At 45.4% G+C, this 72089-nt stretch overlaps 2 protein-coding genes across 2 annotated transcripts in view; one reads left to right on the forward strand and one right to left on the reverse strand.

Moving 5' to 3' along the window:
* Positions 1 to 14011: 14011 nt before the first annotated feature.
* On the reverse strand, positions 14012 to 46524 carry LOC137418098 (stathmin-2). Its single transcript, XM_068104065.2, has 5 exons — positions 46378 to 46524; positions 24108 to 24203; positions 19240 to 19412; positions 15792 to 15983; positions 14012 to 15570 (listed from the first exon to the last, which is right to left on the reverse strand). The coding sequence occupies exons 1-5, from the start codon at positions 46394 to 46396 to the stop codon at positions 15511 to 15513; spliced, it is 540 nt and encodes a 179-aa protein (XP_067960166.2). The 5' UTR covers positions 46397 to 46524; the 3' UTR covers positions 14012 to 15510.
* A 3956-nt stretch (positions 46525 to 50480) lies between these two features.
* The window catches only part of RTEL1 (regulator of telomere elongation helicase 1), a 131949-nt gene continuing 110340 nt past the window's right edge, over positions 50481 to 72089 (forward strand). Inside the window, exons 1-7 of the mRNA XM_068104061.2 lie at positions 50481 to 50542; positions 53177 to 53278; positions 56626 to 56848; positions 63264 to 63357; positions 66439 to 66521; positions 68616 to 68676; positions 68805 to 68875. Coding sequence (XP_067960162.2) covers positions 66502 to 66521; positions 68616 to 68676; positions 68805 to 68875 — 152 coding nt within the window. The 5' untranslated portion in view covers positions 50481 to 50542; positions 53177 to 53278; positions 56626 to 56848; positions 63264 to 63357; positions 66439 to 66501. The remainder of the gene's footprint in view (positions 50543 to 53176; positions 53279 to 56625; positions 56849 to 63263; positions 63358 to 66438; positions 66522 to 68615; positions 68677 to 68804; positions 68876 to 72089) is intronic.

Genomic DNA, 72089 nt, shown 5'->3' on the forward strand with positions numbered 1-72089 from the left:
ACAGGGAAATGCAACGGTCAAGAGGGCTCGGCTTTGTCACATTTGCAAGCACAAGAGACGCCAGGGAGGCAGAGAAGAATTGGAATGGTAAGGATTTGGAGGGTCGGACCATAACAGTAGGGAAGGCATTTCGTAGGCGTCGAGAGGTCTACAGAAGAGGACCACTTGGCGGTAGTTTTGGTGTTGGCAGCAGCCGATATTACTATGGAGGCTCCCAGAGTTACGGCATCTCCCGAAAGAATGATTGGCAGAGGACTGGCCGAGAAGGAGACCGCCAGTCAGGTGACTGCTGGGACAAGGGGTCCCACCGTAACTGTTAGGAGTCCGGAGAAGTTGAAGCACTATATACGGGGGAGCCGCCGAGCCGGGGCTCCTACACGGACTAACCGTGAACGCCACGTTCTTAAAAGGCGTCCCGGTAGGGAACGTTCCTGCACGGACTAACCGTGAACTCCACGTTCTTAAAGGCGTCCATGTAATGAACTTTCCTCCCCGGACTAACCGTGAACCCCACATTCCTTAAGGCGTCCATGTAGTGAGTACTCAGCTGGGCCTCCATCCAAGAGCAACTAGAAGTTGTTGACGCTTGGTCTAGAGGGAATTACCTTGGAATCTCTGGGGGGTTTTGGTGAAAGTTTGTTGCTTTATTTTTGAGATGCGATAATTGTGCCCGGGGGGAACTGATGATTTGGGGTATCGGGTTTGTTTATCAAAGTTGGCCGGCCCAGAAAGTTTTCGCGGGGTTCAAACTTTCTTTCTTGAAGGGGGGGAGTGTTACGGATCCCGGATTTAGGTGAATTACTATTCATGTCATTGCTTATTAATGTTTATTCTATTAAAGGTTGTTGTGGTTAAATGGTTAGAGAGGCTCCGGATAACAGGAGACCGGAAACGGGATAGTGAACCGGAAGAAGAAAAACAAGACACGAGGTCCTGGGGAAGCGGCTATCTTCTTCTTCCTCGCCCAGCTCCGACGCGAGCGGTGTCGATATTGAGCAGCGTGGGGAACGCTGCGTTTGAAAGCCCGTCTGGCGAGAGGAGTTACCTGTGCGGGGTAATTACCGGTTACACGTCAAGTTGCCGTGGGTTCGTGCACGGAACCAAGCGTCCGGCACAGTTCGCCTCCACGTCTACAAGGACGCGTACGGGTTGCACCTTGGGCCTCGCGCGCTTTGCGAGCCACGCTTTGCTTTGCCCGCTTTGCTTTGCAAGGAGGTGTGCACTGCAGCAGCTGTTCCCGGTACGCGACGTGCACGTTTGGAGCACGTCAGCCAGGGGTTCGTTCAACCGCCCGTGTGTGGAGAAGTCGACCTTCACCTTGGTCTGGAGGGGCCCAGAGACATTGTGAGGGACAGTGACCATTGAGGGGTCGTGAGTGGGGAAAGGGGGGAAATATATGAGATGGCCATCTTCGTAATATTGGTGATTGATTGTTGATGGTTGTTGATTGATTGGGGAATATATTATTGAGTAATCCGGATCCTTGGTGTGGGGTTTCTTATTGACTTGAATTATTGCGTCTTTCATATTGATTGCGCTACGAAAGCGTATAAATCAGAGATCTTTCTGGCGGGGTCCTCCCACGGTCCGGGGGTCACCAAGACCAGGTAGTTACCAGGAGGACCATGTAACAATACTTCCGCCTCCGCAAGATGGCTGCGTCCACTGCGCTTCGGATTCTCGAGCCAAGGCATAATCAGGTTTTCAACATAATACGTACTCGTTTATTGACAACACCGGCTTCGCCGGCTATTATAGTAAATATAACCATAACACTTTAATCTCAATGTCGTGAATGGAAAGTTGATGGATTGAAGCAGTGTAAAAGCGGAAGGTAGGAATTCACCTCGGTTTTTAAAATATAATATAATTTTTGTAATAATAACGTAATGTTATTATTCTAGTAAATCTAATCGTAACACTAATACCTTTGTGGTGACTGCAACTTTACTAGAGGTTAAATATATATCTTATATATATATTAAAGTAGCGGAACTTTTGTGTCCGGCCGTCATGCTACATAATTACGTATATGATGTCATTACAGTGTAAACACCTGCTCATTTCGAGAGAGGCAGGACAGGTCATTCATCTTTGGGGTATATAGATTACAGTCTCTCTATGATTGGGTCTCAATAACATTGGGTGTGTTCATTTACCAAGTTTCTTGTGTAGAGATCGCCAAGTGGTTTAAGCATTCGAGCAAGCACTCCATTCAAAACCGTTAAGGAACGGCTGGCATGGCAAGCGCTAGCTAGCTGCTTGATAAATGAGCACACCCCCAACCCTTGTGGGGTATAAAGATTACAGTAGATCTTCCCTCAGTTCTGTCAGTAAAACTTACGTCATGGATGTCTGGATTCCTCCAAATTTCTTTGTTTGATGTTATAAACAGCATTAGCGACTGTTAAAAAAACTAATCATACTTGTTTGTGGTTTATAATATTTTACAAGCCTGGCTACACCGCTGTTAGACATTTGGTATTGGTTGTCACTGATATACACATTATACCCTGTAATGCAAAAGTAGTTTGTTGTTTTTTAAAATAATTAATTTACAAAATAATTTCAAATGAAATGCAGAAATATCTAATTCGGTTTCCTCCACATTAAAATGTAGAGGCAACCTATTATTACTGCTATAGTTTTTCTTTTTCTCCCACCCTTTTTTTTCACCTCCAAAAACTTTTTAAATTAATGTTCTCAGCAACCGTTGGTCCGATTGACAGGAAATGTTCATCAAATGATTGGCTAGGCACGTATAATTTTTTTACTGCTAATTATGACGTCATAGGTCACGTGGTATGGGCGCCATCTTGTAAAACACCTTCAACTTTGCCCCTCTATATCTCCGAAACGGCTCAATGGAAAAAATTGAGTAATGGCTCAGTCTAAAGAAGTCTGCAATGGGACCAAAAAACATTTCTATTTAGTATATTAAAAATGCTAACGTTAAGAGGTTAGAATTCGTCAAACAGATCCCTTGCTCCCACGAAAATGATATTTTTTTCCACAGATCCTTAGTTTACAAAAACTCAGAATGAAAAAATTTTCCAAGTCACATGTCACATGGTTCGGCCGACATATTGTTTTTCGTGAAAAACCTTGAAAATCCCTTTTTCTCTGCAACGGCTGAACAGATCGAGGCCAAACTTGGCATGCATAATTGCATACCCATGACGAACAAAAAGTCATGCGTCACATGGTTTCGGAGTTATGACGTTTTTAAGCATAAACTTAAAATGCTATCTTCTCCATAATTTGTGAAGATATCGAGTGGAAACTTTACACAAATGTTCCCCATGGGGGGAAGTTTAAACAATACTTGAAACGTTTTGATAAGTCGCATGGTTTGGCCACAATAAATAATTTAAGGAAAATCATAAAATGCTTCTAACTCTTGAACCGCTGCATTGATCGACTTGAAATTTTAATGCAATGTAGATCACATCAAGTGGAACAAGTTTGTGAAATTTCAACATTATTGGTTGTACGGTCTCGAAGCTAGAAGTCTTTATTGTTGAAAGAAGAAGAAATGCAACATTTTTTCTTTCCAGGCCATGTGACTCAATGTGCTCCTGCCATTTTAAAGACTTATTTCCTTTAAAAAACATTTTCTCTGGACCGATTAAGAGCAAATTTTCACCATAGGAGCAACTCGACCTGTAGAATATTTAAATCGTAATTATGACATCACAGGTCATGTGGTACGGCCGCCATCTTGGAAAAACCGAAATACTTTGCACCTTTATATCTAAAAAGCCGCTGCACAGAAATTATTGAGACAGGTCTCATTGCAAAGAACTATCCATGCGAAATAACATATGTGAATAATGACATCATAGGTGCCGCCGTTATGACGTCATAATTCGACAAGTAAAAAACTTTATCTGATCAGGATGAAATTTCTTGAGCATCTTTTCGGTATAAATTGATGCAGAAATAAAAATATAATGACGTCGTAGATCACGTGGTTCGGCCGCCATATTGTTTTTAGTGAAAGGCCTGAAAAACCATTAAAATCACATTTTCTCCAAAACGCCTGAACAGATCGAGGCCAAACTTTGCAGGTTAAATCGCATGATTCCTTTCCTGGGAAAACCACATTTCAAATCTGGCCTCCAAATGGGCATCCTCCGTCGTGCGAAGTCCTTCCTTGGCACACCTGAGCTCCTCACCACATACAAGGCTTTCATCCGCAGCTCAATGGAATACTGCTCTCCCCTCTGGGCTGGTGCTCCTGCCTCACACCTAGCTCGTCTTCACGCTGTTGAAACCAAAGCATTCAGAATCATTGGAATCTCCCACGATGAAGCTAACTCCAAGGGCCTCTCACTCACTCATCGCAGGCAGGTTGGTGGTCTTTCCATCTTCTACGGACTACTCTCTGGCCTTGCCCCCCCAGCTCTCTCTGGGCTCTGTCCCGCAAATATTCCTACAGGTCGCACAAGATCTGCCTGCAACCCTCTTATGGTCAAACTGCCAAAATCAAGACTCTCTGCTCACCTTCACTCCTTCATTCCTCTTTTCTCCCACCTCTGGAACAAACTCCCTCACTCTCTTCAATCCCACTCCACCCTCCAGGTCTTTAAAACTGCTGTTCACCACCATCTCTTATCTTCCCCCATCCAAAACCTTGATCTTTTCTACCCCTGCTAATTTCACCCAATTCCACTTTTTTGAAATACCAACTTCTGTCCTGGAAGTCCTTGGTGTCCTTGTGTTTTATACTTCTCCCTCCACCCCCCCCCCCCCTTCCCATGCCTCCTCCCCCCAAGCCCTCTCCCTTCCACACATCTCCCTGCTCTCAAATGTTGTGTTTGTGTGCTTCCCCTTCTCTCCCCATCTTGTTTTCCGCTCCCTCTTTTTATATATTTTTGTTTGTCTGGTTGATTTGTTTGTGAAGTAAATGTTAGCTCTTTCACAAGCCTCGATTCAGTATACAAAAAAAATAAAAAAATAAAAAAATGTCATGGGTCACATGGTTACAGAGTTATCATGTTTTTAAGCATAAACCTTTAAAACCTAGCTCCTCACTCATTTTTTATCCAATCGAGGGGAAACTTCACATATATGTTCAGCATATCAGTGTACTAAAATGGCCTTTTGGAATTTGCGATAGGTCACGTGGTTTGGCAGATATCGTTAATTAAATGAAAATATTTTAAAAAATTATATCTCTTGAACCGCTTCATTGATCGACGTGAAACTACATATTATCGTAGAAGTCATGAAGAGTAACAAGTTTGCAAAATTTCAAGAGTATTGGATGTATGGTCTGGAAGCTAGAAGTTGTTATTGCATGAAGAAGAAGAGCCTTCGAGATTGGGCAGTGAATTAATTATCACCCTGTACAAACGTGCATGCAACGTATGAAACTATCTCACGGCGTAATTTGAACCTCAAATAAAATTCTAATTTCAGATTTGTCAATCGCTGAGGTATATTAACACATGACTTTTTTTGATACGATCACATTTCACACAGAGTTGTGATTGGCTGGAGAAGAAGAAGAAACCTCGCATGGGCTTCTCAGACCATATAAATAATTCTGTCTCTGCGATGTTCAGGTTTATGTTCTATAAAAGTTGCTTTTTCTGCAGTCATTGCACGGATTGACAGGAAATTTTCACCACAGGTGTGCCTGGGCATAAAGAATCTTTTAAGGATAATTATGATGTCACAGGAAATGTGGTATGGCCGCCATCTTGGAAAAACCAAAAAAAATTACATCTTTCTTCTCCAAAAGTGCTGCGTAGAAAAGATTGAGACATCTCATTGTAAAGAACTATCCATGCAGAATAAGGCTTGTGAATGATGATGTCATATGTGCCTCCAATTTGACGTCATAATTCGACAAGTACAAAACTTCATCCGATCAGGATGAAATTTCTTGAGCATCATCAAGGGATAAATTGATGGCGAAAAAGAATAATAATAATAATGTGAAAATGGGGTTGTTATAAAGTGTGTGTGTGTGTGTGTGTGTGTGTGTGTGTGGATGTGCGTGTGTGTGGGGGTGTGGGGTGTGTGTATGTGTGTGTGTGTGTGTTGGGGGGGGATGTTTGTATGTGGGGGTGTGTATGTGTGTGTGTGTGTGTGTGTGTGTGTGTGTGTGTGTGTGTATGTGTGTGTGTGTGTGTGTGTGTGTGTGTGTGTGTATGTATGTGGGGATGTGCGTGTGTGTTTATATATGTGTGTTTGTGAGAGGGTGGATGTGTGTGGGAGGGGGTGTGTATGTGGTTGTATGGGGAGGGGATGTGTGTGTGTGTGTGTGTGTGTGTGTGTATGTAGAGGTGGGGAGATGTGTGTGTGTGTGTGTGTGTGTGTGTGTATGTGTGTGTCTCGTATGCGTGTGTGTGTGTGTGTGTATGTGGGGATGTGCGTGTGTGTTTATATATGTGTGTGTGTGTGGGGGGGGGGATGTGTGTGGGAGGGGGGGGGGGGGTGTATGTGTGTGTATGGGGAGGGGATGTGTGTGTGTGTGTGTGTGTGTGTGTGTATGTAGAGGTGGGGGGGAGATGTGTGTATGTGTGTGTGTATTTGTGTAGGGGTGTGTGTGTGTGTGTGTGTGTGTTGGTAGGGGGGAGGGATATGTGTGTGCCTGTGTGTGTGTATCGGGGTTGTATCCAAGGGGGTTGTGTCAAAGAATGTCCAATTAAAGTGGGGTTGTATCAAAAGCACAGTTGTATGAAAGTGGGAAGGCGGAGGAAACCGGTCATCACTGCCATCAGTTGTAAAGTGGCAGTTCTAGTTTACATAATTATTCGATGAGTCAATACTTCGTGGAAGCACCTTTGGCAGCGATTTTTAAAATTTTTATGTTTGAGGCTCCAGGCATGGAATGTATAGTCCTCATCGAGGCCAGGCCTTAAATAAAAGAGAAGGAAAGTGTATGATGAAAAGTGTATGGTGTTTGCTTGCGAGAAAGAGAGAGTGAAGCTAGCCCGGTACCTATAGTTTGAGTGAGACAGAAAGTAAGACCAGAAATCCTGACACGGAGAGTGTGAGATGGTTCTGAGCACCAATTTAACAGTAGTACCACCCTGGGCAGTTTCTGTCTACAACCTACTTCCTACACCTAAGATTACAGCTTCGAGTCTTCTTAGGTTTGTCTATCAGCTTTGCAGATCTGGATTTGGAGAATTTCTCCCATTCTTCCTTGCAGATTTGCTCAAGCTCTGTCAAATTGGATTGGATGGCGAACGTAGGTGAACGGCAATCTCCAAGTCTTTCCACAGATTGAAGAATCTTCAACGCAGTAAGAGACCATAATGCCTTGCATACATGGCAAGTTGGGGGCGACAAAAATCGGGATGGTAGGTGTCAAAAGCGGTTTATTTTATGTTTATTTTTACCAAACGTGGTAAAGATGCTATTCTAGAGATGATCAAGTTGCACGTGCCCGCATGGGATTCTAAACGGGGTAGAGATGGAGGAGGCAAATTTGCAAGTGGCGTCTTCTGTTATCGAGCCAGCAAGGTGGGAGCAACAATTCGCAATTTATTGCCATTTCTGATGCAATTTAAATGCTCTGATGTTGGCGAGGAACTCCTTTTGAAAATGTTTGTCAACATATGTAGCTTTCTGAAGCCTAGGGTCTGTCATCAAACCATGTATTCGTGTCAAAGCCAGTGACCAATTGTAAATTGATAGCAGGAGGATTGTCAGTGGCACAAAATCCACCAGAATACTGAGATAGCCGTTTATTGATGAGTAACGATAAAGATGTTCCAAGTCAGGCAACTTCAAACTCGGTGATCGTGGTGATACGAGATTAAATAGCTATGTAATGACAGATATAAGAATGCCCTTTCACTTTTATGAGCAGGAGGACAAGAAGGGGTCAGGGAATTAAGATTCAGAGGGAGTGGGGGAGACCTGGTGTGAGGGAGACTTGGGTTGGGGGAGACTTGGGCTGGGAGAGACTTGGGCTGGGGGAGACTTGGGCTGGGGGGGAGACATGGGTTGGGGGGAGACATGGGTTGGGGGGAGACTTGGGCTGGGGTGAGACTTAAGGCTGGGGGAGATTTTGGCTGGGGGAGACTTTGGCTGGGGGAGATTTGGGCTGGGAGAGATTTGGGCTGGGAGAGACTTGGGCTGGGGGAGATTTGAGCTGGGAGAGACTTGGGCTGGGAGAGACTTGGGCTGGGGGAGACTTGGGCTGGGGGAGATTTGGGCTGGGGGAGACTTGGGCTGGGGGAGACTTGGGCTGGGGGAGACTTGGGCTGGGGGAGATTTGGGCTGGAGGAGACTTGGGCTGGGGGAGACTTGGGCTGGGAGAGACTTGGGCTGGGGGAGATTTGGGCTGGGAGAGACTTGGGCTGGGAGAGACTTGGGCTGGGGGAGACTTGGGCTGGGGTAGACTTGGGCTGGGGGAGACTTGGGCTGGGGGGAGACTTGGGCTGGGGGGAGACTTGGGCTGGGGGAGATTTGGGCTGGGAGAGACTTCGTGTGGGGGAGACTTGGGCTGGGGGAGATTTGGGCTGGGAGAGACTTCGTGTGGGGGGAGACTTGGGCTGGGGGAGACTTGGGCTGGGGGAGACTTGGGCTGGGGGAGACTTGAGCTGGGGGAGACTTGGGCTGGGGGAGACTTGGGCTGGGGGAGATTTGGGCTGGGGGAGATTTGGGCTGGGAGAGACTTTGGCTGGGAGAGACTTGGGCTAGGGGAGACTTGGGCTGGGGGAGACTTGTGCTGGGAGAGACTTGGGCTGGGGGAGACTTGGGTTGGGGGAGACTTGGGCTGGGGGAGACTTGGGCTGGGGGAGACTTGAGCTGGGGGAGACTTGGGCTGGTGGAGACTTGGGCTGGGGGAGACTTGGGCTGGGAGAGACTTGGTGTGGGGGAAACTTGGGCTGGGGGAAACTTGGGCTGGGGGAGACTTGGTGTGGGGGAGACTTGGTGTGGGGGAGACTTGGCCTGGGGGAGACGGGCTGGGGGAGACTTGGACTGGGAGACAATTCATGTGGGGGAGACTTCGTGTGGGGGAGACTTGGGCTGGGGGAGACTTGGCCTGGGAGAGACTTGGTGTGGGGGAAACTTGGGCTGGGGGAAACTTGGGCTGGGTGAGACTTGGTGTGGGGGAGACTTGGTGTGGGGGAGACTTGGTGTGGGGAAGACTTGGTGTGGGGGAGACTTGGGCTGGGGGAGACTTGGGCTGGGGGAGACTTGGGCAGGGAGAGACTTCGTTTGGGGGAGACTTGGGCTGGGGGAAACTTGGGCTGGGGGAAACTTGGGCTGGGGGAGACTTGGGCTGGGGGAGATTTGGGCTGGAAGAGACTTCGTGTGGGGGAGACTTGGGCTGGGGGAGACTTGGGCTGGGGGAGACCTGGGCTGGGGGAGACTGAAGGCACTGTACGTATATGTTGTACGTACGTGTCTGCATTTATTTAAAAAATCATTTTCTCGGCAACTAGTGGTCCGATTGACCTGAATTTTTCACCATTGTATGCATCTACTCATCTCAAAAATTTTAGTGATAATTGTGACATCATAGGTTACGTGGTATGGGTGCCACCTTGCCTAACTTCATGTAATCATTTTCTCGGCAACTGTTGGTGTGATTGAGACAATTTTCAACATGGTATGTGTCTACTCTTGCACAACATTTTAGTGATAATTATGACGTCATAGGTCGCATGGTACTTGCGCAATCTTGGAAAAACCGAAAAGCTTTGGATCTCCATATATCCGAAATATCTCTATATATAATTTACTGGTGTACTTTGAAGAAAGTTTGTTTTAAAATCCTGCCGGGTCGCAATGACCAGCCACGGCTGCAGCCAGGCTGCATTGGAGCTTTGGATAAATGACTCTTGAGATAACAAAACCAGACAGCAGCTGCATTGACCTTGCCAACTATAAACAATGAAGACCAAAGAAAAAAATGGCTTTCTGACAGTTTGGGGAAGATATAAACTACCGACAGATGGCATCAGGAGACAGGAGAGAGGGAACATATAGGAGATGGGCCTGCTGCTGTCCACTGAATTTATAGTGGCGAAATTCATTTAAAACTGGCTCAACCAGTACAGATGGAATTGGGAGTCTTCTGTATGCGAATCTGGATTATCTCAGCTACTCCATTCCCTGACTAAATAACCAACTTCACCCTGCTGTATGTTGGTCACTCTAATTTACTGGTCAGTCTACTCATCAAATCTGGTGTCCTGCTGCTGTCTCGGAGACTATTTCAAAGCAGGCATCTCCTCCCTGGCTGCATAGAGACGGCACGTGTTCCTTCACTCTTCTCCTCACCTGGTTCCAGTATGCATTGTCCTTCACAAGGTGCAGTCCTGTCTTCAACGCCTCACACGACTTCACCCGAGGCCCCTCAGGTTATTTTGCATGCTCCAGTGTTACAAAGCTTTCACCCACTGAGGACGATTGGCCTGTCGGATTCTCCCTGTGTGCACCCACTGGACAAGAGTGCGAACCCACTCCTTTTCAAATGTGTTCACAGCTGACCCTTCACCAATTTGTAACCTGCTGGGGTTTATTATATGAACTGGTTACTTGAGAGAAGTTGCCATCTCGAAAGTCATGAGTGAATTCATAGCTGCATTGATATCTGTGAGGTTTGTACTTTATTAATTTGGGGATTCTTAGGAAAGGTGTTGAAGGTCTATTTTAATCGGTATTAGTGTTTTAAAGGTAGACAGTAGAGATTAATAAATATTACTTGTACAAGATCCTTCTGCCTTTTGTCGTGTGCTAGTTTCATCGGTTAAACAACAAACAGGGCACATTATTGTCCTTAAATATTTTCTACCACGACTACCACGAATGGTAAATGGTGCACTCACTTCGGTGCCTTAAGGTGGACCCGGTGTTTCACAGGCAGGGCGATTCATCAATGTGTGTAACATTAATCGGGTTAACTTTAAACTGGGCATCCCGGCTGCCGGTATTAGTTCTTTAGTTGGTGTCTTTCACATTAGTTGGCTTTCTTGGAATTGACAAAAGAAGAAAAGGCTTTGGGGCCGGAGGGGAAGGATTTGGGAATGTGTCCATGGCTAGCCCTGAAACTTCAGATCCCTACTCGTCCCTTATTAGTCCCCTACCGGTGTACACCGGAGGGGACTATAAGTTTGCACGCCGTCCCTCCGTCTGTCAGTCTGTCCGTCCGTCAGTCCGTCACGCAAAGAACAGTTTTCCGGACTTTTTTTCTAAACTCTTAACGCTAATGATTTCAAACTTGGCACATGGTTTCCTCATGACAAGTTACAGATCGAGTTCGAACTTCACGACGTTTCGATCATTTTTGACCAAGTTATGGCACTTTGAACTTTGGGAATTCTGATAATTCTGATGCTCCTTAACTCAGTGTCATTTTAAGTTTTAATTTCCTTTAAAAAAGATTTTCTCTGCAATAATAGGACCGATTGAGATCAAATTATCACCTTATGGGGGGACTCGGTCGGTAGAATATTTTAATGGTAATTATGACGTCACAGGTCACGTGGTTCGGCCGCCATATTGTTTTTCGTGAAAACACGAAAACCCCTTTTTCTCTGCAACGGCTGAACAGATCGAGGCCAAACATTGCAGGCAGATTCACATACCCATGACGAACAAAAAAGTCAACGAGCATGACGTCATGCGTCACATGGTTTCAGAGTTATGACGTTTTTAAGCATGAACCTTTAAAACCGAACCGCTCCCTCATTTTTGATCCAATCGAGGGTAAAGCTTCACAGATCTGTTCAGCATGTCAATCTACTAAAATGTCCTTTTGGAATTTGCGATAGGGCACGTGGTTTTGCAGATATCATTAATTAAACGAAAATATTTAAAAAATGGATATCTCTTGTTTATTCTAGAGTTCTCAAGCCGCACTGTGCGCCCTCAGCCTCGTCTGCGAACGTCAAAAGCGCGACACAGCGCGCGCTTTCGGGAGGGGCGGAGCCAAGCCGAGCAACATATATATACACATCGATCATTGATCGTGGACCGGAAAATATAATAAATTACTGATATTTAGCGACTCGAAAGGTTCTTTATCAACAACTTTTTTTGTCGTGCTTCTGCTGACCTGTCTGCAAGGTGTATAAATCGAAGTCCCGAGTGTGAATCACAGGTGAGCCCGTCCTGAGGTAATTAGCGATTGGGAATGATTCAGAACCTGTGGGTAAATAATAATAATAATAATAATACATTTATTTTATATAGCGCTTTTCAAGAAGCCCAAAGGTGCTTTGACAGAGTACTAAAAAACAAGTGCAAAAAAACAAAAATCAACAGGTAAATAATCAAAGCAAGAGGACGGAGAAGGAGAAGAGATAGTCAGGGGTTAAATGCTGTGGGTTAAATGTTGAATGCAGTGTTGAACAGGTAGGTCTTGAGTGATGTTTTGAATGTGGTGAGTGAGGAGGAGTCTCTGATGGTGTGAGGTAGTGAGTTCCAAAGGGTGGGAGCAGCGATGGAGAAGGCCCTGTCCCCCCAGGATCTGAATTTGGTCCGCATGGGGGGGGGGACAGGAGGTTGGTACCAGCAGAGCGGAGGTTGCGGGTGGGAGTGTGTCTGCAGAGGAGGTCAGTCAGGTAGGATGGGGCCAGGTTATGGAGGGCTTTGTAGGTAAAGAGGAGGATTTTGTACTGGATTCTCTGGGGGATGGGGAGCCAGTGAAGCTTGTAAAGGACGGGGGTGATGTGGTCACGGGTCCGGGAATGGGTGAGTAGACGGGCAGCGGAGTTCTGAATGTATTGGAGTTTATTGATGATTATTGAGGGTGAACCAAAGAGGAGGCTGTTGCAGTAGTCCAGACGGGAGGTGATGAAGGCGTGGATGAGCGTTTCTGCAGCCGTGGAGGAGAGGGATGGACGGAGACGGGCGATGTTTTTCAGGTGAAAGAAGGCTGTCTTTGTGATCTGTTTAGTGTATTTGTCGAAGGAGAGGGTTTGGTCAAAGATGATGCCAAGATTCCAGATGTGAGGGGAGGTGGATACTGGGAAACCAGTATCCAATAACCCATGGTAATTTCTCCAACAGTTTTCCGGACGACAGACTGCTGGTAGGGGACATGTATTGCAGCGCAATACTCAGAATGCTTGTTTACCAACCGATTGCTCTGAAACCTGATACAGCCCCTCCATTATATTCGCAATAGAGGGTTCGCAGGATCGCCCAGTCTTAGATGTAGTCAGGTTCAATATGTTTTTTCGTTCAAAAATTTTGGAGATGAGCAAAACTATACATTTTTGGAATATTCAGAGCATGAGGAATCCAAAAATTAATGTTGGCATTTGCGTAGACACCTTTGTGAAAATGACACTCAGGACAGTGATGAAGATCTGTAAAAGCATATTCCTGAACGGTATCGACCGAGTAGATCCTGTGTATAGGACTTATAGTTCAATCTGATACTAACAAGGCTGTTTTCTTGCTTTATAAACCCATACCTACAACTTCAACGGACTTGCAATATCATGTATTATGTAATACAGTTATATCACAAATATAAAGACAATGGTTTTCAATTACCTTTGTTTGTTGCTTTTCTATAATCCTGAGCACTATTTTGAGGCCTTTATTGGATTCCTTGACCGAGAAAACATGGGATTAGCATATTTAATTAAGTTTCTAGGTTGACTCGAAGCCGAGATAGCGCAAAATATGTATTTTATGGCGGCCATTTTGAAAATCCAAAATGGCGGCCATGCAGGTGCCTGTGCAAATGCCAACATTGATTTTCGGATTCTCCATGCTCTGATGATTCCAAAAATGTGCAGGTTTGCTCATCTCCCAAAATTTTGAACGAAATTATATTTGTTAACATAGTGAACCTGATTAATGTTTCAATTTCGTATCAAGAGGCCTCCCAGGGGTTCAGGGGGTCTCTCAGTGGGGACCCCAAATCAGCGTTGTTCTGAGCTACAACCTCAAGAGATGACCGTCAGCCCACTCGGGGCTATTCGATGTAATATTGCACTTTTCAGTTCAGGACTTCAGTACTGTGATGTCATCAGTCATCACTCTTGTATTTTCCTTGTCTTTACATCAAGGCTGAACACAAAGTCATTCAGTTTATTGGAACATGCTCAATGTGCAACCGATTGATTCTATTCATGCAACTTCAAGGTCACGTAAATATGAGGCCACATCAACAAAATGTATATTTGTCATCTTTTAACTGTTTTGCCACGTACACATGATTATCACACGGAGTTTGTACAGAGCTACACAAACCCACCTGCTCAAGGTTCCACAACAGCAAGTGTTTCTACTGGAGGTGTTTGCACTGCACGTAAGTACACGTAACTCCAATAAGTCAGGAATTTTTACTTTTGTTATTTTAATACCTAAAGACTACCACTAACAGGAAAGTTCTTACTTCTTTCAGTCGCGCTAGGGTTCAGCAGGAGTTATCTTGCAATTCGTGGGTTACCGAGGACACCTTGCGCCAACAATGTTGGTGGAAATGAAATGTAAACGGATCGAGGTAAGAAAAATCTTAATACGTCGAGGGAAGAGCTCACATTGAACCAGTGAAGCCCAAACGGTCACAACAAAACCCGCTGAGACATTTTGGACATCTGTAAATATCGCCCCGAGGCTGAAACGTGGTCATTGACTACATACGGCTTCCATGTGGGATGCGCACAGTCATCGTGGTTACTCTCACCTGGCTGTGATTTCAGTTTCACAGTCACGTGACATGGAACACCCAAAGCGCACATGGTGACAATACAGTTACGTGTTCGTATTTAGTGTCGGCTCGATGGAGCTGTCTGAGCTAACCTAGCTCAAGTTTCCTCTGCCTTTCAGAGGTTCGCACCAGGTTTGGTTTGTGCACACAGCAGAGAAGGTTAGTTCATCAATGGTGTTCGCAAGTTACTAGCAAAAATCATCATTTATGTGTTTGTGTATACATGTCACAAAGAATATGTTTGACCTACTTCAAAATATCCAACCATGTGAGCACACACATATACACACAAACCAACGAGGAAGTGGGTGGAAGCATCGGCCTGTAAAGTAGTTGTCTGCTTTCAGACACACAGCAACACTGTTGTGAGAGGTTTGTGTGTGGTGTGACTTTTCATTTACTCATTAACTATTAACCAATGATTGTAATCTAACTTAAACCTCATATTCAATCACCATGGTGCACGTGTAAATTGGACCAAGCTACGACTGGATTTTGGAAGAATCTACATACGACTACAATAGTTTATTTATGTATTTACAAAAGAAATTCACTGTCGCAATTAATATTGGTGTGTTGGGGGTGTGGGAGATTGGTAAAAATGTTTTAAAGTGATGGAATAGGAATTGGTGACAGGCCAGGCTTAAGAGGAGAATGAGTCACAGCGGCCATTTGTCTCCTTCAAAAAAAACAAAAAAAAAACAAACTTGCATCATTAACTCTTCACCGGGAACCAGTTGGTCATTAAATGGATTTAATCAGCTATTTTAGGATTGCCTTTACTATTGTGACGTCATTATTACAAATCAAATCTTAACTCTATCACCACAAAGATGAGTGAAAATGATTCAGGTAGGAACTCCTCAGCCAGAGATCTCCACCTTCAGCACTTTGTTCCGACGAACCTCAGCAGCATGACGTTCCTGCAAGGGGACAAAGTTAGAAACAAAAAAAGACAATCGAAGCAAACGCCACCTTTGCCAAACCCATCATTCCGTCTTAGGATCTTCAGCACTAGTGTTTAGTGTTAAGTTAATTTTAATGATATGCATTGTCTTCTTCTTTCATCTGGCAGTGTCATCAAAACACGACTGCTCTGTGTGCTTTGATGGTCCATTGACGGATCTTTCAGTGACCTCCGCACCTTGTTCTGCAGGCGTTCCTTGAGTGCAGCAAGCAGCGCCTCACGGTTTTCCTGGTTCATTTCCATCTTGTAGGTGAGCCTCTCTTCAGCCACCCGGCTAAAGTTGTTGTTTTCCTCTTGCACTTTGTGGATGACATCACGCTCATGCTCCCGGCGCTCAGCCATTGCCATCAGTGCTTGTGCTTCCTGGAACTGTTCAAGAGCAGCAACAACAACAACAACAGCAGCAATGGCCGAAAAGGTATAATGGGAAAATAATGAAAACAAAATAAAATGAGTGCGGGCAGAGCACGGAAATTAAGAAGAGTGCAGGAGAATGGAGAAGAGCAGGGAAGATTACAAAATGGCACAGGAGAGCAGGGAAGAGAATGGAAGAGCAGGAATGCTAGGTATGATGGAGAAAGCAGAATGATGTACAAGAGTGAAGGAAAACAAAGAAGAGCGAGGGAGGCATGGAACATTCCAGGGGAGTATGAGAGTGAGCAAGAGAGTGGTGAAATGCTAATTATTGTGATAAGTTGACTTTCAATTTTTAATGAATTAGAAAACCCACTCAGCCTGGGGGGAGAGGGGAGTCCGGAAGGGGGTATGCGGATAGTGGGGGAAGTGTGGAAAATATATATTTTATCTCATGGCTATTAATCCCCCTGTCTGTTAAACGTTAAACCACTTGCACTGTGACATGTGAACAGGGGAAAATCGTAAGCCTCCCCCCGCCCCCCCTCTCTCCATCCTCACAGGGGGTGGGGAGGGATTTTTTTGTGTCCATGACGTGACCCTGGGTGCTACAAACATATACACAAAATTTGGTAGAGGTTGGCATGGCCCTGTTTTTTTTCTATGATTTTCATATGCACACACACCCAAACATGCACACATACACACACACACACATACACCACACACACACAAACACACACACACACACACACCACACACACACAAACACACGCTCTATCACACACAAACACACACATGCACAAACACGCAAACACACACATACACCACACACACATGCACACATACACCACACACAAACACACACAAATGCACAAACACACATACACCACATACACATGCACACGTGCACACACGCCACACACACATACACACACACACACACACACACACACACACACACACACACACACACTCACTCTCTCTCGCTCACACACACACACACACACACACACAATTGCCTTATTTAATACATTAGGATGCTATTTGTGATAAGCTCTACAATATGAGCAATCATCACCTATGTTAAACCTAAGAATACATACATGTAAATGGTGTCAAAAAGGAAGAAAGTATGAGATCAGAGATTGAGCATGAGACAAATTGCTTTTGTGAGAGAGAAATTAATTAACAAAGATCAGTAAAATAAAATGTGTTGCAATATGAAATCTGATGAAGTGAATAAAGATTTGTGAAATACAATAGAGATGTGATTTTGTTTTTTTTTTGTATACAATGTCAAGGCTCATGGAAAAGCTAGAACACCGAATGGATCAGGACCCAACATAACAAAAGGAACAGTAGAAAGAGAGGACGGAAACACCACCAGCAGAAGCTGACGAGGGACAAAATAGAAGGAGACGGTCAACAAGATGCGGGTAAGATTGAGGGGTAATGGAGGATGCAGGGGGTGGACAAGGTGGATACAGTTTCAAACACCCAGGAAGGAAAAAATGGAAACTTAGGAGGGTGTGATGGGAGAGGGGTGGTTTTGGATTGAATCGGGGATGATCTGAGATGGTGGTGAAGAGCCATCTTGAAGACCTGAAGGGAAGAATGAGATTGGAGAGAATGTGGAAGTTGGTTGTGCAGGTGGAATAAATAGCACCGCAAAGCAGGCGTAACCCCTCAGCCCATGCATGGTGGAAACCAATTTCAAGATGGCTACCGTGGCGGCCATATTGAAAATCGCAGCGCGCCCATTTTCAAAAGGATCCTTCCTCTACTCAACCCCAACACACACTGCACAAATGGATTTCATCGGACAAGCCGTTCTGCTTGAAATTGATGGAAACCAATTTCAAGATGGCTGCGGTGGCGGCCATATTTCAAATCGCAGCGCACCCATGAACCTTCCTCCACTCAACCCCAACACACACTGCAAAAATGGATTTAATCGGACAAGCCGTTCTGCTCGAAATTGATGGAAACCAATTTCAAGATGGCTGCGGTGGCGACTATATTGAAAATCGCAACGCACCCATTTTCGAAAGGAACCTTCCTCCACTCAACCCCAACACACACTGCAAACATGGATTTAATCGGACAAGCCATTCTGCTCGAAATTGACGGAAACCAATTTCAAGATGGCTGCGGTAGCGACCATATTGAAAATCGCAGCGCGCCCATTTTCAAAAGGATCCTTCCTCCACTCAACCCCAACACACACTGCAAAAATGGATTTCATCGGACAAGCCGTTCTGCTTGAAATTGATGGAAACCAATTTCAAGATGGCTGCGGTGGCGGCCATATTTAAAATCGCAGCGCGCCCATGAACCTTCCTCCACTCAACCCCAACACACACTGCAAAAATGGATTTAATCGGACAAGCCGTTCTGCTCGAAATTGATGGAAACCAATTTCAAGATGGCTGCGGTGGCGGCCATATTTAAAATCGCAGCGCGCCCATGAACCTTCCTCCACTCAACCCCAACACACACTGCAAAAATGGATTTAATCGGACAAGCCGTTCTGCTCGAAATTGATGGAAACCAATTTCAAGATGGCTGCGGTGGCGGCCATATTTAAAATCGCAGCGCGCCCATGAACCTTCCTCCACTCAACCCCAACACACACTGCAAAAATGGATTTAATCGGACAAGCCGTTCTGCTCGAAATTGATGGAAACCAATTTCAAGATGGCTGCGGTGGCGACTATATTGAAAATCGCAACGCGCCCATTTTCGAAAGGAACCTTCCTCCACTCAACCCCAACGCAAACTGCAAACATGGATTTAATCGGACAAGCCATTCTGCTCGAAATTGACGGAAACCAATTTCAAGATGGCTGCGGTAGCGACCATATTGAAAATCGCAGCGTGCCCATTTTCGAAAGGAACCTTGCTCTACTCAACCCCAACACACACTGCAAACATGGATTTAATCGGACAAGCCGTTCTCCTTGAAATTGACGGAAACCAAAAGTTGACGGATGCCCGGACGACGCCCGTGACGACAACACCCCTCAGCCCAATTTGGGCTGGGGGGTGAAAAGGAGGACCCAATGAGTGGAGGTGAGCAGTAATTCTGAATTTTTGAAGAAACCATTTGGTGAGTAATTAGATGTCAGGAATGAAACAAACAAAAATAATAAGAGATTAAAATAAAAGAGTTTAATGAGAGATATAAAAATTTGGTGAGGTTCGAATTAAACATGATTGTGTGAAAGGCAAATATCATGTGGCGATGAAGTCATCAAAAGGTTGTCACCTGCCGCCGCCTCTGAGCATCCTTCAGTTTCCTCACGATGTGCTCAAGTGAAATATCTTGCTTGCAGGAAGGTTTTGTTGTAATCTCCGGTGAAGAGTTTGTCACCGGAGGCTTCAGGGTGATCTCATACGCGTGACCTGAGGTCCGTTTATTCAGCTCTTTCACCTCCATGTCTTGCAGTGCAGAAAGTACAGCAATGGTGATTATTAAGGTTATTTATTCCACGCACACATTATTTATTTTAAGAAAACTCGGTCATTATTTCCAACGCACATGAAAGCTGCTGTGTACACTCACATCCTGCACCTTTTCATGGCCCACACATGAACTAAGCTTTAATCTTCTCATTATTACCTCCGCCTCCGAAGGTGGATGGAGGTTGTGTTTTCACCACTAATTGGCTGTTTGTCTGACTATGAAGAAGATATCTCAAAATGTTGTGGACGAAATCAGATGGAATTTGTTGGAGAGGTGACAGACAAGGTGTGACAAGGAAGAATTGGTTTAATTTTGGTGAACATCTGGATCCATATTTGCATACTATATTTTTAATTGATTCTTCATCATTGAGAGATCGGGCCAAAAACGATATATAACATGATATTTAAAAAAAGTTATGGACGAGTTATGACGAAACTTGGTGGATGAGTTGGATACATAACAAGAATAAAAATTAAACAATTCCCTTTATAAGGCTTTTTTCCCTGCTAGAGCCGGGGTTAGCCTCGTCGGCCCCATGACAATCATCATGGTTCCCTTTTTGAGGCAATGTTTTTATGGCCAGATGCCCTTCCTGACGCTAACCCTTTAGTTGCCTCTTACGACACACAGAGATACTATGTACCTATTCTAAACCAGGGCACACACTGGCACATTCATCCCAGCAAGCTGGTACTCAATTATACCAACCTCGGAAGGATGACAGGCTCAGTCAACCCCCGTGGCGTTAATTCAACAATCGACCGGGATTACAAACTCAGGATCCTAGGATCCCAGGCCGGCACCCTAACCGCTACGCCAACACCATGCTTACATGACAAGAATAAGCCGATTAGATTTAGGTTCATGTCCGAATCCAGATCCGACCTATCAGTGGGATTATATAAGGAAAAGATTATATAAGGAATCCAGATCCGACCTATCAGTGGGATTATATAAGGAAAAGATTATATAAGGAATCCAGATCCGACCTATCAGTGGGATTATATAAGGAAAAGATTATATAACGAATCCAGATCCGACCTATCAGTGGGATTATATAACGAAAAGATTATATAACGAATCCAGATCCGACCTATCAGTGGGATTATATAAGGAAAACTGTTCTGCCTGGCGGAGGTTTGCTCTCTACAAAGTGCCGATCCAGTTGGCATTGTGTTTTAACTATCTCCTTCAACCAAAATTGTATCCATCAAGCAACTCTTTACTCACCTGAATTTTTTTGTAGGTTCCGGACAGAGTTTATGGTTTTTTGTAGATGTATATTGCATAGGCTTATGTATACTGCGACTTTTCTGCAACTTTTTTGAGGTGCAACAAAACTAAAGTGGACAAGCGTTACGCCTAGGTCCCCCGTCGGTGAAGTGATGCGAGTTGACAAAGTGGAAGACGCAAGGCGGCCATCTTGGATTTTGACATGGCGACCCAATTTTCAATAGCGTTCTCCCTTATGCCTAGGCACACCCACACACCAGATTAGAAGTTGGAACTTCGCTAATTTTTTCAAAATATTCCGCTCACAAGGTTCAGACATACATGGCGGCGGCTATCTTGGATTTTGACGTGGCGACCCAATTTTCAATTGCATTCTTCCTTATGCCTAGATACACCCACACACCAGATTAGAAGTTGGTACTTCGCTTATTTTCAAGATATTCCACTCACAATGTTCAGACATACATGGCGGCAGCCATCTTGGATTTTGACGTGGCGACCCAATTTTCAATAGCGTTCTTCCTTGTGCCTAGATACACCCACACACCAGATTAGAAGTTAGTAGTTCGTTTATTTTTCAAGATATTTTGCTCACAAGGTTCAGACATATATATGGTGGCGACCATCTTGGATTTTGACGTGGCGACCCAATTTTCAATAGCGTTCTCCCTTATGCGTAGATACACCCACACACCAGATTAGAAGTTAGTAGTTCGTTTATTTTTCAAGATATTTTGCTCACAAGGTTCAGACATATATATGGTGGCGACCCAATTTTCAATAGTTTTATTCCTTATGCCTAGATACACCCATGCACCAAATTCGAATGCCGTCCTTCGCTTACGCACGCACGTACACACGCACGCACGCTCGCACGCCCGCACGCACGCACGGACGGACGGACGGACGGACGGACACACGAACGGAGGGGAAAACCATAGTCCCCCTTTCGCTCCGCAGTGCGACGGGGGACAAAAATGTATCCTGAGAGTTTGCAGGTTGCAGCCAAATTGCAAAAAAAGAGCATTTTATGATCCAATTCAGCCAATGAACTTGAAGATCATGATCATCCACAAGGAAAACATGACTTGGTGCTGGTGGCGATGGTTCGATAAAAATGTATACTGTTTCCTGGAACGTTTCTGATCTAATTGAAACCTCGGTCAACCATGTCACTGATAGTTAAAAAGTTGTCAAATGTGTCCATGTAATTGTGCAACTAAAGGTTGCCCAAAGGTTATGTAGTTATTGTGATTTGTTGTTCTGTTTGTGGTAGCAGCACAAACCATCACAACTTAAAGTCTATGGATGCCACACACCTCAGCATAATTACTTTAACCAGATGCGGAAATGACAAGAGTAGCCAGTGCTTACAGCACCCTTCCATCCTCATCTATCTATAATTCCAGTAATCTCTGTCTGTACGTTTGTACGTCTGTACGTCTGTTTGTCTGTGACCGCTGTTTCTCGACAACCACGGGTCCGATATACTTTTAACTTGCCAGGTATATTGCTGGGGACCCGAGGATGTGCCTTTTCAAGGTTTCATATTAATCGGACAATTACTTACCGAGCTATGTCCAAAAAACGATTCAACCAATCAGAGAGCAGCGAACGATCGCGTGTGCCGAACGTGGAGGACACACTCTGCCTCGGATGGCACATTTGAGAGCGTATTCATTTATTTCACGTTTGCAAACTATGTTGGCGTTAAACTATGTTTTAAAACTAATAAAACCGAATTTGCGATTCATTCGCTTTCCTGCGCGTTTGTGCACGCGATGGCGATTTCTTTACCAAACTCCGGAAGCCGTTCGCTTTGGACCAAACCATTGCATGTAAATAGAGGGGGGGGATTGTCACCGTACTCGCAAGCCGTTCGCTTTGGACCAAACCATTTCATGTAAATAGAGGGGGGGGATATAATTTTAGATATAGATATAGTACGGGCAATGCCCTAGTCTCATAAATGTGAGCAGGTGCACATTCAGTAATCAAACTGCACAAAGAGGGTACCAACGTCAAGCAAATTTATCAAGACATGGTGGCAACATATGAGGTGATGAGTGCAACTCATATCCGACATTAGTGAGAAGGGTAGTAGAATTCAAGCATGATTATAAATTCCTTGAAGATGACTTTGGTCAATGGCCTGGACAACCGATCTTGACTGCCATCATGATACAAAAACAACAAGAAAAAGAGCAATCAGAGATTGAAAACCCTTGCAAGGATGTATTTTCAGTGGTTTTTAAGGCTTTTGTGTTAAAACAAATATGGCGGCAGAACCATGTGATCGATGACGTCATCGTTTTTTTCTAAACTAATTTATTCCTAGATTATGCTCAAGAAATTTCATCTTGATCGGATGACGTTTTGTGCTTGTCGAATTATGATGTCATAATGGAGGCACCTATGACATCATCATTAACATATTTTATTCCCCATGGAGAGTTCTTTACCATGAGCCCTGTCTCAATTTTTTCTATTCAGCGCTTTCGGAGATATAGAGGTGCAAAGTTTTTCGGTTTTTCCAAGATGGCGGCCGAACCACGTGACCTATGACATCATAATTTATTCTTTTTCTCCACTAGTTTATGCCGACATGGCGCTCAAGAAATTTCATCTTGATTGGATGAAGTTTTGTACTCGTCAAATTATGACGTCATAATGGAGGCACCTATGACATCATCATTAACACATTTTATTCCACATGGAGAGTTGTTTACAATGAGCCATGTCTCAATTTTTTATATTCAGCGCTTTCCGAGATATGGAGGTGCAAAGTTTTTCGATTTTTTCCAAGATGGCGGCCAAACCACGTGACCTGTGACGTCATAATTATCATTAAAAAATTATACAGGTGGAGTTGCACGTATGGTGAAAAATTCCTATCGATCGGACCAACGGTTGCAGAGAAAATCATATGTATTCTGTGCGGACAAACAAACAGACAAACAAACAGACAAACTATCAAAAGGAACTCAAATGCAATACCCTCTCGTCTGGCGAGGGTAACAAGAGCGACGTCGATGGTGCACCATCGCAAATTCCTACTCTTCCCACCCAATGCAAAGGTCAAAGGTGGCAAAAAGATTCCACCAGGATTGATCTAATATCAAATTTTGACTTAAAGACTTTTCCCATTTTGACAATAGTTTAATATGGCTCTTGTAATATGAAGTCCTGAAAGCTGATGGACTGTCGTCACCATGAATGAGATTAAGGAAACCACAAAAAATCCTTTTTGGCAAAGATAGAAATAAGTTAGTAAGCAAGTAAATAAAGGAAACAATAGTCGTATAAAAAAGTAATTAAACAAAGGCCATCAGAGATGAAGGTAGAATTGGGGATAGAGTGGAATTGAAGATAAACCGGGGTCTTACTTACAAACAAAACGTTTGTTTTTTAAAGAAGGGTAAATGGACCCTCACCTTGAAAGTGGTAAATTGACTTTTGAGGTGGATCGCTGTAGAAACAAGAGCAAAGGATGGAGATCATAGATAACTCCTTCATCTTGTCTTTGTAAGCTGCAACAGATGAAGTAAATCAGGTACAATTAAAGCCAGACAAAATGAAAGAGGGAGCTAGACAATATAAATAACAACGATAAAAACATTATCGATGAAGTATCATACTAAAATATGCAATTTGATGTCTGTCTGTCTGATGATTTTCATTTTCAGTAGATGTAAAATACATTTTCAGTAGCTCCTCGGGATGCAGTAGAGCACGAGGGAAATCCATTAAAATGACATTTCCTGCATATAGTCAGGTTCACGATGTTTTTTCGTTCAAAATCATGGTAGATTAGCAAACATATACATTTTTGGAAACGTTATTACATGGAAAATCTGAAAATCAATGTTTACATTTGCCAATTCCGACCAATTCGATTCGACCAATTCGACCAATCGACCAATTCCATTCGACCAATTCGACCATTCGACCAATCGCTTCGATCGACCATTCGACCAATTCGATTTGCCAATCAATCTGACCGACCTTTGCTTGTGTGGAACGGACTGTGAAAACGATGCGGACTATATTGTCGGATACGACACACAGGACGGTGATGACGAACTCTAAATGGCATATTCTGTAATCGTGTATGTTTGATGCCATTGACTGCCTGTGTATATTTTGTCATTGACTGCCTGTGTAGATGTGAAGTTATACTGACTGCATGTGTATATATGATTTTGCTGACTGCCTGAGTATGTTTGGTGATATGAATTATTGTGACACATTTTGATGTTATTAACTGCCTGTACAAAATGATAACATGTATTTGATTATGCAACTTATCGCGAATATAAGGACAGTATTTTGCAATTCAAAACCTTTGATTCGTGTCTTACCATTCCCCATAGCACTAATTTGATACTTTCATTGGATTCCTTGTCCCTGAAAATATAGGTTTAGTATATTTTAAAAAGTTTTTAGGGTAATTAGAGGCAGAAATAGAACAAAATATGTATTTTACAGTGGCCATTTTGAAAATCCAAAATGGCCGCCATACAGGTATCTCTCCAAACGTAAACATTGATTTTTAGTTTCCTTATGCTATAACCTTTCCAAAAATGTATAGGTTTGCTAATCTACCATGATTTTGAACGAAATATAATTTATTGACATAGTGAACCTGACTAATAGGAATAACAGCTGGTTCGAGTAGTAAGTAAAATGCATGTGCTGGATAATGTACATGTAATTTTACAATGTCAGGTGTGCATGCTGTACTCGTAATGTAAGATATTGCATGTATTGTCATACAATTGTATGTGTATTGAGGATTTTCAATCTACAATATAAGAGAGCCGTTTGTCTGTCTGTCTGTGTGTCGCCATTTTTCCAGGGGATGGCAGAACGGATCTTCGTCAAACTTTCAGAGGTTCATCCGTGACTGCTTGGGAGTGTTTTAGGCAAAACAAGTGTTTGTTTTTTTTGAAAAAAACAAAGTTGTTGTTTTTTAGATTTAAAAAAAAATTCCTCTATGGCGCCGAAGCCTTTTTGATTAATGACAGTTATATACAAGTACACATTCGCGTAAATAAATACAAAACAATTACCAGGAATTTGAAGTTTGAACACAAATAATCAAACATTTCCAGAAGCGGTCGAAGTTGGTGGTAATTGGCTTCTTCTTCTTCTTCTTCTTCTTCATGAACGTCATCATACTTAACTCAGAAACGTGATCAACAGCACATTCAGCAGCGTATATTAAACAAAAAGGGAAAATGATGATTTGACATTTGTGATGGATTCTGATTTGGATGTAATTGCTTTTCCATTATATTTGCCCTCATTTTAAATATGTTAATGTTTCTTTTTTCGCTTGAGCAACGCCAGGTACTCCAATTATACTTTACTCGGGATACAAATACAAATACAACTTTGTCTGGAAGGTAACATAGGCTATGTGGCCGCGGCCTCATGCGTGGATGTGGGGGATCAGGAGAGGGTGGGTAAAAGATACTCCTGCTAGTATAATATAATACGTGACACCCTCTGCAAAGAAGGTAAACATCGATAGATAAAGTGCATTGCCAAGTTGACTGAATGTATAAACGTCAGTTGTTTATGTATGAACTTACAGCTAAGTTCGGTGATGCCGTACTCATGTGGACCCACAGCCAAGTTTGTGACCCCCACTTGGAACAGGTTTTAGGTTGAAATGGTCAAGATCTCAATGAAGAATGGAGACCAGCTGATGGTCCAGTTAATTGGAAAATCTATCAATTGCTTACAAGTTAATAAGGTTTTAACTTAAATATAAAACTATTTTGAAGTTTGCAATTAAAATAAAGTTCCATATATATGTTGTTGTTGAATTAACATAATTGATACCATCCTTTAAATGTTAATGTTAATATATTCCGGTGTGTACCCCGATTTAGAATAGGTACACCGTATCCCTGCGTGTCGTAAGAGGCGACTGAGGGTTGGCGTCAGGAAGGGCATCCGGCCATAAAACATTGCCTCAAACAGGGAACCATGATTGTCATGGGACCCGCAAGGCTAAACCCCGCTCCAGCAGGGAATATGGCCTTAAAACGATCATTCATTCATTCATTCATTCATTCTTTAAATGTTAATATAATGATTTATTAACAGTTGTTACTGGTTACTGTATCTCTCTGCGTGTGTGTCAATCTACCAACTTTATAGCGCCCCTGTGCGGCCAACTTTAATATTGCACCCACACAAGTTTGCCTCATATACAGTGCATTCAGAAAGTATTCAGACCCCTTCACTTTTTTCACATTTTGTTATGTTGCAGCCTTATGCTGAAATCGTATAAATTCATTTTTCCCTCATCAATCTACACTCAATACCCCATAATGACAAAGAGAAAACAGGATTTTAGAAAGTTTTGCAAATTTATTAAAAAGAAAAAACTGAAATATCACATTGACATAAGTATTCATACCCTTAACTCAGTACTTAGTTGAAGCACCTTTGGCAGCAATGATAGCCTCGAGTCTTCTTAGGTATGATGCGACAATAGGCTCCGGGCCAGGTATGGTCCATCTGCACCCCCCCCCCCACAACTCTCCGACCCTGGGTTTTTCTGAACCATTGGGGTGTCCTGGGGTGGAAATCAACTGGTAACAGTAAATAAACTTGGACTCACTACCCATTTGGTACCTATATTGGATGGTACCCTCAAAACAGCATATTTTTAAATCCGCGTTGCGCCATATTCGACACACGTGTTCTTTTGGTATTTGTGCCTGCTAATATTAACTCAGAATAAAAATGTTATATACCAAAAGAAAGCTGTTCATCTACTGATCATCATAGAATATTGACACATTACTTATAATGGTACCTTAATGGTCATAACTAGTGCTGAATAGCAGTACCCCACTTTAACGTAACATAATTCGGTATCGACCGTACTATTTCATCTTACACACATAATATGAACACATTACACCTGATATGCTTACATATATATTTTATTGGCTTTCTCCTGTATATCAGCTTTAATTTGATACCAGATACATCCCCATAGCTTCAATTCTCTTTTTTATACAGCGTGTCAAAGATACTACCGGTATGGGGTGATATTGTAGGCGATGCTGCATTTGTCAATTTACAAATGCTGCCACGTATATCATGTACATATATGTTGGACACATGACAAAATCTATGTATTGTTAATATGTGTTACTTAATATATTGTTGTATTGATGTATCACTGTAGTTTATTGCAGGAATTTTGACGAAAATGGCATGCAGATCCTTCCATGTTTGTATCCTGCGTAAATTGAGATCATCAGATTGTACAATTATGTTATTTAAGTGTCTCTTACAGCGACAGAACGAGTCAATTAGTTAAGTTAAACACCTTTTTTTACATAGTTAAGTATGCAATATAAGATATTTTTTATAATTAAGATGCAATTTATAATAATTATTATTCAGCTTGGTACTTACCAATATTTTGATGTGTTTTGCAGGTGAAGTAACAACGCTAATATGGAACATCCAGCGCGAGCGAAACGTACACGTGAGAGTGAACAACCACCCATTGTGTGCATAACTCATGTAAAGGGACTGAGCTATGGAGAGTTGCACTTGTTATCTGGACTCAAAAATTCTGAGAAGAAATTGGCCAAGCTGCAGGAGGTCAAAGAAAGACGCCTTGCACAACCCCCACAGTCTCCGCATATGATGAAGGACACATGTGATTTGGTCCCTGAATCTCTGGCCGAACACCATGGTTTCCACTGGGAGTGTTACAAGCGTTTCACGATGAACTTAGACAGACTGAACCCTCCTACTGCAGGTACATCTGAAACAACTGGTGCCACAACTCAGCGGATGGCCCGTACTAGTTCTGGTGACAAGATCATATTTAAGCCAGACTGTATCTTCTGTTCTTCGGAAAGTCGTAAAAAAGTGAAAGTGCATGGCAGTTGGACTACCCAGGGGATGAGCCAGTTCGAGTATGAAGGCTGGAAGACGGTACTGGAGATGGCTGAAATGAAGCAAGATGAAACGCTCTTAATGAGGATCCGAGGCCATGATCTTTTTGCCTCTGAGGCAAAGTTCCACAAAACTTGCCGTATGAAGTATATGCAAAAGCCAGAGAAATGGCGCAGTACTGACGAAGAGGCACAGCACCATCAAGGAGAATTAGAAGAAGCCCACAGACAGGCATTCGATGTGGTATGTGATGCCATTGAAAGGGATGTGTTAATGGCCAAGAAGATAATGAAACTATCCGACCTGAGGCAAATGTATGTCATTAAGCTTGGCGACCGGAGATGGGTACCTAGCAAAGACAGACAAGGCAAAGGCATTCCAGCTCCTGACCAAGGACTGTACTGACATCACTGTACCACAGGCAAGGGTCACCCTGACAGTGTATGACGGAAATGCCACCTTCTACTATCTAAAAGACATTCCTAACAACTTCAGCCAGATCTGTTCCAAGGTCTTTGACATCATCAGTAAGACAGGAGATGTGGTGTTCAGCACAGATCAATACCTACCTGGATCAGTGAAGTCGATGGAGAGGCGACGTCGCGGCTGTGGAGAAAAGTTGATTCTAAAAGGAGAAGCTACAAAGAAACCGCAAGATTGGAAAATGTTTCTCTCGAACGACGAGAATAAAATCCAGTTCATCCGACTGCTACTCAGGCTCTGGAACAGTGACCAGTATGCTTCTCGGTGCCATGGTCGAAAAGTGATCTTGATATGTGAAGGGAAGGCATACCAACTCACATCCATAGATGGTCAGACAACAAATGCCAAAGAGTTGCCTCAGCTGGAATCGTCTCAAGAAGAAACAGACTCGCACGTGATATTATACGTAAACTACGCCAGGAGCCAGAAATATGAGTTTGTTCGAGTGAAGAGCCCAGACTCGGATGTATTCTTCATCTTACTGCACTACGCCGCATCGATAAACGACATAAAGATACTGTTTGACACAGGCACAGGAAACAAGCAGAGGCTAATAAACGTCAGTAAACTCGCAGCAGACTTCGGCCAAGAGAAGAGTACTGCTCTTATGGCACTTCACGCCTACAGCGGTTGTGACAGCACTAGCGCTTTCCGAGGGATTGGAAAAATCAAACCTGTTAAAACGCTGCTTCGTCTGCCGCAATACATCCCTATTCTCAACAAGCTTGGAGATACGTGGGATGTGCCAGAAGAGCTGAACAATCAACTAGACAGCTTCACATGTGCCATGTATGGAAGAGGAAAGGTATCACACGTTGATGATCTGCGACTCCTGAGAATAAATGAGCTATGTGCCAAGGAGAATCGTCACCTACCCTCAGGCAATGTAGACATGGCCAATATTCCACCATGTATGAGGAGCCTCACACAGCACATCCGAAGGGTCAACCACCAAGTGGGAATTTGGAAGAGAGCTCACGTTCCTCGACCAAGGATTCCCAAAGCAAGTCCAGGCCATGGCTGGGAAGAGGAGAAAGGCTGCCTGGATCCTCTCTGGTATGATGGAGACATGCTTCCGCGTGAGCTGGCTGATATAGCTCAGGTCATGTCAGACGACGATGAGAGTGATGATGAATCAGGTGATGAAACACCTGATGATATGGATCGTGTTTTGTACAGTGATACCGATGAAAGTGACAGTGACGATGACTGATCATGATGGACATATGCCATTCGTGCAAGCAAGCCAACTTGACTGCACTCATGCAGTGTTTGACTTTTGTTGATAATTAACAAAATGCAATTGTTTGTTTGTGTTCTTTTGAGAGTGGATACTTGTATTATATGATATAATGTGGTTAACTGAGTGTACGACATACATATGTAATTGTAGGGATAAAACTGACTGTTAATATTATTATGATATCTGTTGTTGAGCAATAATGTTTGGTTTATCATCAAAATATTCGATACTAAAATTTTTTTCAATGGGATGTTAAAATTTAGTTTCAAATAAGAAATATTTTTACTTTTACAGTAAATATTCGAGCATTACATTGTTACTGTTCTGTGGAAGGTGTTTGACCCAGTGTATGAATATTAATATGATGATATTAAAAACTACTGTGATTAATAAACAAGTTTTTCTTGTTTAATATGTTAATAAGATGGCAGTATGATTATGATATTCGATTATGAATGACATTTATAAGTGTAATAGGCAGTTCTTTTGAATATAGACAAAGACTGTTACCGAGATTATATGATTCATGGTTCCCGCGAAACAGGTAGTATCTTTGACACGCTGTATAAAAAAGAGAATTGAAGCTATGGGGATGTATCTGGTATCAAATTAAAGCTGATATACAGGAGAAAGCCAATAAAATATATATGTAAGCATATCAGGTGTAATGTGTTCATATTATGTGTGTAAGATGAAATAGTACGGTCGATACCGAATTATGTTACGTTAAAGTGGGGTACTGCTATTCAGCACTAGTTATGACCATTAAGGTACCATTATAAGTAATGTGTCAATATTCTATGATGATCAGTAGATGAACAGCTTTCTTTTGGTATATAACTTTTTATTCTGAGTTAATATTAGCAGGCACAAATACCAAAAGAACACGTGTGTCGAATATGGCGCAACGCGGATTTAAAAATATGCTGTTTTGAGGGTACCATCCAATATAGGTACCAAATGGGTAGTGAGTCCAAGTTTATTTACTGTTACCAGTTGATTTCCACCCCAGGACACCCCAATGGTTCAGAAAAACCCAGGGTCGGAGAGTTGTGGGGGGGGGGGGGGGGGGTGCAGATGGACCATACCTGGCCCGGAGCCTACAAGCTTTGCACACCTGGATTTGGGGATTTTCTGCCATTCTTCTCTGCAGATCCTCTCAAGCTCTGTCAGGTTGGATGGGGACCGTCGGTGGACAGCCATTTTCAGGTCTCTCCAGAGATGTTCGATTGGGTTCAAGTCAGGGCTCTGGTTGGGCCACTCAAGGACCTTCACAGAGTTGTCCCTAAGCCACTCCTGCGTTGTCTTGGCTGTGTGCTTAGGGTCGTTGTCCTGTTGGAAGGTGAACCTTCGGCCCAGTCTGAGGTCCTGAGTGCTCTGTTTCAGGTTTTCATTAAGGATATCTCTGTATTTTGCTCCGTTCATTGTTCCCTCAACCCTGACCAATCCCCCAGTCCCTGCTGCTGAAAAACACCCCCACAGCATGATGCTGCCACCACCATGCTTCACCGTTGGGATGGTATTCGGCAGGTGATGAGCGGTGCCTGGTTTCCTCGAGACATGACGCTTAGAATTGAGGCCAAATAGTTCAATCCTGGTTTCATCAGACCACAGAATCTTGTTTCTCACAGTCTGAGAGTCCTTTAGGTGCTTTTTTGCAAACACCAAGCGGGCTTTCATGTGTCTTTCATTGAGGAGAGGCTTCCGTCTGGCCACTCTGCCATAAAGCCCAGATCGGTGGAGTGTTGCAGTGATGGTTGTCCTTCTGGAAGTTTCTCCCATCTCCACACAGGATCTCTGGAGCTCAGCCAGAGAGACCATCGGGTTCTTGTTCACCTCTCTTACCAAGGCCCTTCTCCCCCGATTGCTCAGTTTGGCCGGGCGGCCAGCTCTAGGAAGAGTTGTTGTTCCTGGTTGTTCCAAACTTCTTCCATTTAAGAATTATGGAGGCCTCTGTGCTCTTGGGAACCTTCAATGCAGCAGAATTTTTTTGTGGGCTTCCCCAGATCTGTGCCTCGACACAATCCTGTCTCTGAGCTCTGCAGGCAGTTCCTTCGACCTCATGGCTTGGTTTTGCTCTGATATGCATTGTCAGCTGTGAGACCTTATATAGACAGATGTGTGCCTTTCCAAATCATGTCCAATCAATTGAATTTACCACAGGTGGACTCTAATCAAGGTGTAGAAACATCTCAAAGATGATCAAGAGAAATGGGAGGCACCTGAGCTAAATTTCAAGTGTCCTAGCAAAGGGTATGAATACTTATGTCAATGTGATATTTCAGTTTGTTTTTTTTCAATAAATTTGCAAAACTTTCTAAAATCCTGTTTTCTCTTTGTCATTATAGGGTATTGAGTGTTGATTGATGAGGGAAAAAATGAAGTTAAACGATGTCAGCATAAGGCTGCAACATTACAAAATGTAAAAAAAGTGTAGGGGTCTGAATACTTTCTGAATGCACTGTATACCTTGTATCATTGTATGTACATTATTTCTATGTTAGAGACAATCATTCTGTATTTCATAATAAATATGCGCAGTCTCTCCACCTTGTGTCTGTCTGTGCACATGTGTGTTGTTGGTACGAGTAACAATTTTTAAATATATACCACACTCCTTGTGGAGGTGGTTAGTCTGCAAACGATGGGCATCCGACTAGTTCACATACAAATTAATTAATCGTAATAATTTGACAAGTTGTCTTTTTACTGTATATGAACCACTACTGATGTATCTTCATCATACATATGGATGTGGGAATTCCTTGTGTGATTTGTTAGCCTCGCATGTTCTCAAAGGTGCACAAAAAGCTATTGTGATGGTGCTGTCAGTGTCCGTCATAAAAAGTAGGTGAGTTATCAGCAGTACCATTGCAGATTCCAAATTCCTGCACTGACTTCCCGAGTCGGAGTGGGGACCCGACCAGGATCTATTTGCTGATGACTCCACCCTCTGCTTTGACATACCTCATCCTTCAGGCAAGAAGGCTGCAGCTTCCCTCTCTTCAGACTTTACTCTTCTTCTCCTCTTCTCTTTATAAGGGGTGAGGTCCAATGTCACCAAGCTTCTACCCTGCCTTGATGACGGTACTCCTCCACATCCCTCTTCTCCTCAGTCAACGCTCTCCACTCTCCAACCAATCCCTACCAATCTCCAACCACCCCAACCTTACTGATATCCCTCATCACACAATTCTCCCATCTCAACCACGTTCTACCTCTTTTCCTCCTACCTTGTTCCCTCAACCTATCCGCTCTCTTTGCCATTCTCTCTTCCTCCATCTGCACCAAGTGTCCAGCCCATCTCTGCCGGCATTTCACCAATCTCCCCATTTCATCAATTTCCTTGATAACTTACTGTCTGCCATGAATCCATTCACCATCCTCCATGATTTCGCATCCACATGAAAGGCACCCACATGCAATATCTTCCTCTCTTTAGACATTGACAAAATCACAAGCTGGTCCAACACTTGGAATATATCCTTCAATCCTGAAATATCAAATCTCAAACTCTCACCATCTCTCTCTGAAAGGAATCTCGAGCAAACCCTCCGATCTACTTTCTCAACAATCCCCTTGAGGAAGTTCAGTCATTCAAACTCCTGGGTCACACTATCAGCCATGATCTTTCTTGGACAAACCTCATTTCAAAATTGCCCTCCAAAGCCTGCCACCGACTGGGCATCCTCCATCGTACAAAGTCCCTCCATGGAACACCTGAAATATCCACCTACAAAGCCTTCAGCAGTTTGATGGAGTGCTGCTCTCCTCTCTAGGCTGGCTCCAGTGCTCTACATCTTGCTCAGCTTGATGCTGTGGAAATCAAGGCCTTAAAGATTATTGTAATCTCCTGTGATGAAGCTGAGTCTATTGGCCTATCACTTAGCCATCGCAGACAAGTCGGTGGTCTCTCTGTCTTCTACCGTCTCCATTCTGGTATTGCACCCACTGCTCTTTCCGTGTTTTGTGCTCCCCAGGTTTCTGCAGGGCACACACAGTCCACCACCAACCCCCTTCTGGTGAAACTACCTAATCCATGATCACTGCTCAGTTCCACTCATCACCTCCACTCATTACCTCCACCACTGAAGGTGGATGGAGGTTATGTTTTCACCCCTGTCTGTTTGTTTGGAAACAAGATATTTCAAAAAGTTGTGGACGGATTCGGACGAAATTTGGTAGAGAGGTAGCGTATATGACAAGGATGAAATGATTAGATTTTGGTGAAGATCCGGATTCGGATCCGGCTAGTATAATTTTTTAAGTGAATCTTCACTATTGGGAGCTAGGGCCAAAAACGATACATAGCAGGATATCTCAAAAATTTGTGTACGGATTTGGACGAAACTTGGTAGAGAGGTAGCGTATGTGACAAGGATGAAATGATTAGATTTTGGTGAAGATCCGGATTCGGATCCGGCTAGTATAATTTTTTAAGTGAATCTTCACTATTGGGAGCTAGGGCCAAAAACGATACATAGCAGGATATCTCAAAAATTTGTGTACGGATTTGGACGAAACTTGTTGGACAGGTTATGTGTCTGACAAGGACTAATCGATTTGATTTTTGTGAAGATCTGAATATGGATTCGGATACGAGAATTATTTAATTTTTAAGTGAATCTTCACCATTGAGAGATCGGACGAAAAGTGATATATGACATGATATTATAAAAAGTTATGGACGAGTCATGACTAAAGTTGAGGGATGAGTTGGTCACGTGACAATAGCAAGCCGATTAAATTTTGGTTCAGGTCCGAATCCAGATCCACCCTAGTAGTGGGATACAAAACAAACTTCAGCCTGGGGGAGGTATGCGCTCTACCAAGTGCCGTTGTAGTTCGTTCCTTTTTATTCCCCACCTGTGGAACCAACTCCCACATTCTCTTCAATTTGATTCTTCCCTGCAGGTCTTCAGGACAGGTGTTCACCACCATCTATCTCAAATCATCCCCAATCCAAAACCATGATATTTTCTACCCTCGTTAACCTCACCCCAACCCCTCCTCCATCCAAATTTCCAGTTTTACATCATTGGAGTTTCCTTCTGTATCCATATTGTCCACCCTCTGCATCTTCTCCTGCTCACATTCCTCCCCACACCTTTTACTTGTCCCAGTCTCCTTCTATTTGGCCTTCAAATCTGTTGTTGGAGTTTCTCCCCTCTCTCTACTGTTCCTTTTGTCCTGTTGCAGCCTGTTCCATTAAGTGTACAAGGAGTAGCTTTCATGAGCCTCGGATATGTATTCAAAAAAGAATTATGGCTGCCGTGGCAGTTCCATTATGGCTGTTGAGGCACAATCCTGGATGGGTCATCACTCCGACGCAGGATACTTGAATGTCTTATTTCCCAGAGCAGAGCAGGTACTTATTTTGCCAACCTGTTGTTATTCATCGTCCTTATACTGATGTTTCTGTCTTTGTGCTGCATTTTTTTTCTTCTGTATACAAGATCGAGGCTCGTGTAAGAGCTAACATTGATCACAAAAAGACAAACTGACACATAAAACATATGATAAAGGGAGCGGGAGACAAGATTGAGAGCAGGGACATCGGGAGATCTGTGGGAGGGAGAGGGCTTGGGGAGAGGAGGCATGGGAAGGGGAGGGGGGGGGTGGAAGAGGTAAAAAAAAACACATAGACACTGCTAGGACTTCCAGGAAAGAAGTTGGTATTTCAAAAAAGTGGATCTGGGGTGAATTAACGGGGGTAGAAAATATCAAGGTTTTGGATGGGGGAAGATGTCATTGACATTTAATTTGGTCATTTGACATAATATGTACTTTCCATGTCATCAGCCTTAGAGACTTGATAAAATGTATGGCCTGGCATCAACTGTAAATTATACCAGTCCATGAGAGGAAGATTTTGTGGGATTGGGAGAAGTTAAGGGGCACCGTTGTTGGGAAAAGCAGAGGAGGTTAAAGGAAGAGTGCTGTTGTGATAGTTTCGTTTTAATACAAAAGGTGTCCATCAAGGAGAAGCCTAAAAGTACAAGTCAAAACTGCTCTGAAATGCTGTGTGCGTCCGATCCAGAAGGGTGCTGGGTTGAGAGAGAGAGACCGATACACTTGCCAGTGGTAGTATTGACCTCAGTATCACTGAGCTGATTAACACCACATCAATGTTTGTTGGTTTTTTTTGTATACAAGATCGAGGGTCGTGAAAGAGCTAACATTAATCACAAAAAGAAACAAACGGACACATAAAACATATAATAAGGGGAGCGGTAGAAAAGATGGGGAGAGACAGGGTATAACATTTGAGGGCAGGGAGATCGGGAGATCTGTGGGAGGGAGAGGGCTTTGGGGGAGGAGGCGTGGGAAGGGGAGAGGGGGGGGGGGGTGGGAGGGGTATAAAACACATGGACACTGCTAGGACTTCCAGGAAAGAAGTCGGAATTTCAAAAAAGTGGATATGGGGTGAAATTAGCAGGGGTAGAAAAGATCAAGGTTTGGGGGAAGAAACGAGATGGTGGTGAACAGCTGTTTTAAAGACCTGGAGGGAGGAGTGGGATTGAAGAGAGTGAGGGAGTTTGTTCCAGAGGTGGGAGTAAAGAGGAATAAAAGAGTTGTTGCTGAATCCATAGTGTTTGTGTCATCATGTTTGTGTTTATCTGCAGTAGAAGAGGCACTACTGTATACATGGTGCTCTTTGTTATTATTTTGATTTATTTGGGGGTTAGGAGGCATTGAGATGAGAGCTTGGATGTCGTGTGCTCACTTTTGAGTTGTCGTGTGCTCACCTATAAACAAGCAGGCGGACGTGGGATAAGTGATTGCACCATTCCTCATATATGGGACAATCACATTAAGACATAAGACAGGGTCCTCTGTGCCAGCATTTGCTGATGAAAATTAAGGATGAAGCATTATGCTGTTCTGTGCCGGTGTCGCGAAATAAATCCGCCCCGTATAAACTCTCCCCCCGGCGAATCTGTACCGGTATAAACTCGCCCCCCGGCGGATACGTTTCTCGCCCCCATCAGAATAGAATCGCCCCCCATTCTCGTTTGTGGATATATCAATATACATATGGAAATATTGGTTTACAAGAGGGGACGTGATAAAAATACTACTAATATTGTTTGGGGAATTGATTGAGTGCGGACTTACACATTTTCTCAATCTTTTTAAGACATACTTGAACACTTGATATAGTAATTATTGATAGATTTTTATTGGTTTATTTTTATTTTGGTTATGGTTTTATGGTTTTATGGTTTTATGGTTTTATGGTTATTTTATGGTTATTTTTATGGCTATTTTATGGTTATTTATGGTTATTTTATGGTTATTTTTGGTTATTTTATGTTATTTTTGGTTATTTATATTTATTTTTATGGTTATTATGGTTTTATTTTTATTGGTTTACACGAATATTCAGTTGCTCTAGTTGTAGATTAATTGTAAAAGAACTCTTCCACAATCACCAAGAGCCATACAATTGTTACACTTTTTTCCAAGTTTGAATATCTGCTGAAACATGTACATATATATTGTTGCGGTTTTCAAATAAAGGTTAATTTCCCCTCTTAGTTAGTTACACCACAACATGTAGCCTCACGACAGTTCAGTTATTTCTTCGTAAATGTAAGCGTAGTCCTTTTCCTGTGTTTAGTTTTGCGTTGAGTAGGCCAGTGAAAATTAGGTGTCCTTATGGTGCTTCGATGCTTTTGGTTTTGGCGCTGAAATACCACGCGGCAGGCCTGAACAAGTCGACCGAGGCCGAAGAAAGGCGGGGCAGGAGGAGTGGGAGTGACTGGTAAGCACGAGCCGCCAATCAGGGCTCGAGGGGAGTGGCTTACCACTGCGGCGAGGTGGGGTTTGGAACATTCGAGTCGGGCCGGGGCGGGAGCCATATAACCCTGCTCCGAGCCCCCCCCCCCAACCTGAGATGGGGGTTGAGAAGGTGAGAGGAGAGGCAGATAAGCCCAGGAGACTAGAGGAGTTGAGAACGCGCGTGAGATTGCTTCGTATTGAGTCGTATCACCCATGAACTGAATCACCTCATTGTATACGAACTTTGCCCTGCTCCCCGCGCTCTGCGCAGTATTAATCGCGACTGTAAAGAACGACCCGTGCCGGGCCACAGACGCGCGATTTCCCCCCTGCCTGCCTTCGCCTGATATGTGCCGTGAACATTGGAGAGCCACGCCGGGCGAGCTGTTCCAGGAGCGACCGAAGCAGGCGCGTTTGGGCGCGAACATCCTTCCTCCATCTCCCCGTGTATGTGAGTGGGCCCATTGTCTGGGAATAAGTATAAGACTGACTAAGTTCTGCCCTGTGTCCCTTTCCTTCTACCGATCCTTGTACATAGTGTAAATAAACCCTGTTATTTCTTCTGATTTGACCGTCTTGTCTTTTCCATCATTGGCTTAGCATGGTACGAATAAGATCGCTCTAATCGGGTTCTAATAGAGAAGTAATAGCACGAGTCACATGGTACGCATTCCGCTCGGGCGTACTCAATTACGCGTGGTTCGTGCAAGACTCGATCCCCGCTTCCGCTGCGGCGTGGGTACCAAAGGTACGTGTGAATCTGTCCAGAAACCCTTTTCCACGTTTGCCCGGGAGTGGCGACTCGGTCTCGCGGTTTCGAAGACCCAGAGAACAAAAAGGGGTTTAATCTCCCCTTTTTGTAATGGGAACGGGCTTCGAAGATCCGCAACAATATATTATGAGGGGGCGATTTTGTCATGGGGAAGAGTCTATTTGGTGGCAGGGGGGCGAATCTACTTCGAGGGGGGCGAATCTGTACCGGTACAGAATCGCCGGGGGGCGGATCTGCTTCGGGGGTGGATCTGTTTCGTGACACCGGCATCCTAACCAACGTGGGAATTCCTGCCTTGACCATCTGTGTGGCTCATGCCAGTCGTCTTCAAGCGATGGTCCCCAAAGAAGAGGAGGAAGAAGAAGAACCACTGCTTTTGCATCTTCAGATGCAGAGGGCTGCCATACAATGCAGTTTCTCCATTGGTTAGGATACTCAATCTTGGATGGGCCGCCACTCCGACGCAGGATACTCGAAAGGCTTATTCATTCTTCCCATAAACTAGTCCTGGTTCTCATTTTGCAGACCACGGAAAGGCTAACAGGCTGAGTCCACCCACCTGGTGTTATTTCAATGGCACGACTGGGGTCAAACTCAGGACCCTGAGATGTTAAGCCAGGGGGCAACGTTGTGGGGTGCCCATTGAGCCAACACCAGGATTTCAGGAAGCCATGAAGGATTGACATCGTAACAGGATATGAAGTGTCACCGTATATCTTGGTTCTTCCTTCAAGTGGAGAACCAGTCTAGCAAGTGAAAAATCACACCCACCTGGTATTTTTACTCTGCAGTCGTCCATGCCGAACGATCTTTCAGGTTTGAAAAAGGACAATACATTATAATGAAGGAGCTGGGGCTCCCACGTCGATCGGAAGAATGGACGCGACAAAAAGCTGGAATTCATCCGAGTCGCTTTAATCAAACCAAACACTCAGGCACTCTGAAAAGCCCGTTTATCGGGCAGCAATATATATACATATTATCCCGGAGCGTTTGCCCAGGAAAGGCGAGAGGGGGCGTGGCCCAGCATCCTGGCTGCGGCCTGGCAAGTTGAGGGCGAGCCTGCCCGGGCGTCCTGGACGAGCCCGGCATGGTGATCGCTCCGCGTCTTTGATAGGTGCAAGGCGATTGTGAAAACCCAGCGGTAGCCGCTACACACGTCCCCCCAGAATCGACTTGCACCGGCAGGGTCAATTTGAGGGGGGTCCTGATGACCCGGCCGAAGCGACCCCTGGCGGGTCATGGGAGGGGGTCCGGTGTGGTGGTGGGCGGTCGAGTGGGGGGCACCGTGGACGGGGGGCGGCCTCGCCGCGGCGGAAGGGCCACCCGTGGTGGGTGGTCGACGTCCACGTGCGCCGGCTTGAGGCGGTCCACCGCAATCCGGTCCGACCTGCCGCCGATGTCGATGACGAACGACTTGTCGTCCCGTCGCAGCACCCGGAAGGGCCCGTCGTACGGCAGCCGGAGTGGCCCCCGATGTGCGTCGTGACGCACAAAAACATACTCCGCTGTGCGAAGTGCTGGGGGGACGTAGGACTGGGGGTCACCGTGGTGGGATTTTGGCACGGGGGCAAACCGTCGGGCGGCCTCATGGAGGTCCGAGCGCTGGTGAGCTGCGGACCAGGGACTGGTAGCGTCGGGCACGAATTCGCCCGGGACGCGTAGCGCCTGGCCATAGACAAGCTCGGCGGTGGATGCCTGGAGGTCCTCCTTGGGGGCCGTGCGGAGGCCCAAAAGGACCCACGGCAGCCGGTCGGCCCAACCGCCGTCTTGAAGGCCGGCCATGAGCGCGGCCTTCATGGAGCGGTGGAATCGCTCGCACAACCCGTTTGCTTGGGGGTGGTAGGCCGTAGTACGGTGGAGCTTGACCCCCAGGTTGCGGGCAACCGCGCCCCACAGCTCGGAGGTGAACTGTGGTCCGCGGTCTGACGAGATGTCCGCCGGTGCGCCGAAGCGGGCGACCCAGGTGGCGATGAAAGCCTGCGCCACGTCGGCGGTGGTGGTGGAGACGAGGGGAACGGCCTCCGGCCACCTGGTGGTCCTGTCCACCATGGTGAGCAGGTGTGTGAACCCCCGTGACGGGGGGAGGGGGCCCACCAGATCCACCTTGACGTGGTCGAAACGTCGTTCGGGCACGGTGAAAGGTGCCAGCGGGGCCTGGGTGTGTCGGTGGACCTTGGCCCGTTGGCAGGCCATGCAGGTGCTGGTCCAATCGTGGACGTCCCGACGAAGGCCGTGCCAGACGAATCGCGCCGACACCAGCTTCTGGGAAGCTTTCCGGCCTGGGTGGGAAAGGCCGTGGAGGGAGGCGAAGATGCGGCGTTGCCAGGTAACGGGCACGATGGGGCGAGGCTGGCCTTGGGAGACGTCGCAGAGCAGGACAGTGTCCGCAAAGGGGATGTCGGCCAGGCGGAGGCCCGTGTCCGCTGCCCGGAGGGCTTGCACCGTGGTGTCGGTGGTTTGGTCCGCCGCCATAAGCGCAAAGTCCACGCCCAGGTGGACCGCGTTCGCGCTGGCCCGGGAAAGACAGTCGGCCACGGCGTTGTTTTTGCCGGCGACGTGCCGGATGTCCGTGGTAAACTCTGACACGGCGGAGAGGTGGCGCTGTTGGCGGGCCGACCACGGCTCCGTGACCTTGGCCATGGCGTAAACCAACGGCTCGTGGTCGACGAACGCCGTGAAAGGTCGGCCCTCCAGGAGGTGGCGGAAATGGCGGACGGCCAGGTGTAGACCGAGGAGCTCCCGGTCAAACGTGCTGTATTTGAGCTCGTTCGGCCGGAGCTGCCGGCTGAAAAAAGCGAGTGGCTGCCAAACCCCGTTCACCCATTGCTCATGTACGGCGCCCACCGCGTAGTCGGAGGCATCCGTGGTGAGGGCGATGGGAGCGTTGAGCACCGGGTGAGCGAGCAGTGTTGCGTCGGCGAGGGCCCGCTTTGAGCTTTGGAAGGCCGCATCCATTGCTGCGGACCAGGCGATGTTGTGCTTGGCCAGCTTGCCCCGGAGGGCTTCGTAGAGGGACCGCATGAGTTGAGCAGCGCGGGGCACGAAGCGGTGATAAAAATTCACCATTCCCAGGAATTCCTGCAGGGCCTTTATGGTGCGGGGACGCGGGAACGTGGTGATGGCCTCGACCTTGGTTGGCAGCGGCACGGCCCCGTTCTTGGTGATGTGGTGGCCCAAAAAATCAACGGCCGTCGTGCCGAAGTGGCATTTGGCCGGGTTGACGATGAGGCCGTGCTCGCTGAGGCGCCCGAACAGTGTTCGGAGTTGGAGGAGGTGCTCGGCCCGGGACGTGCTGGCGACGAGGATGTTGTCCAGGTAAACGAAAAGGAACGGCAGGTCACGCAGCACGCCGTCCATCAAGCGCTGGAACGCCTGAGCCGCGTTCTTGAGACCAAACGGCATCCGCAAGAATTCGAATAAGCGGAACGGCGTGATGACTGCCGTTTTAGGGACGTCGGCCGCCCTGACAGGTACCTGGTGATATCCCCGTATGAGATCAATTTTCGAAAAAATGACCCGTCCCGCCAGACGGGCGGAGAAGTCTTGGATATGCGGGATCGGGTACCTGTCGGGGGTGGTAGCGTCATTGAGACGGCGGTAGTCGCCACACGGGCACCATCCACCCCCCGGCTTTGGCACGATGTGCAGTGGCGAGGCCCACGCGCTATCGGAGCGCCGCACGATGCCGAGGTGCTCCAACACGTCGAATTCGGCCTTCGCCACGGCGAGCTTGGCTGGGTCGAGGCGGCGGGCCCTGGCGTAGACCGGCGGGCCCGTGGTTGGTATGTGGTGCTCGATCCCATGCCGTACTGCGACGGCCGAAAACGTCGGCCGCGTGAGGGCCGGGAACTCCGTGAGCAGGCGAGCAAACTCGTTCGCCGCCGGGACGGCGCATGCCAGCTCGGTCGGCGCGGAGCTGCTCAATGTGCATACCAGGGAGCTGAAGGTTTCGGCGTTGATTAAACGACGCCGTTGGACGTCCACCAGCAGTCCGTGTGCGCAGAGGAAGTCGGCGCCTAGCAGAGCCATGGGCACGTTTGCGGTTACAAACGTCCAAGCAAAGCGTTGGCCGCCGAAGCAGAGGGTGACGTTGCGCGGGCCGAAGGTGCGGATGGTCGATCCGTTGGCCGCAACCAAGGAGGGGCCGCAAACCGCGGATTGCCTGTCCTGGTCAGAGGCGGGTATGACGCTCAGTTGGGCGCCGGTGTCGCACAGGAAGCGCCGTCCGGACGCTTTATCCGTGATGAACAGTAAGTTGCCCGTGTGGCCAGCGCTCATGGCTGGTAATGAACGCCGGCCCGGCCGTTTCCCGGCCTGCCGAAGGTGCACGGGGGTCGGCATGTCCGGGCCTTCTGTCCGAACCTGGCATGATAGTAACACCACGCTTGGTCAGGTGGAGGCCCCGGTCGTCGTGCTGGAGGTGGTCGGCTCAGTGTAGCGGCCGCCAATTGCGTCGGCAGTTCGGTCGTCGACCGTGCCGGGTGCTCGGGCGCCATGGGTGTTGCGTCGGACGGCGGTGGGTCCCATGTCGCCGCTGCGATGCGCTGTTCTGCGGCGGAGATCTTGTCGGCTTCTCTGGCAAGGGCCCGGGGATCTGTGATCGTCGTGCTTGCCAGGGCGAGGCGTACCGGGTTAGGCAGCTGACAGAGGAACAGCTCCCGGAACAGGAATGCCGGAGAGTGCTCGCCGAGCAGTGAAAGCATGTAGTCCATTCGCTCGGAAGGGCGCGTGTCGCCGAGCTCGGGCAGGTCGAGCAGGCGCCGTGCGCGTTCCGCCGATGGGAGGACGAAAGCGTCGAGGAGAAGCTTCTTAATCGCGCCGTATTTGTCAGCGGCTGGCGGGCTCTCGAGGAGGCTCAGGGCGCGGGCCGCGGTGGCCGAACCGAGCGCTGCTACCACATGGTGGAAGCGGGTGTCGTCGGCCGTGATGCCTCGCAGGGCGAACAGGGAATCCGCCTGTGCGAACCAAACCGCCGCGTGAGCCTCCCAGAAGGTAGGCAGTTTAAGGGCGACTGCCGTGTCCATGTCGGTAGGTCACCAATGAAGGAGCTGGGGCTCCCACGTCGATCGGAAGAATGGACGCGACAAAAAGCTGGAATTCATCCGAGTTGCTTTAATCAAACCAAACACTCAGGCACTCTGAAAAGCCCGTTTATCGGGCAGCAATATATATACATATTATCCCGGAGCGTTTGCCCAGGAAAGGCGAGAGGGGGCGTGGCCCAGCGTCCTGGCTGCGGCCTGGCAAGTTGAGGGCGAGCCTGCCCGGGCATGTCCGGGCATGCCCGGGCGTCCCGACCGAGGCCTGGCAAGTTGAGCGCGGGCCTGCCCGGGCGTCCTGGACGAGCCCGGCATGGTGATCACTCCGCGTCTTTGATAGGTGCAAGGCGATTGTGAAAACCCAGCGGTAGCCGCTACAATAATACAATTGTTCCGTTATCATATGTATTCCAGGTTAGAATATCAAAATTGTCATCCTGGGGCTTCACAGGTAAAACGGCACATGTTAAAGGACACGTCATTCAGGGTAGGGGTTAACCCTGATTTTTCACATTTACGAGTCGGTAATGGCTAAGTGGTCAGGAGACAGAGTGGAATCTCAGGAATTGTGGGTTCACTTATGGCTGAAGGAAGCAGCATTAAGGATTCACTGCATTCCCATTAGGAATTGCTGGAAAGACGAGCCGGTCTCAGGAGAACTACCGAGTCGCTGTCAGATCATTGGCTGAAAACCCAGCTGGCTTACTAATGATCATCGTGGAGAGGACCATCTGCATACATCACCTGATCCGATCCACATATGATTTCGTGTCATGATGTTGTGGGTTTTTATTTCATATGCAGCCCTCTGTGGCTGCTGGTTGCATCATTTCTCTGTGGGCGTGTCTGCCGCTGATGCAATGCCTCTCCATAACCAGTTACCTGGTACGCATTTTGCCGACCTCGGAGGGATTACAGGCTGAGTCAACCCCACCTGGCGTTAATTCAACGGGATTCGAACTCAGGACCTTAGGATCCCAAGCCCGCCACCCTAACCATTAGGCCGACACCAGGTATATGTTGTGTTACATACACAAGGAATTTGGATGCAGGAGGGGGCCATTTGGTCCATCAAGCCTGTGCTACATCAACGCCATATTCATTCAATAAAACGTTTTATCAAGTTAAATTCACTGGAGGTGTGGATGTTGGTGTGGGGCAGTGGGGATAAGGACAGGTGGGGCAAGCACAGACATCACCAGTGTGTTATATATATATATATATATATATATATATATATATATATAATATATAATATAACAAATATATGTTAATATTAAAAATTATAAATAGATATATATATATATTTTTTTACATTTTATATTATTTTGTGTACTGTGTTTTTTTAAATATATTTGGGGGGGGGGGGGGGAGGGAGTGTTCTGGGGTCAGCATATTCACCTTTTGATGAGAAGATCTCGTAGACAACAATCATGCCCACAGGTATTCAATCACCGGTCTATATCTCAGCTACCTGTCATTCCTACCGACATCCATGTATCCCTCTTCCCCCAATGTTACCAGGTACCCATGCCACTCAAATTTAGACCTATATGTACTATTTCTGTTGTTACTACCTGTCCAGGAGGACCATTCCATGCATTTACTTCTCTTTAAGCCGGGAGTTGTCTTAACGGATAAGGGGATTGCCTTGAGATCTTAGGGTCTTGTGTTCGAGCCCCTGTCGTACCGATAACTAACTCCAGGTGCGTTGACTCAGCCTGTCATCCTTCCAAGGTCGGCAAATTTGTACCTGTTTACTGGAAACAGGGGGCACTGCATCAGCGGCACACCCACACTCCCAGCATTGTGTTCACTCTGAAATTGTGGCCCCTGGTCCTGTCATTGTCCATTCTGCTGAAAACAACTCTTCAAACATGATATTCCTTGCAAGGAAATGTTAAATCCTGGGCATTAAGCAAGGAAGGAGCTACCTTCCACCGCAGAGGTAGAAATCTTGGGCTTTGATTTGCATTTGATGGACGAGGAAAATGACGTCACGATGCATGCGATTTCTAAGGAAAAAGGATTCCTCGTTGTGCGATCGTTTGTTTTTTTTTTCATTTGAGATTTTCGCTGCGGAATGAAAACCTTTGACTATTGAGTAATCGGTCGAAGGATCCGCGATGAACGAACAACGACCGACGAGCGTGAGGAGATCCACGAGCGAGCGGCGGATGCGCCATGAACCGACCGACGCCCTTTGGGTGTGGCTCGACGGGGACCGGACAAAGGACACATTAACACCCGATCCGCGTCCAGGCTGCATGCGGGTCTTTAGCACCCACCCCGGGTCTACGTGCACCCGAGGGTCTACCCGGTCCGCCATGAGGAAACGGCGACGCGGGTGGAACCCGAATCGGGAGCGACAATGAGGGCGGCAGACGCGTCTCGCACGAAGTAGCCATTAATCCATGAATCTGTGGAGAAAAAGGTCTTACCGGTCATGGTCTTGGACATTTTGGAGGTGGAGTGTGCTGGCTGCTTCGTTTGCTGTAATATGGGAGGCACCGGCTGCTGGCTCGGAGTGGCTCTTTGTGGTAGGTTGGGATGGGCTGCGAGATGATGGGATGTGATGTGATTTGCAGCACTGTGCTCAAGGATGGGGAATGATGGAATAAAACCGAGGATGGGGGGGTGAGCAGCCCACCAACGGGTCTTCTTTTATTTATAACATACAATTAAAATATATTATATATTATGGAATTAACAAAGATATTTAATTCATACTTTAACATTCACTGTTTTATGAAATTTATTTGAATTTATTAAACCTTTTCAGATTTAACCTGCATCCCTTCCCACATCTTCCTCCCCCACAACATAATGGAATCTTCCAGTGACATTAACCCTTCGGGCTTTCATGGATACAAATGCCAACATGGCTGTAATTAGCAGCTAGACAAGCCCGTTTGCGTCCACAACTCTCTGGGACCTTGGAGAGGCCATTATGATGACTATTTGACAGGGGGACATGAATGGGTCCTCATGATGACTATTTAACACCTTGGAGACGCTATCTTAATGACTATGTAACACCTTGGAGACGCTATATTGATGACTATTTAACACCTTGGAGACGCTATCTTAATGACTATTTAGCACCTTGGAGACGCTATCTTAATGACTATATAGCACCTTGGAGACGCTATCTTAATGACTATGTAACACCTTGGAGACGCTATCTTGATGACTATTTAGCACCTTGGAGACGCTATCTTAATGACTATTTAGCACCTTGGAGACGCTATCTTAATGACTATTTAACACCTTGGAGACGCTATCATGATGACTATTTAGCACCTTGGAGACGCTATCTTAATGACTATTTAGCACCTTGGAGACGCTATCTTAATGACTATGTAACACCTTGGAGACGCTATATTGATGACTATTTAACACCTTGGAGACGCTATCTTAATGACTATTTAGCACCTTGGAGACGCTATCTTAATGACTATTTAGCACCTTGGAGACGCTATCTTAATGACTATGTAACACCTTGGAGACGCTATCTTGATGACTATTTAGCACCTTGGAGACGCTATCTTAATGACTATTTAGCACCTTGGAGACGCTATCTTAATGACTATTTAACACCTTGGAGACGCTATCATGATGACTATTTAACACCTTGGAGACGCTATCTTAATGACTCTTTAACATCTTGGAGACGGTATCTTGATGACTATTTAACACCTTGGAGACGCTATCTTAATGACTATAACATCTTGGAGACGCTATCTTGATGACTAACTCCTTGGAGACGCTATCATGATGACTATTTAGCACCTTGGAGACGCTATCTTAATGACTCTAACATCTTGGAGACGCTATCTTGATGACTAACTCCTTGGAGACGCTATCATGATGACTATTTAGCACCTTGGAGACGCTATCTTGATGACTAACTCCTTGGAGACGCTATCATGATGACTATTTAGCACCTTGGAGACGCTATCTTGATGACTATTTAACACCTTGGAGAGGCTATCTTGATGACAATTTAGCACCTTGGAGACGCTATCTTGATGACTATTTAACACCTTGGAGACGCTATCTTGATGACTATTTAACACCTTGGAGACGCTATCATAATGACTATTAAACACCTTGGAGACGCTATCTTGATGACTATTTAACACCCTGGAGTCGCCATCATGATGGTCATATGGCACCTTGGAGTCGCCATCATGATTGTCATTTGGCACCTTGGAGTCGCCATCATGATGTTCATTTGGCCCCTTGGAGACGTCATCATGATGGTCATTTGGCACCCTGGAGTCGCCATCATGATGGTCATTTGGCACCTTGGAGACGCTATCATGATGACTATTTGACAAGGGGACATTCCTGCCCCATCATGATGGTCATTTGGCACCTTGGAGTCGCCATCATGATGGTCATTTGGCACTTTGGAGACGCTATCATGATGGCTATTTGACAAAGGGACATTTCTGCCCCATCATGATGGTCATTTGGCACCTTGGAGTCGCCATCATGATGGTGATTTGGCACTTTGGAGACTCTATCATGATGACTATTTGACAAGGGGACATTTCTGCCCCATCATGATGGTCATTTGGCCTCGTGGAGTCGCCATCATGATTGTCATTTTTGGCACCTTGGAGGTGCTATCATTATTGTCATTTGGCACCTTGGAGTCGCCATTATGATGGTCATTTGGCACCCTGGAGACGCTATCATGATGACTCTTTGACAAGGGGACATTTCTGCCCCATCATAATGGTCATTTGGCACCTGGGAGTCGCCATCATGATGGTTATTTGGCACTTTGGAGACGCTATCATGATGACTATTTGACAAGGGGACATTTCTGCCCCATCATGATGGTCATTTGGCACCTTGGAGTCGCCATCATGATGGTCATTTGGCACTTTGGAGACGCTATCATGATGGCTATTTGACAAGGGGACATTTCTGGGCCATCATGATGGTCATTTGGCACCTTGGAGTCGCCATCATGATGGTCATTTGGCACCTTGGAGACACTATCATGATGGCTATTTGACAAGGGGACATTTCTGGGCCATCATGATTGTCATTTGGCACGTTGAAGACGCTATCATGATGGTTATTTGGCACCCTGGAGTCGCCATCATGATGATCATTTGGCACCTTGGAGACGCTATCATGATGGCTATTTGACAAGGGGACATTTCTGGGCCATCATGATTGTCATTTGGCACGTTGAAGACGCTATCATGATGGTCATTTGGCACCCTGGAGTCGCCATCACGATGGTCATTTGGCACCTTGGAGACGCTGTCATGATGGCTATTTGACAAGTGGACATTTCTTGGCCATCATGATTGTCATTTGACACCTTGGAAAAGCCATCATGATGGTCATTTGGCACCTTGGAGTCGTCATCATAATGGTCATTTGACACCTTGGAAAAGCCATCATGATGGTCATTTGTTAGGGGGACATTTCTGGTGGCCAAAATCCGAAGGTTGAACTTTTTGACCTCGGTATTCTGGTCTCGAGAGGATTTTTTTCTTTATTATCAATTGTATTATTTAATTAACTGGTGTTGGGTTGGCCTGCTCCCCAACTGAAGCCTTGGCTCATGACCTGGGTGACCACAGGTTCGAGTGCCGTGTACCTGTGATTGTTCAATGTCCACTAATGTGCTGGAATTCATGTTAAGGTCCATTGATGGCCACTTAATGTCTCTGTCCTTCATGTTATTTGCAAACAGGCTCCTCCATGAGGCCTAAATAAATGTTAAATAAATAAACCAACAAACTGTGCCAAACAAAGGGAGGATCTTTGTGTTTTAGTGATTGTTAATGGAGCACAATTTGGTTTTCGATCTTTGTTGTTTACATTTTCAAGGCTTATGGGATGTTTTTTCATTTACATCAAAAACCTACCCGAACGGTTTGATATCTTTGGTCAAACAGATGTACTGTCCATGGTGCTGAAAGGTTAGTTTGGGGCGGGGATCTTTGGCTCCACCCTCATATTTGACGACATCCTCTCAAACGCCGGCCGAGCCAATCAGCTACCACTGACGTTCCACCGCCATTGAATTCCGACCTCTACATCGCCCAACGTAATCACCCGGCATAATATGTCAATTATAAATAAATAAATAAGTACAATTTGACATTAATATACTTAAAACAATATACATTATAATTAGTAAAGAAAATACTTAATTTGTTTGTGCAGACCAAGAAACGTCATTGGAATTCGACGAATTCCGGAAGGGGCCGACAAGTTAATGGGAAAGCAAAGTGTTAGAATTAATCCTAAACGCTCGTACTTTACACTGTTCGTAATTTCATAATTCGGCTTTCTTTCATCAGTATCTTGTTTTCTCTGTGCCTGCGGTGGTGGATGCACTTTCGGGCGGTGTATTAAAATCGAAAACGTGTTTGGGCAGGTTATTGCTTCCGGTCATTGCCGAAAAATGAAATTATACGATGAGAAATGCTCACCTATAATAACTTTTATTACCTATTTGAGAATGCTGGGAAAGTTTCAAGGTGAAACGGAACGACGAAGCTGATAAGAGTATTTGGCGGTTCATGGGCAAAGTCGTGTTTTCGCGGGAAGAAACGGTTCAAATGAAAGGTTCGAGTTGTGCAGTGTCCGCTTCATGGATCATTGACATTGTACTGTGATCTTACTTTAGTGTGTCAAACGCAACGCTGTGTTTGTGACCAATGCACATTGTGTTTTATTATCTTCGTGGGACACTTTGCTATATTCGTGTGTTTACCCCAAACGTGGTGTTTATTGAAGTTTGGTGTACACCTGAGACGTGCAGGTAGGTCCCAGGAGTTCTATGCTATGTATATGACGCGAGAGTGATGGACCAAATCGCCTTTATAATTTACTTCTGCGACTACCTCTCTATATTATTATTAGCGGCGATTGATTCGTAGCCGTAAGGGGTTTACCAATCCTCCAGTTTATAGACCGATCGGGGATTGAACCCAGACTTTAGACATCTCAAAGAGGTTGTTGTACCTCTCCACCACCCTGTCAGGATTTGTACCTCTCCACCACCCTGTCAGGATTTGTACCTCTCCACCACCCTGTCAGGATTTGTACCTCTCCACCACCCTGTCAGGATTTGTACCTCTCCACCACCCTGTCAGGATTTGTACCTCTCCACCACCCTGTCAGGATTTGTACCTCTCCACCACCCTGTCAGGATTTGTACCTCTCCACCACCCTGTCAGGATTTGTACCTCTCCACCACCCTGTCAGGATTTGTACCTCTCCACCACCCTGTCAGGATTTGTACCTCTCCACCACCCTGTCAGGATTTGTACCTCTCCACCACCCTGTCAGGATTTGTACCTCTCCACCACCCTGTCAGGATTTGTACCTCTCCACCACCCTGTCAGGATTTGTACCTCTCCACCACCCTGTCAGGATTTGTACCTCTCCACCACCGTCAGGATTTGTACCTCTCCACCACCCTGTCAGGATTTGTACCTCTCCACCACCGTCAGGATTTGTACCTCTCCACCACCCTGTCAGGATTTGTACCTCTCCACCACCGTCAGGATTTGTACCTCTCCACCACCCTGTCAGGATTTGTACCTCTCCACCACCCTGTCAGGATTTGTACCTCTCCACCACCGTCAGGATTTGTACCTCTCCACCACCCTGTCAGGATTTGTACCTCTCCACCACCCTGTCAGGATTTGTACCTCTCCACCACCCTGTCAGGATTTGTACCTCTCCACCACCCTGTCAGGATTTGTACCTCTCCACCACCCTGTCAGGATTTGTACCTCTCCACCACCCTGTCAGGATTTGTACCTCTCCACCACCCTGTCAGGATTTGTACCTCTCCACCACCCTGTCAGGATTTGTACCTCTCCACCACCCTGTCAGGATTTGTACCTCTCCACCACCCTGTCAGGATTTGTACCTCTTTCAGCGACATTATCTGAACAAATAAAATAACACATTGGTACATCATGCATAGTTATAATGCATATAAATGTAGAAGCCTTCATGTGATGCTATTAAGTCAAACATGTATGTATGTTGTACAAGCAATGGTGTGTTATTGCAGAACTTTCATTGTTGTACAAGCCATGGTTTGTTATTGCAGAACTTTCAATGTTGTAGAGGCAATGGTGTTATTGTAGAACTTGTTGTAGAGGCAATGGTGTGTTATTGCAGAACTTTCATTGTTTTAGAGGCAATGGTGTGTTATTGCAGAATTTTCATTGTTTTAGAGGCAATGGTGTGTTATTGCAGAATTTTCAATGTTGTACAAGCAGTGGTGTGTTATTGCCGAACTTTCAATGTTGTACAAGCAACGGTGTGTTATTGCATAACCTTCAATGTTGTAGAGGCAATGGTGTTATTGCAGAACTTTCAATGTTGTAGAGGCAATGGTGTTATTGCAGAACTTTCAATGTTGTACAAGCAATGGTGTGTTATTGCAGAACTTTCATTGTTGTACAAGCAATGGTGTGTTATTGCAGAACTTTCAATATTGTAGAGGCAATGGTGTTATTGCAGAACTTTCAATGTTGTACAAGCCATGGTTTGTTATTGCAGAACTTTCAATGTTGTAGAGGCAACGGTGTGTTATTGCAGAACTTTCAATGTTGTAGAGGCAATGGTGTTATTGCAGAACTTTCAATGTTGTAGAGGGCAATGGTGTGTTATTGCAGAATTTTCAATGTTGTACAAGCAGTGGTGTGTTATTGCCGAACTTTCAATGTTGTACAAGCAATGGTGTGTTATTGCATAACTTGCAATGGTGTTATTGCAGAACTTTCAATGTTGTCGAGGCAATGGTGTTATTGCAGAACTTTCAATGTTGTAGAGGCAATGGTGTTATTGCAGACCTTTCAATGTTGTACAAGCAATGGTGTGTTATTGCAGAACTTTCAATGTTGTAGAGGCAATTGTGTGTTATTGTAGAACTTTCACTGTTGTAGAAATAATGGTGTGCTATTGCAGAACTTTCAATGTTGTAGAGGCAATTGTGTGTTATTGTAGAACTTTCAATGTTGTACAAATAATGGTGTGTTATTGTAGAACTTTCAATGTTGTACAAATAATTGTGTGTTATTGTAGAACTTTCAATGTTGTACAAATAATGGTGTGCTATTGCAGAACTTTCAATGTTGTAGAGGCAATTGTGTGTTATTGCAGAACTTTCAATGTTGTAGAAATAATGGTGTGCTATTGCAGAACTTTCTATTTTATCTTGAGAATTGTCATTTGTAGATGCCAAAGGTGTTCATAAGAGGTATCGAGGTGGATTTCCCCTTCACTCCATACAAATGCCAGGAGGATTACATGGATCGGGTCATTACTTGCCTGGAGATGGTAAGTCTTTCTGAATATGAGTCGTCATTTATGCATAGTACATACAACACACACACACACCCCAAACCTCCCCAAACCTCGCCAAACCTCTCTCCAACCTCCAAATTGATTTCTCTGCTCTGCTCATCCATTCGCTTTACCTTGAAGTGAGTCCATGGTTCTTTGGTGTGGTGTGACCAAGCCTTGTTTAATTCTGGTAGCACTCCTTTACTCACCCCTCACGCTCCTTCCTCCCTTTTACACCTTCACACCAACCCGGATGCTCCTGCTAGTGTGGAATATATTTCACATCGGTTATGTTGGCCTTATGAATTGTAGTATCCACGAGGCAATCTGTTTTGTTAATTCATAGCCACCGTGATTCGTTTTATTATACAGTAGCTGATTGCTTGTGCTACTACATGGGGCACACTCATGTACAACTTATTTTTTTTTAGAAGTGGGATCCAGCAATATACTTCTCCTGGAAGAAAGGAAAAGAAAAAAAGCACAGGTGTGCTTCTTCTTCCTTAAGATAATACTACATGCGCACACTTCTCCTTTTAGTAACCACATGTTTAAAATGAAATGGTAAACGTTAAAGATACATTTTTATGTGGGGCAAGTCTTTATTAGCAGGTTCGAGCACTGTCGTTGGTTTCACGTGAAAAAGTATTTTCAGATAAAAAAAAAAGTGCAGCAATTGTTGTTATGAGCTATTACAGCACGACTGCAACTTATATGCCACTTCTTCTTTGCATAATATTTACCCATTTTTGTGATTTTTATCCAATGACATCTAAAAATGTCACAATTTTTATCTTGAGAATTGTCAAGTTACCATCCGAAAATACGGTAACTTCAGTTTGTCTGAGCCATACGTTGGAGTTGTATTTAAAAGTAACAAAGATACCCAGCAGAGAGGGGAGTAGGAGCAGGAGCAGGTGAGGGTGCGAGGGGAAGAGGGGTACAGGAGGAGGGGTGAGTGGGAAGCAGGAGGAGGGGTGAGCAGGGAGCAGTAGCAGTAGCAAGAGCAGGAGGAAGGGTGAGCAGGAGGAAGGGTGAGCAGGAGGAAGGGCGAGCGGGGAGCAGTATCAGAAGGAGGGGTGAGCAGGGAGCAGTACCAGGAGGTGAGCAGTAGCAGAAGGTGAGTAGGGAGCAGGAGCAAAAGGAGGTGAGTAGGGAGCAGGAGGAGGATTTTTTGTCATCACTCCCCCCACCCTCCTGCAGCAGGGAGCAGGAGGAGGGGTGAGCGGGGAGCAGGAGGAGGGGTGAGCGGAGAGCAGGAGGAGGGGTGAGCGGGGAGCAGGGGGAGGGGTGAGCAGGGGAGGGGTGAGCGGGAAGTAGGAGGAGCGGTGAGCAGGAGGAGGGGTGAGCGGGGAGCAGGAGAAGGGGTGAGCGGGGAGCAGGAGAAGGGGTGAGCGGGGAGCAGGAGGAGGGGTGAGCGGGGAGCAGGAGGGGTGACTGGGGAGCAGGAGGAGGGTGAGCGGGGAGCAGGAGCAGGAGGAGGGGTGAGGGAAGCGAAGGCAGCATGAGGGGAGGGGGAAGCGAAGGCAGCGTGAGGGGAGGGGGAAGCGAAGGCAGCGTGAGGGGAGGTGGAAGCGAAGGCAGCGTGAGGGGAAGGGAAGCGAAGGCAGCGTGAGGGGAGGGGAAGCGAAGGCAGCGTGAGGGGAGGGGAAGCGAAGGCAGCGTGAGGGGAGGGGAAGCGAAGGCAGCGTGAGGGGAGGGGAAGCGAAGGCAGCGTGAGGGGAGGGGAAGCGAAGGCAGCGTGAGGGGAGGGGAAGCGAAGGCAGCGTGAGGGGAGGGGAAGCGAAGGCAGCGTGAGGGGAGGGGAAGCGAAGCGAAGGCAGCGTGAGGGGAGGGGAAGCGAAGCGAAGGCAGCGTGAGGGGAGGGGAAGCGAAGCGAAGGCAGCGTGAGGGGAGGGGAAGCAAAGGCAGCGTGAGGGGAGGGGAAGCGAAGGCAGCGTGAGGGGAGGGGAAGCGAAGGCAGCGTGAGGGGAGGGGAAGCGAAGGCAGCGTGAGGGGAGGGGAAGCGAAGGCAGCGTGAGGGGAGGGGAAGCGAAGGCAGTGTGAGGGGAGGGGAAGCGAAGGCAGCGTGAGGGGAGGGGAAGCGAAGGCAGCGTGAGGGGAGGGGAAGCGAAGGCAGCGTGAGGGGAGGGGAAGCTAAGGCAGCGTGAGGGGAGGGGAAGTGAAGGTAGCGTGAGGGGAGGGGAGGGGAAGCGAAGGCAGCGTGAGGGGAGGGGAAGCGAAGGCAGCGTGAGGGGAGGGGAAGCGAAGGCAGCGTGAGGGGAGGGGAAGCGAAGGCAGCGTGATGGGAGGGGAAGCGAAGGCAGCGTGAAACAGCCTTATTTGAAACATCTTGGATCCTTTATGAACAAATGCCAGAGCAGCAGGTGTGTCGACTGACCGGATCAAAGGGGAACAGAGAAATATGCACATCAAACATGAGTGACAGGAAATGCAAGAGGAGGATTGTTAGGTAGTGTATAAGAGAGCAGCAGGTATGACATACAGCATGAGGTGAAGATGAGCAACACTTGCAAGATTATAGGAGCGGCAGAAGAGAACAGGGACAGGGAGTCTGTTCTACAGGCAAGATTAATGTCATTAAGGAATGCAGGTGAGCATTCAGCTTAGAACTGTGGAGGCAGCGTGAGGGGAGGGGAAGCGAAGGCAGCGTGAGGGGAGGGGAAGCTAAGGCAGCGGGAGGGGAAGCGAAGGTAGCGTGAGGGGAGGGGAGGGGAAGCGAAGGTAGCGTGAGGGGAGGGGAAGTGAAGGTAGCGTGAGGGGAGGGGAAGCGAAGGCAGCGTGAGGGGAGGGGAAGCGAAGGCAGCATGAGGGGAGGGGAAGCGAAGGCAGCATGAGGGGAGGGGAAGCGAAGGCAGCGTGAGGGGAGGGGAAGCGAAGGCAGCGTGAGGGGAGGGGAAGCGAAGGCAGCGTGATGGGAGGGGAAGCGAAGGCAGCGTGAAACAGCCTTATTTGAAACATCTTGGATCCTTTATGAACAAATGCCAGAACAGGTGTGGGATTCTGTAAGAACGCATGTGTCCTACGGAAGGACGGTAGGACGGACAAAGCTTGGCCAGAAGGGATGTGATAGAAAACTGAGTCTACCACCCAACTGAGGAAACGTAATAGAGGACTGTTAAATTAGCTTTATTTATTTACTTTGTATTTTTTTTTTTTTTAACAGCTCAGTTTCCATTATTTAAAAAAGATATATTTTTTTGTAGTTGATTGTTTATTTATTTAATTATTTTCTTGCTCCCTTCTGATTGCTAATTCAATAGTAAGGTTTAAGTATAAGCAAGAGCTGTTTTTACCATTCAGAGGAGTTCATGTACATTGCTCTCCATCTCCATCTTCAGGGTCAGAATGGGGTGCTTGAAAGCCCGACTGGGACAGGCAAGACGTTATGTTTGCTTTGCGCGGCACTTGCATGGCGTGAGCACCGTGTTGGCTTCCAAGTGCAGTTGCGGAAGGAAGCTACAGCACTGCACGGAACGCTGAATGGACCGACGCCTCGACCTTCAGGTGGTCGCCATTTATCATTAGATGTTTCCCCAAATCGATCACCTGAGGAAATGCTGGGTGAGTCTGCACGCTGTTGCTTTGCTTATTTACTAAGGAAAGGAAATATTTTTGAGTTTGTGGCCCGAGCATTTTCAAATTTTAATTAATTTTTTTAATTTAAATGCTGAACTTCTTGTTGTTGCACAACTTGCGACAAAGGAACGTATGAAGGGAGGGTTTTGTATGCTTCCGCAGACGAAGTCACCTGAGACGTTATGTTTTTGGGATGTCTGTCAGGCTGTCCGTTTGTCCATCCGTGCGTCCGTGATAGGTTTTCGTTACGGCGATAACTTAAGAACAGTTGAAGGGATCCAAGTCAAATTTGGTATAAGTAAGCATAATAATGCGAAGATTAACTGATTCGATTTTGGCGTCAAAGGTCAGAGGTCAGAGGTCATATCAGGTAAAAATGTGATAATTGAGAATAGCTGAATGGATTTAAATCAAACTTAGTACAAGTACGTGTTTGGGCGGAGGCATTTTGGTCGACGTTGCGATGTCGAAGTGTGCCATTCTAGTTTATTGTCCCCCGTCGCACAGCGTAGCGAAAGGGGGACTATGGCTTTCCCCTCCGTCCGTGTGTCCGTGCGGGCGTACGTGCGGGCGTACATGCGTGCGTGTTTGCGGGCGTGCGTGCGTAAGCGAAGGACCGCATTCGAATTTGGTGTGTGGGTGCAACTCACGTCAAAATCCAAGATGGCTGCCGCCATGTATGTGTGATGCCATGTATGTCTGAACCTTGTGAGATGAATATCTTGAAAAATAAGCGAAGTACCAACTTCTAATTTGGTGTGTGGGTGTATCTCGGCAGAAGGAAGAAGGCTATTGAAAATTGGGTCGCCACGTCAAAATCCAAGATGGCCGCCACCATATATATGTCTGAACCTTGTGAACGAAATATCTCGAAAAATAAGCGAAGTACCAACTTCTAATCGGGTGTGTGGCTGTATCTCGGCACACGGACGAACGCTGTTTAAAATTGGGTCGCCACGTCAAAATCCAATATGGCCGCCGCCATGTATGTCTGAACCTTGTGAGTGGAATATCTTGAAAAATAAGCGAAGTACCAACTTCTAATCTGGTGTGTGGGTGTATCTAGGCATAAGGAAGAACGCTATTGAAAATTGGGTCGCCACGTCAAAATCCAAGATGGCCGCCTCCATGTATGTCTGAACCTTGTGAGCGAAATATCATATCATAGCATGTTTTCTGCGTCTTCCACTTTGTCAACTCACATCACTTCCCCGACGGGGGACCTAGGCGTAACGCTTGTTTTGTTTCATAAAGTGGTCTAAGGCTCATGAACAGCTGTCATATGAAGCGCACAATCAATACAGGCAGACATGAGAGAACAGTGGACTTGACCTTTTTTGTTCTTAACTTCAGACAAACCCAGCTGGAGACACCGAGGGAATTGACGTAACTTCCCAGAGCACTCTGGCTGCTGGCAATGCCAACTGGTGATGTCACTTTTCTCTCTGCACTCAGTGGGCCAATTGAGGAAAAAAATCTCTCCCTCCTCCAAACTCAATGGGTTGATATGTGCTCTATCCCCTAAATGCCGAGTGTCAAGTGAGGAAGCAATATGTACGATTTTTATTTTGTATGATTTGGCCAGGGTCAGAATCGAACCGCTGAATTACTCGACTTAGGATAGATACTCTCACCGTTATTCAGTTGAGTCTGCTAAATAAAAATAAGATACTGTATATACATTTTAATTATGGAGAATAGACAGGGATGTGAAAGTGTACATTTTGGCAAGAAACAATTTTCTTGAGAAGCTTATGTGTCTGATGCTTCGTTGTTTTATTCTCTGTTTTGATTCATTTGCAATATAACACTTTCAAAATGAGTCTGAATGCTAGAATGAGGCCTTTTGTACATGCACTGTGTGTGTGTGTGGTTAGAGTGACTCGGTCCGGCTCACCTGGCACTTTTAACCTGCCATTACTGGTGCAAAATCTGATCCAAATCGTCTCTTTATGCCTCCGCCCTGAAGGTGACCGGAGGCATTATGTTTTCGGGTTGTCTGTCTGTCCGTACGTCCGTCCCTCTGTACAAGCTAAACCTCGTTTTACTCAGAAACCACATGTCGCATTGAGACGAAACTTTCAAGGTAGGAGTGACACCAATGCAGAATGTTTTTATGATTGTGATGTCATATGTCACGTCGTATGGCAGCCATCTTGGATTAAACACAAACAATCCAAAAATTATTTCCCAGAAACCGCTGAATGGAAAAATTTGAAACTTGGCACATTGTCAAGTACTAGGGAACAAAAGCATGATAATGATTACCTCATAGGTGAAGTGGCATACCAGTCGAAAATATTTTAATCAAATTCCTTATCCTAAAGAATTGAAATTGCATGCACATGATCTACGACCCATTTGTATTGAAATATGAAATTTATGACATCATAGGTCGCATGGTTTAGTCCCTGGTGTTGGGCTAGCGGCTAGGGTGCCGGCTTAGGATCCTAGGATCCTGGGTTCGAATCCCGGTCAATCGCTGAATTAACGCCAGGGGGGTTGACTCAGCCTGTCATCCTTCCGAGGTCGGCAAATTGAGTACCAGTTCACTGGTAATTCCCTGCTTGTCGTTAAAGGCGGCAAAAAGGGTTGGCGTCAGGAAGGGCATCCGGCCGTAAAACATTGCTTCAAAAAGGGGACCGAAAAACAACAACAACCACAGTTCCCGAAAAAGGCCAACCCCCGCTTGCGGGGAAAAATGGCCTCTAAAGGTGTTTTTTTTTTTTTATAGGTCGCATGGTTTGGCAGCCATATTGGATTTAACCTAAAACCTTAAAAACAGCGTCTTCTCCCAAACCACCAAATCTATTGACTCAAAACTTTACGTGTGTCGTTGACTACGCTTGGCGATTAAAAGATTGTCAATAAAGCATCATTGGTCACATGGTGTGGCAGCCATATTGGATTGAAGGAAAATATTAAATAATTATATCTCTGAAACCGCTTAAGGTGGGTTTTCACGGGACACGCGAACGGTTCGCGAAGGATGGGAATGTCGAAAAAATGGCAAAGTCCAACATTCGTATTTTAGGCTCCAAAAGTTCGCCAAACATGCGCGGGGGTTCGGAAGCGTCGTCAATTGTTCGCAGGAGGCGTTTTTTGTTCGGCGGGTATTTCAAAAATGATGGTGGTGGACTTTTCCATTTTTTCGACATTCGCATCCTTCGCAAACCGTTCGTGTGTCCCGTGAAAACCCACCTTTACCCTATCGACGTGAATTTAAAAAAATGTCATCTAGCACCATTGCTGCATATAGTTTGAAAATTATTATGCCGTGGGTCACGTGGTTTGACAGCAATTTTGGATAGAAAAACTAACCTTATCCGATCAACATGAAACTTCACAAACGTGATCCCCTACCCGTATATATGCTGAGTGTACTTTTTTTTTTAAGGTCATATATCATGTGGTATGGCAGCCATATTAGCTTGAAAGCCGATATTTAGAAAAATCCCTTCTCTGAAACTGCTTCACCGATCGATGTGAAACCTGTCGTGGCTGGTGAAAATGTGATACTTGAAAACAGCTGAATGGATTTAAATCAAACTTCTTTATTTTTAGGACAGTGAACGATGGCATCTACCCATTGTGGGACTATGCGGAGCGATATTGGCGACAGTCGCATTGTTCTTGTTAAACATAATTTTCATTATTTCAACAAAAGTGGCAATTTCAACATGGTTAGCCATAATTGTTCTGTTCCGAAATGCAAATCTGACTCGCGGAAATATAGCAACACGAGAAACATCCCTGGAAGAGAGGAGTCTGGTTCATTCCAATTTCTGTTAATACAATTAGCTAGCATCAGGTGGACACCCCACTGAGCACACAAACACAAACACACACATACACACACACGCTCATACAAAGAAGGCTTCTCTTTTCACCAATAGATGCAAAGAATGAGTAATTTTTTTTGTTGCATCAGAACCAACCGAGCAAACAATATATTTATTTATAATGGCCCTCACCTGCCCACACATCTCCCCACACAACTTACTTTTGCATAGACAAGCCCCAGATATGACCTTCCCATCAGTGTCAAGAACCACAATGGTTTGGGTAGAACTCCCGTCTACAAACCTTCGGCCTGTCATGGGCCACAGTCGGGAGTTTTTGTAGTATGAACAGCAAGATATCAAATTTTTGGAAGAGTTGATCAGGAAGTTCTCCAAATCTTTCATTGTGCATAGCACACCCCTTGCAAGGAGGTATGTTTGTGAGTATCTTTGTCTTCTTAAAAAAAAATTCATTCATTCTGTGCTCCAATCCTTATCCGGCAGGCATGTGTTATGTCCAGGACCGCCCCCAATGAACTCTGTTAACAGAGGTTTCTGCGCATGTGCGCCGAGCAGTCTGCAGTGCATCATGCCATTTAGAAAGTGCCGTATTGATATATAGCCAATGAATTTTCTACTGGTCTAGTCCTGAGTGTTCATGCTAAACTCCCGATTTAGATTATAACCTCCATCACCTAAGGTGGACAGAGGTTATGTTTTCACCTCTGTTTGTTTGTTTGTTTGTTTGTGAACAGGATATCTCAAAAAGTTGTGGACCGATTCGGAAGAAGCTTGTTGGAGAGTTTGGGTTTGTGATGAGGACCAAATGAATAGATTTTGGCGAAGATCTGGATCCGGATCCTCTAATTTTTAGGACGATATTTTGCCATTGAGAGATGGGTTCAAAATTATACATAGCACAATGTCTCAAAAAGCTACAGACAGATTCAGATGAAACTTTGTGGCCAGGTTGGGTGTGTGACATGGATGAATCGATTCAATTGGTGAAAATCCTGATCTGTGTAAGAGAAAAAAAATTCGGTGATTCTTCGCCAATGAGAGATTGGGCCAAAAACGATATATAGCATGACATTTCAATAAGATGTGGGCTAGTTATGACAACACTCGATGGATGAGTTGGGTAGGTGACAAGAATACACATAATCAAGAGCAAGAATGATCCCTGTGAATTGGCATCCAATTGAGAAGGGGATGAGAGATTTCTCCATTGCTCCGCTGACTGCGGAGAGAAAAGAGAAAAAGTCACCACCTAGAGTGCTCTGGGAGGTTTCGATACCCAGCTCAAGGTTGTTGTATTTGTCTATTGTTTAAATTCAGTGTCATCTATTGTCTCGTGTGTGTGCGGGATTTGCCACCAGACTCGGCGGCGTTATGGTTCGAGGTCTTCAACAATTCTGGGAGGTCAGCAGTTCGAACCTTGGCCGAGTCATGCCAAAGACTTTAAAAATAGTTCGTGCTGCTTTCTGGCTTGACGCTCAGAAATTGAAAATTATAGAGCACAGGCAAGCAATCATAGGCTGGCAACCATTGCGCAAGCTCGATGGGCCTAATGCCCTCCTCTCGCGTTGAATTTTTTTGTGAGGGAACTCATTATTTGTGTGACAGCTGTTCTGAGCTTCAGATCTTGTCCAAAATAAGAACAAATACAAATGCCAATTAAATAGGCATGTTCAAAATAATATATGGCACAGGAAAAAGATGAACGTGAGAGAAATGAAACTGCTGGAATAGACCAAGAAAATGGATGCACAAGTTTTGCTTCATAAACTGGATGGTTAATAAAATAAAATATTTTAAAAAATCAGAGGTGGAAGTTCAATAAAAAGCTCATGCTCGGTATTCCTGGGTGTAAGAGGATGCTGACCCTGTAATAGCGCACTTTTACCCCCACATTGGCATGGAAAATTCTGTATTGTTTAGCCTACGCTGATGCCTTCACTACAATGTGAGCTGTGCACTCTCAGCTGTTACATGTAGGCTCTTGGCGCAACTCATCGTGCAAGTCATTTTAACAAGTAGTCTTAGAGACAAATTTTGATAATTGGGGAAAAAAAAATAATTTTGTTATTATTTGTAATGATTTGCAAATGATATTTGAAAAATTCCTTTAGACGATTAATCTTGATAAGAACCTATTGTAGTAACAGTCAGAATGCAAAACAATCATACAGCTTTATAAATTGGTTGAAATAGTTGTGTTGAAATTGCTGACAAGACACTATCTTTTTAGTAGACATCACTGCACTCTATTTTCAAATTTGACCATTCTTACTGTGCCCTCTGCCAACCCCTCCTCCTTTCCCCTGCACCCCCTCCCCCCAAATGTGTGTGTGTGTGTTTGCGTGTGTGTGCATGTGTGTGTGGTGTATGTGTGCATGTTTGGGTGTGTGTGCATATGAAAATCATAGAAAAAAAAACAGGGCCATGTCAACGTCTACTATGTGCACACACATTTCGTGTGTGTCCTAACCCTTCACCTTGCACTCCAAGATTTTGATCTATGTCCACCCTTTCTCTTTTCTCTTTCGTACCTCCTTGTTTTGATTATTTAACATTGAAACCTGAAATGGTTTCATTTCTTTGAATGACCGAGGCAGCAGGTTACAGTGAAATACCAAAGATCATCTTTGCTTCACGAACACACTCTCAGTTGTCGCATGCCATTGGTGAGCTTGGACACACCTCTTACAGGTATGTGTACACACACACACACACACACACACACACACACACACACACACACACACACACACACACACACACACACACACACACACACACACACACACACACACACACACACACACACACACACACACACACACACACACACACACACACACACACGTCTCGTTTTTTTCTTTTCCGTTCCTCAGATTAGTGTAGACACGTGCCCACACACTATACACACACACTATATATACACACACACTATACACACACACCACACACACACACACACACACACACACACACACACACACACACACACACACACACACACACTTTGCACACACATACTTCACACACACTTTGCGCACACATACTTCACACACACTTTGCGCACACATACTTCACACACACTTTGCGCACACATACTTCACACACACTTTGCGCACACATACTTCACACAGACTTTGCGCACACATACTTCACACAAACTTTGCGCACACATACTTCACACACACTTTGCGCACACATACTTCACGTGCACACATTTCGTGCGCACCCACTTCACACGCACACATTTCGTGCGCACCCACTTCACACACACACACTTCATGCACACTTCACGTGCACACATTTCGTGCGCACCCACTTCACACGCACACATTTCGTGCGCACCCACTTCACACACACACACTTCATGCACACACATTTCGCGCGCACCCATTTTGCGCGCACCCATTTCACGCGCACACACTTCGTGCGCACCCATTTCACGCGCACACACTTCGTGCGCACACACTTCACGCGCACACACTTTGCGTGCACACACTTCACGCGCACACACTTCACGCGCACACACTTCACGCGCACACACTTCGCGCACCCCACACTTCACGCGAAGTGTCCCCACACTCTGCGCGCACACACATTTCACGCGCACACACACTTCGCGTGCACCCCCACACTCCGTGCACACACCCACACTCCACGCACACACCCCCTCCCACACACACACACACACACACACACACACACACACACACACACACACACACACACACACACACACACACACACACACACACACACACACACACACGTCTCGTTTTTTCATTTCTGTTTCTCACAGTTCTGTCTCTCTTATCAACACTCGCACACAACACTCGCACACAACACTCGCACACAACACTCGCACACAACACTCGCACACAACACTCGCACACAACACTCGCACACAACACTCGCACACAACACTCGCACACAACACTCGCACACAACACTCGCACACATCACGCAAAACACAACACGCAAAACACAACACGCAAAACACAACACTCGCACGCAACACGCAACACGCACACAAACAACTCGTTTTTTCATTTCTGTTCCTCACAATTCTCTCTTATTCACACAAACACACACAACACACACAAACACACATAACACACACGACCATACCGACACACACGACCATACCGACACACACGACCATACCGACACACACGACCATACCGACACACACGACCATACCGACACACACGACCATACCGACACACACGACCATACCGACACACACGACCATGCCGGACACACACGACCATGCCGGACACACACGACCATGCCGGACACACACGACCATGCCGGACACACACGACCATGCCGGACACACACGACCATGCCGGACACACACGACCATGCCGGACACACACGACCATGCCGGACACACACGACCATGCCGGACACACACGACCATGCCGGACACACACGACCATGCCGGACACACACGACCATGCCGGACACACACGACCATGCCGGACACACACGACCATGCCGGACACACACGACCATGCCGGACACACACGACCATGCCGGACACACACGACCATGCCGGACACACACGACCATGCCGGACACACACGACCATGCCGGACACACACGACCATGCCGGACACACACGACCATGCCGGACACACACGACCATGCCGGACACACACGACCATGCCGGACACACACGACCATGCCGGACACACACGACCATGCCGGACACACACGACCATGCCGGACACACACGACCATGCCGGACACACACGACCATGCCGGACACACACGACCATGCCGGACACACACGACCATGCCGGACACACACGACCATACCGGACACACACGACCATACCGGACACACACGACCATACCGGACACACACGACCATACCGGACACACACGACCATACCGGACACACACGACCATACCGGACACACACGACCATACCGGACACACACGACCATACCGGACACACACGACCATACCGGACACACACGACCATACCGGACACACACGACCATACCGGACACACACGACCATACCGGACACACACAACACGCACGACCATACAGGACACACAACACACAACACGCACGACCATACGGACACACAACACGCACGACCATACGAACACACAACACGCACGACCATACAACACACAACACGCACGACCATACACACACACCACTACAAACATACACCACTACACACACACACTTTGAGACCTGATAGATATTCGTTCCATCTCCTGAGGCTCAACCACATGTTGGGATAGCAGGCAAAAACAACTCGCACTCACTCGCACTCACTCTCGCACACTCTCACACACTCTCACACACACACAGGTGGATACATCGACACCTGGGAGGGTTCCGTTCCACTTCCTGATACCCGCATTTGGAGATAACAACCAATGACATACACACATACGTACATAATGCATATGTACATATGTACATATGCACATACACATGCACACATGTTCGAATAGAAGATGTCACTCATTAATTTGAAACAGCAATAACTACAGCCATAACCATTTAATAATGAAATATAAACCATTAAAATGTTGTATCAAATCTCCATTCACACCATACTGTGACAGTTGTTACTGTTTTGAGGACACCAAATAATTCCTCAGTTATAAACATCATGGAATGTTTATTGCCTCTAAAGGTGTGTGTGTGTGTGTGTGTGTGTGTGTGTGTGTGTGTGTGTGTGTGTGTGTGTGTGTGTGTGTGTGTGTGTGTGTGTGTGTGTGTGTGTGTGTTCTGAGCACAGACCCCGTACGTGTGTCCTGGGGTTCTCGAGAACAGTTCTGTATACATCCTGAAGTTGCAAAACATGAAAGCAACCACGTTAAGGTATTGATCATGTTTTCACCTTGTGCATGGTTTGAGCACTGTAAGTGCTCTTTGCTACTTGGTAATATTGTCTGTTTTGATTTGCAGCTTGTATGTATGTATGTATATGTATGTATGTCCCATTGTCCCTCATATATTTATCCTACATATTGGGTGAGTTTTATAGCCGACAATTACACTTTTGAAAGGTAGAATGTAATGCAATTTGGCTTTGGCAGTTGTGTTTTTCAACACCCTTTCGGGGACGTTCATATAATGTCATATACCTGGTTGGGGCAAATTATCACACTTTATGATTGGGGGGGGGGGGGGGGGGGGAGCTGAAATTATGACAACACAGTGATATATGATGGGGAAGGGGGGGGGGGTGCATGCCCCCCACATCACATAAAATTAAAACTTTGATTAAGGGCTCTTCAAACATTGAAGCATTTCTTATGACTGCCTCCAATCACCCTAGGCCTGGTGTTGGCTTAGCGGTTAGGGTGCCGGCTTGGGATCCTAGGATCCTGAGTTCGAATCCCGGTCGATCGCTGAATTAACGCCAGGGGGGTTGACTCAGCCTGTCATCCTTCCGAGGTCGGCAAATTGAGTACCAGCTTGCTGGGATGAATGATCACGGTGTGTACCCCGATTTAGAATAGGTACACCGTATCCCTGCGCATCGTAAGAGGCGACTAAGGGTTGGTGCCAGGAAGGGCATCCGGCCATAAAAACATTGCTTCAAACAGGGAACCATGATTGTCATGGGGCCCGGCAAGGCTAACCCCCGCTCTAGCGGGGAAAATGGCCTTAAAACGATCATTCATTCACTTGCATTATTTGCCAACTGGTATCTCCACCCAGGTCATACTATCCTCTTCAACTAAAGTATCAAACAAGCTATGCCGCTGTTAGACTTTCGGTCTTGTTTTATTTTAAATTGGTGATTCTTCACCATTTAGAAACGGGGTCAAAAACGAAATGTAGCATGATATCGAAAAAATTTGTTGATGGATTATGCCAAAACTTGGTGGATGAGTTGGTTAGATGACAGTAATAAACCAATTAAATTTTGGTTCAGGTCAGCAGATATGGCCTATTGGTGGGATCCAAAATGTTAGCTGTTCACTGTTCAGCCTAGTGGAGGTATGCACTCTATATATAGAGTACCGTTCTAGTTTTTAAGGTGATGACCCAATTATAGACATTTATACATTTTCACCAAAACTTGACCAAAGTTTGCCTGAACAGAATGGAATTGTCCTTTGTAGATAGCCTAGGCCCGAGAGCAAGGCACATTTACTCTTCAATACCTCTCCTGTCAAGGTCGAATGGTGGTCTGAAAAAAAAAGCGTGTTTTTTTTTTTTGTCATCGTTAAATTTTGCGAATGTGGAATCTCAAAGAATTCGGCTTTCAAGATGTTCTTGCATCATAATAGTGTATCTGCACTAGAGTTGTGCACCTGATATTTCATTCCTGTCCTTCACCTACTTTTTTCGGAATTAACAAAAAACACCTTTTTGATCATAAGTTGAATAATTTTCTACGATTTTCATGATGTTAAGTTTTATGGATATGTTGTAGATGGTGGCACATTTTCTTCATTTGCACTGAGCAAAATGGGATGTGTGGAGGCAGGGGAATGCAATCCATGAGACATGTCACATCAGAATCTAAATCCATTGTCAACTGACACACTTATGCTTATACTCAAAGTACGTATGCAGATGCAACAGTATTTACATTAATTCAAATAAACCTGGATGGTTGGTTACCTTTTAACTGGTAAATTGTAGAAAATATAATTTGACGCAAAGGCGCCTGATATACCACTGACCCTGTGGATGTCAACCCATTTCTGTTTGATCACAATTCAATGGAGAGACTGAGGAAAAGCGAGGGACGGAGGGAAAGCGTATATTTCATGTCTGTCAAAATGGTTTACATTTTTGTTGAACCCGTGTAGATTTTATTTATTTTTTCGACATTGATTGGCATATTTATTGTATTTTAGCCTTGTCATTGAATACTGGGTTTTTTCATAACATGCTATCTGTTTTGCTGCAATTGTTTAATGGTGAAACAAAAAATCTGTTTTTTGTTTGTTTTAGGTTCACATGTGCCGCATTAAAACTTCAGCACGCTCTTGCCATTTTTACAATAACCTTGACAGTGAGTCCATTCCATTATCTGTTTGTCCACCTTTAAGGTTTTGCAAGATTTACCTTCTCAATTTTGATTTTGTTTTTAAAAGCAACCATTTGTGTGGTTCTTTGTTTGCTTTTGTTTGTTTTCCACAGAGAAAAAAAGAAGAATTCCGCCAAACTATTCTGGATATTGAAGATTTAGTAAAGATGGCCAAAATCCATCAGTGAGTTAGCATGAATGATACCATATACAGTATTCATTGTTTTGTCTGTGCAGCTGTTGTAAAACAACAATGGGGAAATTTACTGGCTTGAACGACTTGGTTGTGTTGCGGAGATATATTTATTTATTTATTTATATATATATATATATATATACTTTATATATACGTATATATATATATATATATATATATATACTTTATATATATATATATATACTTTATATATATATATACTTTATATATATATATACTTTATATATATATATATATATATATATATATATATATATATATATATATATATATATATATATATATATATATATATATATATATATATATATATATATATATATATATATATATTGTTGTGGATATGAGGATTGTGTTTTTTATTGTGTTTTTTTTATTATTGCTTTATTCTGGACCCTTCTGCCTCCAGTCTGTGTATAAAGGTCAAAGGGCGTTCCCGTAGTTAATTCCATAAAACATACATGAAGGACACCATATATCCCTGTTCAGTAGTTATATCCTTATGTGTAATAGTGTAAGGCTGTGTCTTCCATTAATTGACACTCCATTGCACTGCATTAAATAAAGTAGATCCCTCCGACATGGCATCTTCAAAGTGCCAGGTTTGCTGCAATTGCCAACTGCATTTGGGCGGTTTTCTTCGTTCGCCATTGCTGCCCTTTGGCTGGGGCTAGCTCGAATCGCCCCAAAACCACCATTGGCCACGAGGTAAGGTCGGGGAAGAAGGGCGTGTCTCCACCTCGTCATAGAGGGGAGGAGTGAACCAGCCCTTGCCGAACCAACCCAGAACGAGGGGTTGGCTTTAGAGGGCGGAGAGAGAACGTTTGGGGGAGGTTCGCAGAAGGGTCAAGGGTGAGGCTTATATAACCGGCGGGAGACGCCCCCAGGAGAGTCGAGGAGGGAGGAGATCAGATCACCGACAAGCAAAAAGAGAGTCCTGGAGTTTGTGAGAAAGGGAGAGAGAACCCGTCACGCCAGACCACCCACCAGCAGCGTTGGCTCCACCAAGCAGCTCCGACCCGTTACCCCACGCACACGACAGGATCGGTGGCATCTGCGTCGGTCGAGGTCCAGCCCGACGTCCCGTGCGGGATCAAGCTCCAGCCAGCTCAGTGCCTTCCTCCCCCCCCAGCCACCCACCTCCTTCCAGCCAATCCACTCTGCAATTCCCCGTGTGAGTCCGTCTTTATTTGTTCTGTCCAGGGTATAAGTTAAGCCTGTTTAGTTAAGCTAGTATTTTCACTGTGTCTTTCTGGTCCGTCCCTCTTTCTGCTTTATTTTCTTATCTTTCCTTCTTCCTTGGTTTCTTTGGTCCTGTACATAGTAATAAATTATATTCGTATTGCAAAACCCTTTTTGTCTCCTTCTTCTTCTTCACATCCGTGTCGCCTTTGTCTTTTCCCTATTGAATATCTGTGGCGCGATTTTGGCCAACGTCCAGGAATCGGGTTAGTTGGGGGTAACTGTTCGGGAGCGCGGCGGCCATCCGCTCGGCAAACAACATCCTCGCCGCGGTCCCGTAACAATATATATATATATATATATATATATATATATATATATATATATATATATATATAAATATATATATATAAATATATATATAAATATATATATATATATATATATATAAATATATATATATATATATATATATATATATATATATATATATATATATATTATATTATATATATATATATACAGTGGAACCTTGACTTACGAGTTTAATTCGTTCCGTGACCGAGCTCGTAACTCAAATTGCTCGTATCTCAAATCAAATTTCCCCATTGAAATGCATTGAAATGCTATTAATCCATTCCAGCCCGCCAAAAACCACACCAATTTTTTTTTAAATATACAGTATATATAAAATATCTCGCGCTTTATATTTCACCTGTATGCAGCATACAAGTTGGCAGGATGGCCTGGACTGGAGGTACGCACACTTGACTCTAAAGTCTAAACTGTCCAGCCTGGGTTTGAATCCCGACCCAGCTATAACCTGTCATGGGTGAATCACAGGCAGGGTGATTCATCAATGTGTGTACCGCTAAACTGGGCGCCCCGTTTGCGTCCCATTAGTTGTTGGATGTTAAGGATCTCACCGTGTTTTCCACAAAGTGAAGGCGAGCTATCGCCGGCACTCTGAACAAGTTGTGGCCTGGCATGGCATGAACATGAAAACATGAACATGAACATGAAATGTTCGACATGAACATGAAATTTTCCGAAATAACCAAAATGCGAAAACAAAAATGCAGCGCTATACGACAGAGATACGTACTGTACTTGAACGGCAAGATAACCACGTGACCAGAACCTACCTGGCGGCGTAAACTCGAAATAACCAAAATGCGAAAACAAAAATGCAGCGCTATACGACAGAGATACGTACTGTACTTGAACGGCAAGATAACCACGTGACCAGAACCTACCTGGCGGCGTAAACTCGAAATAACCAAAATGCGAAAACTAAAATGCAGCGCTATACGACAGAGATATGTACTGTACTTGAACGGCAAGATAACCACGTGACCAGAACAACCCACCTGGCGGCGTGAACTCGAAATAACCAAAATGCGAAAAAAAAAATGCAGCGCTATACGACAGAGATATGTACTGTACTTGAACGGCAAGATAACCACGTGACCAGAACCCACCTGGCGGCGTAAACTCGAAATAACCAAAATGCGAAAACTAAAATGCAGCGCTATACGACAGAGATATGTACTGTACTTGAACGGCAAGATAACCACGTGACCAGAACAACCCACCTGGCGGCGTGAACTCGAAATAACCAAAATGCGAAAAAAAAAATGCAGCGCTATACGACAGAGATACGTACTTGAACGGCAAGATAACCACGTGACCGGGTGGCGAAAGCTCGTAACTCGGATCTCGGCTCGCATCTCAAAGCAATAAACTGCCGGAGCGACGGCTCGTATCTCGAAAAACTCGTAAGTTGGGGCACTCGTAAGTCAAGGTTCCACTGTATATATATATATATATATATATATATATATATATATATATATATATATATATATATATATATATATATATATATACACACACAGACTTGGCATTTAATATGGAATATATATTTTTTCTTGACTTGGGTTTACTTTCTTAACTCAGTATATCAATCTGGTGAGTTTCTTTTACACTTTGGTGATTT

The sequence above is a fragment of the Myxine glutinosa genome, chromosome 11 (assembly GCF_964187855.1).
Source record: "Myxine glutinosa chromosome 11, kmMyxGlut1.1, whole genome shotgun sequence".
NCBI classification, from domain to species: Eukaryota; Metazoa; Chordata; class Myxini; order Myxiniformes; family Myxinidae; genus Myxine; species Myxine glutinosa.

Excerpts from the sequence above, each read along its gene's own strand:
- LOC137418098 (XM_068104065.2), bottom strand. Across the intron at positions 15,984-19,239 it reads ATGCTCAGAGGCGGCGGCAG|TTCCAGGAAGCACAAGCACT; the intron begins GTGACAACCTTT and ends GCTCTTGAACAG. Across the intron at positions 15,571-15,791 it reads AGGAACGCCTGCAGAACAAG|GAACGTCATGCTGCTGAGGT; the intron begins GTGCGGAGGTCA and ends GTCCCCTTGCAG.